Genomic DNA, 72,089 nt, shown 5'->3' with positions numbered 1-72,089 from the left:
AGAAGCGATCAAAACGGTAACAAAATGGGGGTGTAGAAGGACAAAGAAGCGATCAAAAACGGTAACAAAATGGGGGTGTAGAAGGACAAAGAAGCGATCAAAACGGTAACAAAATGGGGGTGTAGAAGGACAAAGAAGCGATCAAAAACGGTAACAAAATGGGGGTGTAGAAGGACAAAGAAGCGATCAAAAACGGTAACAAAATGGGGGTGTAGAAGGACAAAGAAGCGATCAAAAACGGTAACAAAATGTGGGTGCAGAAGGACAAAGAATCGATCAAAAACGTTAACAAAATGGGGGTGCAGAAGGACAAAGAAGCGATCAAAAACGGTAACAAAATTGGGGTGTAGAAGGACAAAGAAGCGATCAAAAACGGTAACAAAATGGGGGTGTAGAAGGACAAAGAAGCGATCAAAAATTGTAACAAAATGGGGGTGCAGAAGGACAAAGAAGCGATTAAAATGGTAACAAAATGGGGGTGTAGAAGGACAAAGAAGTGATCAAAACGGTAACAAAATGGGGGTGTAGAAGGACAAAGAAGCGATCAAAACGGTAACAAAATGGGGGTGTAGAAGGACAAAGAAGCGATCAAAACGGTAACAAAATGGGGGTGCAGAAGGACAAAAAAGTGATCAAAAACGGTAACAAAATGGGGGTGTAGAAGGACAAAGAAGCGATTAAAATGGTAACAAAATGGGGGTGCAGAAGGACAAAGAAGCGATTAAAATGGTAACAAAATGGGGGTGTAGGACAAAGAAGCGATCAAAAACGGTAACAAAATGGGGGTGCAGAAGGACAAAGAAGCGATTAAAATGGTAACAAAATGTGGGTGCAGAAGGACAAAGAAGTGATCAAAACGGTAACAAAATGGGGGTGTAGAAGGACAAAGAAACGATCAAAAACGGTAACAAAATGGGGGTGTAGAAGGACAAAGAAGCGATCAAAAACGGTAACAAAATGGGTGTGTAGAATGACAAAGAAGCGATCAAAAACGGTAACAAAATGGGGGTGCAGAAGGACAAAGAAGCGATCAAAAACGGTAACAAAATGGGGGTGTAGAAGGACAAAGAAGCGATCAAAAACGGCAATAAAATGGGGGTGTAGAAGGACAAAGAAGCGATCAAAAATTGTAACAAAATGGGGGTGCAGAAGGACAAAGAAGCGATTAAAATGGTAACAAAATGGGGGTGTAGAAGGACAAAGAAGCGATCAAAACGGTAACAAAATGGGGGTGTAGAAGGACAAAGAAGCGATCAAAAACGGTAACAAAATGGAGGTGTAGAAGGACAAAGAAGCGATCAAAACGGTAACAAAATGGGGGTGTAGAAGGACAAAGAAGCGATCAAAAACGGTAACAAAATGGGGGTGCAGAAGGACAAAGAAGTGATCAAAAACGGTAACAAAATGGGGGTGTAGAAGGACAAAGAATCGATCAAAAACGTTAACAAAATGGGGGTGCAGAAGGACAAAGAACTGTCTCAACTCTGTGTTTGCCTCAAAATCTTGTGTGCCAACCCCGTTTCTCTCTGTACCCACCTTTCCCAGTCAAACCCAGCTGCTCCTGGACTCTGTGTCCTTCTCTCCTGACAAGGTGGAGAAGTTTCTGTCAAACCTCGACTCTGATTCTGCAACTGGACCAGACGGCATCAGCCCACATGTCCTAATATCCTGCTCTGCTGCTCTATCTCACCCTCTCTGTGTTCTCTTCACCTTCTCTTTTGCTCAAGGTCATCTGCCATCTTCTTGGAAATCAGCAAACATCACCGCTTCACACAAAAAAGGTGTAAAAACAGATCCTTGCAACTACAGACCAATCAGCCTGTTCCCAATAATCAGCAAGGTCATGGAATCAATCATCGCTTCTGACATCAAATCCTTCCTCTTCTCCAATGGCTTGATCTCTGATCATCAATTTAGATTCAGACAAGGTCATTCTACTCTGGACATGCTGCTTCTGCTATCTCAACAATGAATGGAGGTCCTCAATGCCAAACAGGAAATCAGAGCTGTCTTCCTTGACATATCACCTGCCTTCGATACGGTCTGGCACCCTACTCTGCTCACCAAACTCTCCTCCTATGGTATCCATGAAAATCTCCACGCATGGCTTGCGGACTTCCTCTCTAGTCGTAGTCAACGTGTGGCCCTGAATGGGTTTCTCTCATCTCCTCTTCCTGTTCAGGCTGGAGTTCCCCAAGGCAGTGTTCTGGGCTCTGTGCTTTTTCTGGTCTTCATCAATGATCTCTCCGACCCTCTGGAAAATCCTCTATCTCTTTGCTGATGACTCCACTCTCTGCCGCTCCATTCCTCATCCCTCAGATCGGCAGTCTGCAGCCTCCTCACTCTCTGCAGACCTGGACAAAATCACAGACTGGTCAAACAAGTGGAACATGTCTTTCAATCCTGACAAATCTCACACTCTTACGATGTCTCTCCGAAACAGAATCATTGGAATCTCCCGCGATGAAGCTAACTCCAAAGGCCTTTACTCACTCACCGCAGGCAGGTTGGTGGTCTTTCCGTCTTCTACCGACTCCTCTCTGGCCTTGCCCCCCCAGCTCTCTCTGGGCTCTGTCCCCCAAATATTCCTACAGGTCGCACAAGATCTGCCTGCAACCCTCTTATGGTTAAACTTCCAAAACAAGACTCTCTATTCACCTTCACTCTTTCATTCCTCTTTTCTCCCGCCTCTGGAATAAACTCCCTCACTCTCTTCAATCCCACTCCTCCCTCCAGGTCTTTAAAACATCTGTTCACCACCATCTCTTATCTTCCCCCATCCAAAACCTTGATCTTTTCTACCCCCGCTAATTTCACCCCAAATCCACTTTTTTGAAATACCAACTTCTGTCCTGGAAGTCCTTGGTGCCACTGTGTTTTATACATCACCCCTGCCCCCCCTCCCCACGCCTCCTCCCCCCAAGCCCTCTCCCTCCCACACATCTCCCGATGTCCCTGCTCTCAAATGTTGTGTTTGTGTGCTTCCCTTTCTCTCCCCATCTTGTCTTCCGCTCCCTCTTTTTATATATTTTGTTTGTCTGTTTGATTTGTTTGTGAAATAAATGTTAGCTCTTTCACGAGCCTCGATTCTGTATACAAAAAAACAAACAAAAAAAAACAATGGGCAACAATGGCCAAAGGTCAACAACCATTTCAAATTTCTAAAGTCCTCAATTTTCATCCGATTGACTTGGAATTTGAATGGGATTTTCATGTCAGCTTACTGAATTCAACCACAAACTATTTTTGAGATCAACATCGGCCAAAAGTTCAACATAGGCCAAAGGTCAACAACATTTTTTCAAGTTTCTAAAATCCTCAATTTTCATCCGATTGACTTTCAATTTGAATCCGACTAACATATCAGGTCACTGAATTCAACCACCTATTATTTGTGAGGTCAAAAGGATGCTCTACTGAGTGCCATTCTACTTTGTTCTGTTTTGCCAAGTTTCACTCTATGAGTGATTTTTCATTTGTCTCTTTGTCTGTCTGTCTATTTGTCTGCACAGAATAAATATGATTTTCTCGGCAATCGTTGGTCCGATTGACAGGAAATTTTCACCATAGTTGAAACTCCACCTGTAGAATTTTTAATGATAATTGTGAAGTCATAGGTCACGTGCTACAGGCACCATCTTTGAAAACCCGAAAAACTTTGCACCTCTATCTCTGAAAGTGCTGAATAGAAAAAAAAAAAAATGAGACATGGCTCATTGTAAAGAACTCTCCATACGGAATAAAATATGTTAATGACGATATCATAGGTGCCTCCATTATGACGTCATAATTCGACCAGTACAAAACTTCATCCTATCAAGATTAAATTTCTTGAGCATAATCTAGGAATAAATTAGGGGAGAAAAAAAATGACGTCATCGGTCACGTGGTTGGGCCGCCATATTTATTTTAACACCAAAGCCTTAAAAACCACTGAAAATACATCCTCGCGAGGGTTTGCAATCTTTGATTGCTCTTTCCTGTTACTTTTCTAATGAGAAGCGGCTTTGGAAAAATCAACCTGAAGAACTCCATGTTAGCGAGAGGAAGGGTCGTGTTATCTATATAATAATAGCGTAAGGACTCGACTTTGTTATCCCTTTTACGCCGCACCCAGTGACCCGATGCCCACGGCACTAATGCATTTACGATCTACGAACCGCGCTCTTTGTTTATCACGTACAGCCATACTCGAAAAATCTGAATTAGCCGACGTTGGGGCCCAAAAGCATCCGATTAACTGCCGATACGACGCCATCTTACGACGCCATCGTATTGGCGTCTGCTGGGCGAAGGCGAAGCGAGCCGTCCGCTGATTGGACAGTCGAGTGGTGTGAACATGGGTGGTGTGAACCAAAAGGTCTTTTTATTCCCTTGAACATTTTAAATTAGGATATATAAGGAAACGTCTTTATCGTCATTTTAATAAAGTTAAATGGAGTGACGTTGCGATACTCGGGGTGCGTTGCATAAATCCTCGTAACTCAGAGAGGTGTAGCAGGTGGCGAGACGTAAGGAAGCTTAAAGATAATGAGCTGAAACACACTAACGATATGTCAATCCCTTTCTACACCGAACGGCAATAAAAGTATGAGAGCGGGAAGGTATGGCCTGAGCACTTCGAGCAGAGAGGACTGATTGGACTTAACTTAAAGAGAAAAAATTGGAGCTTAACGGAAGAAGAAGATCCCATGAGCGCTCCCCTATGCCATCCATAATGGTACACTCTATCCATACACCACATCCCCCCTTCCGTGGATGTTCCACGGGTTTCGGCTAGTCTATATAATAATAGCGTAAGGAATCGACTTTGTTATCCCTTTTACGCCGCACCCAGTAACCCGATGCCCACGGCACTAATGGATTTACGATCTACGAACCGCGCTCTTTGTTTATCACGTACAGCCATACTCGAAAAATCTGAATTAGCCGACGTTGGGGCCCAAAAGCATCCGATTATTAACTGCCGATACGACGCCATCTTATTGGCGTCTGCTGGGTGAAGGCGAAGCAAGCCGTCCGCTGATTGGACAGTCGAACGCGACAGCAAGCCGTCTGCTGAGTGGACAATCCTGAGCATGCATTTGTGCCGGTGTCGTCGATCGCGGTGTACGCTAACCTCATCAGGTGGGTTTACCATAATTTCTTCCAACCGCGCTCTTTGGTTATCACGTACAGCCATACTCGAAAAATCTGAATTAGTCGACTTTGGGGCCCAAAAGCATCCGATTAACTGCCGATACGACGCCATCATATTGGCGTCTGCTGGGTGAAGGCATCCACTGATTCGGCATCCGCAAGCCATCCGCTGATTGGACAGGCGAAGGCGAAAGCAAGCCTTCCAATGGGGCTAATTCCAGTCGATTTACGAATCCGTTCATTTTTTTAAAAGTCTATGGTTCTACTGCTGTTCCTTTCCATTGACACATACCACTGCGCCAGTGTGGCCAGAGTGGTGCTATGCCGATGCCTATTACGAATCCATTCATTTTTCAAAAGTATATCGTTGCGTTGTCATTTAAGTAGATTGCAATAAATACGTTGTTCATATACGCACTCTTCATTCTCATCTTTCTTCTTAACTCTTACTCGGACAAGCAAATCCCCTATGCCATCCATAATGGTACACTCTATCCATACACCACATCCTCCCTTCCGTGGATGTTCCATGGGTTTCGGCTAGTTATTATTATTAAGCCTTGTGGGGTATATAGACTACAGTAGATCTACGATCAGGTGTGTTTGTTGACGTAATAAGCATAGACCAATGTCCGGATTCCTCCAAATTTATTTCAGGTTAGTGTTTAACAGCATTAGCGACTGTTTAAAAAGGTAATAATACATGTTTGTGGCTTATAATATTTATACTCTGGTGAAGGTGCTCCCACGATAAGCGATTTATAAACGTTAACACGGCGTTTATTCAAGGAGTAAAAGCCCTTGTGGAGGTCGGATATTATTAGTATTAATATTGTTTTGTAATAACATTAATATTATGCTATTATCATGAGTTTTGGTATTAGAAGCGTTCCTGGAAAAACACCACGATAAAGCTAGCTTAACACGGATATACACCTCAACACACAACCCCATTGATGGGGGATAACCCTTGGTGGAGAAAACCCCCTTGTGGAGGGGGGCAAATGAATTCACCACAACCTTCATAATGTGACCCTTCGTCCTCCTGCCAAGTTTGGTTGAAATTGGATAAGTAACGACCGAATGTATAGCGGTCAAAAATCGTCAGACAGACAGACACCAATTTGCGTATTTTAGTATGATGATGATATTCGGGTAGAGAGTGGGAGGGGGTTGTGGGGGAATAGCCCCCCTCGTCAAAAACGTGTGGGGGGGGGGGGGAGGATAGGTCCCCCACGCATCGACGTCCCTGCTTACTTGAATGCTTAAACCACTTGGCGAGCGCTCTACAAGAAACTTGGTAACTGAGCACACCCCTGATGTTATTGAGGGCCGACCCTAGATCTACTGTAATCTATATACCCCAGAGAGGAATGATGCTTCCTGCCACTCTATGAGGAAACTAGTGTACTAGTTTTTTTTTTTATAACAATACAGGTGTCCAAGATTGTGTGTCCAAGATCCATCCAAATTTCTGCCCTGACCCTTGTGATTGGGATGGCAATAGCAAACAACCTAGTGTATTTATTTTCCAAATAATTCTGCTCCGGTAGCCCCCATAACCTTGGAAAGATAAGTGCATCAGGTCTTCATTACTGGCTGGCCCGACCTTAATTTGCAGCATCGCTCGGCCTACAGCAACCAAACTACTCCACACCATCTCTACCTCCGTAAACATGACATCACCATCGCAATTCATATCCCATTGAAAACAAGATCACATCCAGCAGGTCTCCCTCGCCCCTCCAACAACTGAACTTCATTAAACAATTTTCTCCATTTTTGTTGCATTTTTCTGTCTCGCGGACCATCGCTCACATCATCCATCAAATGTAGCGGACGAGGCTCGGTGTGCTCACCAGATAGGGTTCCCTCTCTAGGTTCCTGGTCCCACGACCCTCCGGCTTTCTCACGGAATTCATCTGGGACTCGAGCAGGAAAATCCCACCGTCAGGTTCTCTCGTTCTTTGGGGGTCCAACAAGGGTGGGGGCGATGAAGGGTCCAGAGGTGTTTATCTGTTCATGAACATGGATATAAATCATGGGAATGAGTGCACGAGTCATTCATTGGGGAATTGTTTCGTTGAGATGATAAAATCTTTCGTTTCAATAAAAGGTTCTGAGGGCAATCAATAAATAAACATGAATATATGATACAGCAAGGTAAATCGAGTTAAAACACACACGAACACACACACACACACACACACACACACACACACACACACACTATTTGTCATTGCTGATGAGCAGCTGATATTCTGTGCATGGACCACGTTGAGGGATTGCACAGGCCGCAGACCTTACCTGGCGTACCACGCATGACTAAGCACGCTGGGACAGGTACACGAGCCCAAGGCGATCTGTGCGATCTCACCCCAAAATCCACCACCATCGATAGTACATTAAACCCCAAATAAATCTCCACGAATGGCATCCCGACCCCAAAACCCACTCCTATGAATAACATTGTAGCTCAATGCTCCCTCACCACAATGTACCGGCCTTTTTTTTTTGTTTGTTTTTTTGTACACAGAATCGAGGCGATCACATTGAACATGAAAACATGCACAGACACATAAAACATGCAATGAAGGGAGCGGGAGACAACAGGGGGAGAGAGAGGGAAGCACACAAGCACAACAGAAGAGAACAGGGACATCGGGAGATCTGTGGAAGGGGTAGGGCTGGGGGAGGAGGAAGGGGTACACGGTATAAAGCAAATGAACACTTCTAGGAATTTTACTTCTAGGAATTTCGTGAAAGAAGTTGGGGATTTAAAGAGGCGGATTTGAGGTGTATTAACGGGGGTAGAAAAGATCAAGGTTTTGGATGGGGGAAGACAAGAGATGGTGGTGAACAGCTGTTTTAAAGACCTGGAGGGAGGAGTGGGATTGAAGAGAGTGAGGGAGTTTGTTCCAGATGTGGGAGAAAAGAGGAATGAAGGAGTGAAGGTGAGCAGAGAGCCTAGATTTTGGCAGTTTAACCATGAGGTTTGCTGGCAGACCTTGTGCGACCTGTAGGAATATTTGCTGGACAGAGCACAGACAGAGCTGGGGGAGCAAGGCCGGAGAGGAGTCGGTAGAAGACAGAAAAACCACCAACCTGCCTGCGGTGAGTGAGTGAAAGGCCCTCGGGGTTAGCTTCATCGCAGGAGATTCCAATGATTCTGAAAGCTTTGGTTTCAACAGCGTGAAGACGAGCTACGTGTGAGGCAGGAGCACCAGCCCAGAGGGGAGAACAGTATTCCATTGAGCTGCGGATGAAAGCCTTGTATGTGGTGAGGAGCTCAGGTGTGCCAAGGAAGGACTTCGCACGACGGAGGATGCCCAGTCGGCGACTGGCTTTGGAGGCCATCTTGGAAATGTGGTTTTCCCAGGAAAGATCATGGCAGATACTGAGACCCAAAAGTTTGAGTGTCAGAACTTCTTCAAGAGGATTGTTGAGAAAGTAGACGGGAGGGTTTTCCAGACGGTCTTTTCAGAGAAAAGTGAAAGTTAAAATAACATCTTAACCCCAACACTCCCCAAAATTAAAAGTACGACACCATAATACCCAAACCCATCAGAATTTATAGCGCCCTAACCCCAAAACCCATGGCCATTCATGGAGACTGACCCCCAAAACTCACAACCATTGACGGTGCCTTAACCCTTAAAACTCATATCCATTAATGCACCGTCAACCCAAAAACCCACCACCATCAAAAGTGTCCAAATCCTCAAATCCACCAGCTTTAATGGTGCCCTAACCACAAAATGCCCAAACATTGGTATGGTGCCCTAACTCCAAAATGGCCAACCATTTGTATGGTGCCACAACCTCAAAATGCCCAATCATTTGTATGGTGCCCCTACTCCATAATGCCAAACCATTTGTATAGTGCCCCAACTCCGTAATGCCCAACCATTTGTATGGTGCCCTAACTCCAAAATGTCCAACCATTTGTATGGTGCCACAACCTCAAAATGCCCAATTATTTGTATGGTGCCCTAACTCCAAAATGGCCAACCATTTGTATGGTGCCACAACCTCAAAATGCCCAATCATTTGTATGGTGCCCCTACTCCATAATGCCAAACCATTTGTATAGTGCCCCAACTCCGTAATGCCCAACCATTTGTATGGTGCCCTAACTCCAAAATGTCCAACCATTTGTATGGTGCCACAACCTCAAAATGCCCAATTATTTGTATGGTGCCCTAACTCCAAAATGGCCAACCATTTGCATGGTGCCACAACCTCAAAATGCCCAATCATTTGTATGGTGCCCCTACTCCATAATGCCAAACCATTTGTATAGTGCCCCAACTCCGTAATGCCCAACCATTTGTATAGTGCCCCAACTCCATAATGCCCAACCATTTGTATGGTGTCCTAACTCCAAAATGTCCAACCATTTGTATGGTGCCACAACCCCAAAATGCCCAATTATTTGTATGGTGCCCTAACTCCAAAATGGCCAACCATTTGTATGGTACTCTAACTCCAAAATGGCCAACCATTTGTATGGTGCCCCAACTCCAAAATGCCCAACCATTTGTATGGTACCCTAACTCCAAAATGCCCAACCATTTGTATGGTACCCTAACTCCATAATGCCCAACCATTTGTATGGTACCCTAACTCCAAAATGCCCAACCATTTGTATGGTGCCCTAACTCTAAAATGCCCAACTATTTGAATTGGTGCCACAACCCCAAAATGCCCAACCATTTGTATGGTGCCCTAACTCCAAAAATGCCCAATTATTTGTATGGTGCCCTAACTCCAAAATGCCCAACCATTTGTATGGTGCCCCAACTCCATAATGCCCAACCATTTGTATGGTGCCCTAACTCTAAAATGCCCAACCATTTGAATTGGTGCCACAACCCCAAAATGCCCAAACATTTGTATGCTGCCCGAACTCCAAAATGCCCAATTATTTGTATTGTGCCCTAACTCCAAAATGCCCAACCATTTTTATGGTGCCCTAACTCCAAAATGTCCAACCATTAGTTTGGTGCCCTAACTCCAAAATGCCCAATTATTTGTATGGTGCCCTAACTCCAAAATGCCCAACCATTTGTACGGCGCCCTAACTCCAAAATGCCCAACCATTTGTACGGCGCCCTAACTCCAAAATGCCCAACCATTTGTATGGTGCACTAACTCCAAAATGCACCACCATGAACAACCCTGTAACTGCAAAACCCACGGTCATGAACGGCACCATGACCCCAAAACCACCAGCAATGGGAGTTCCGCATGTCGTTCGGGTTCCTGTTGTACAACATCTCCTGGTCCTTTACATGGACAGCAATGGGGACTTTATCCCAAAAATGCTATTGTGAATGAGAGGAAAAGTAAATGTTGGATATTTTGGTTTGGAATATTATTATATATAAAAATCTTTAAAACCTTTTCGTCACCGTCAAAACATTTGTGTGCGGTGAGGATGTGCAGGACCTCGAGATGAGGTCCTGGAGGCCTGGAATCCAGCCAAGAAGTCTGAAGACATCTGAAAACAATCTTTGTAGGTGGCTGGAGAGAATGCGATTTTATTGGGTAGGTAAAGGTCAGCGGTTTAAAACAACGTGTCTTGTCGACATTTTCAAACGTTGGTGGTTCTGGGTGGCAAGACCCCCGAGCAGTCACCACCAACACGCAGAGCGGATCCGTTCCATTCACCTGCACTCATCACCAGCGCGTGCACAGGTTGGTGCGACATCGGGGCAAATGAACGTCGTTCACGCATGCATTACCTTTACAGTACCGATTTACCATAACGGCCATTTCCATGGTACGAATGTACCGATTGGCCGTGCTGAACGTGTACCTTCAATCGGTACAGCCAATATGTACCATTTTCCCATGACTTCCCTGCCTTCTGTTCGGAGGAGAACTCTCAGTGCATGCCAACCTGTAGCCAACCGAACAGGTGAGAAAAAAAAGTTTCAAATCAGAGTTCAATGAAGAACACAGTAAGAGAGAAATTATCTCAGTGCCACATGAGGGAAACAAGCACAAGGACAATGTCTTATAGAATGTGAGGTTACATCATTTTCTCACAAGATGATGAAACTTCATTGAAATCATCATCACACACTAAGATATACAATTTGGTGTCTGTCTGTCTGATCATGATACATTTGGTCGTTACTTATACAATCTCAAACAAACTTCACAGGAGGACTAAGTGTCACATGATGGAGGTTGTGGCGACTTCATTTGCCCCCCTCCCCAAGGGGGATTTCTGCCTTTGGCGAAATCTGCGTTGAGGTGTATATCTGTGTTAAGACAGCTAATCGTGGCGTTTTCCCAAGACCGCTTCTAATAACAAAAGTAATAACAACAATAATGATAATGGCATAATATTAATATTATTACAAAACAAAATTAAAACAAATAATATCCTCCCTCCCCATGGAGTTTTTCCTTCTTCCACAAACACTGTGTAAATGTCCATGAATAACTCCGGTCGTGGGGCAAGTCTTCCACAAAGAAAACTACAAAGAGCAATAAGAGATTGCAGACCCTCGCCAGGACATGTTTTTAGTGTTTTTTACGGCTTTTGTGTTAAAACAAATATAGCGGCCGAACCATGTGACCGATGACGTCATCATTAATTTTTTTTTCTCCACCAATTCATTACTAGATTATGCTCAAGAAATTTCATCTTGATCGGATGAAGTTTTGTACTTGTCGAATTATGACGTCATAATGGAGGGACCTATAACATCATCATTAACATATTTTATTCCCCACGGAGAGTTCTTTTCAATGAGCCATGTCTCAATTTTTTATATTGAGTGCTTTCAGTGATATAGAGGTGCAAAGTTTTTTGGTTTTTCCAAGATGGTGCCTGTACGACGTGACCTATGATGCCATAATTACCATTACAAAATTATACAGGTGGAGTTTCACCTACGGTGAAAATTTCCTGTTAATGGGACCAACGGTTACAGAGAAAATCATATTTATTCTGTGCGGACAAACAAACAGATAAACAAACAAACAGACAAACAAACAAACAGACAAACAAAAAATCGGTCAGACACCGAGGACTTGCCGGAATGTACTTTTTTTTTTATCGGCCATTTTGGATCTTTAAAAGTAAATAATGACCTCGGCCAAAGTTCAAACGACGTGGGTTTAATCTCTTCATGAGAGAATTCCATATAGCTATTTGGGCGGTGTATAAGCCAACAGATCGCTGTCTCCATCGATCTTGCCAAGGCCGTAACACCTATCGGCTCAAAATCCTTTTAACTGTTGACTTGGTAGTTTTTACAATGAAGGAAACACGTATCGGGAGTACATACGACATAGCGATTGTGAATGTGACAGCTCTGAGGCGTCTTTCGCGTCGCATCGCAGAGACGGTGAGCACCAATATGGCGGCTGTAAGATTAAAATCTGGCTTCAAGCCCCCTCACCACCCAAAGCCTTCAACCAGACATATTAACATGCTCCTTCCTTTTCATTCCCGTTCTTCAAAGCAAAGCGGTAAAAATTGTTGTATCGCCATTAAATATTACTAGCAACGGTACCCGCCCTGAGGGCGAGGCTTCAATTTGGAGGCGCAAATGATTGGGTGACCATAGTTTTGGGTGACCTTGAGCTTGACCTTGGGCCTAGAGAGTTAAAAATTGGGCACAGTCTATTCCAGGGCAAGGCAAATATGTGTGTAAAGTATGGCGATGCCATGGGCAACGATGTAGACATAGTACTGCGCACAAACAGACAAGCAGACAGACAAACCAACCAACCAACATACTTGCCGGAATCTATTCCGGCAAGTAACAAACAGACAAACAAACAAACGGACTCAAATGCAATGCCCTCTCCTCTGGTGAGAGTAAAAAAATATTATAAACCACAAACACATATGATTAACTTTTTAAACAGTCGCTATACTGTTGTTTATTATGAAACTGAAAGAAATCTGGAGGAATCTTGACATTCTTGAGGCATTATATACACAAAGAATTAAGTTAAGCACCCCTACACAACGAATTAAGGTAAGCACCCCCTAATATATATTCTTTGTGTATATGTATACATTGGCATATATTCTAAGGTATGTGAGATCAAATAATGATTGGTATGACATTAGCAATTATCCATTGATGAAATTGAGTGATCAAAGTGAAAAAAAGTGATTGGTTGAGTCAGTGATCCGATCACGTGGGTCCTACACACGTTATTGACGCAAAGATCGCTAGAGGTCTTCTCAGAACAATGTCTGTACGTTAGAAAACATAAACGTCATCCACACTGTCCGTGATGGACCTATAGCTCCATACTTAAATTGAGGTGAAAATATGCCTAAAATTCCCAAAAAATTTCACCTTAAATTATTCAGAATAAAATATTGAAAACGGCATGATTGTTATGTTTTTATGTGACCATAATATCACTTCTCCAGAAAATATAGCAATATCATGGGTATATTACACTGTTTTGACGACAACAAACTTGTAATGTGCGAGGTTGTAAAAAAACGGGGGGGGTGCTTAACTTAATTCTTTGTGTATATATGCTAATCACGTCCATCACAGACTAACGGACAAGAGCCTAGATCTACTGTAATCTATATACTCCAAAGATGATAACCACATGACCCTTCCCACAACTCCCGTAGGGAGTGGGTGTACTAGTTATATAAATCTATGAAATCCGAGGGAAGTAACAGGACGTCCCATCCACCCGGTATACAGTTTGCTACATGTCTGTCATACAGACAACTATTTATGTGTCTTCCCTGCAGACAAATATTTGGAATTCTGAATTGACAAATTTATTTTTTGTCGATATGAACAAACACAAGGGAAGATCTAGGAATTATTCATCCTTTGGCCAGACTTGTGTATGTAATGGTTAGAGCATCCCCTCTGAGTCTGGGAGTCTGGGAGAGCGGGAGGTCGGTGGTTCAAATTGAAACCCCGCCGTGTCATACCAAAGACTTTTAAAAATGGTTCGTGCTGCTTACTTGCTTGACACTCAGCATTTAATATGATAGAACACTGACAAAAAACCATAGTGGGCATCTACGGGGAGGAGGAAATCCCTCCTTGGGAAATATCCCGCTGAGAGTGATGAGAAAGGCGGTGCTATTGTTGCTGGTACCCAGGGTGCCCTGGGAAATGAAGCACTTGACCTTTGACCTTTTGATATTAAAATAAAATAAAATGAAAATAATCAGCTTCTATCTTTTCATGAGTGAACCAATTTAGTGATCCAATATGCAAATATCTTTAGGTCAATCTTTACATTTTAGTGATCTTTACATTTTAATTCAATCAATTAACTCATTTAATTAACTGATGATAATTTAATGAATAATTAATAAATAATAATTTAATTAATGAACTAATTCAATTAATTAGTGATTAATTAATTTTAATTTTTACATTGGTCAATTTTAGTGATCTTTACATTTCAGGTCAATCGGATGAAAATTAACAATTTTATGCAAACTTGAACTTTGACCTTTTGATCTAAAAAAAACAAACAAAAAACAATTCTCTTCTAGCTATTGATTGTTGAACCAATTCAGTGATCCAATATTTTTTCTTTATTTTAACAAATATGCAAATTGCTAAAATTTCGGGTCAATCGGCAAAGTGACTCATTGGCAAATCTGCAAAAAATTTAACATCCCAGATCCAGAAAACTCATGGAAACACGAACCAATGGCAGTCGTTGAAAATGAGGACGTCATGCTCACGTACGACCTGATGATTCCATCGAGTGTGTACATAGAAAACAAAGCATTGCGTCCGGACATTGTACTCAGGAACAAAAAGGAAAAGACAGCATTGCTGATTGAGATATCGGTACCCAGCGATTTTGGCCTAAACAACGCAGAAATCAAGAAAATGAACAAATACCAGGACCTCAAAAATGAGGTCAAGAGGTCTTGGAAGCTGAAGAGCGTCGAAATTGTACCGGTGATAATTGGAGCAACAGGAATGATGAAGAAGAATCTCACTGAGATTAAAAAAAAAACTATCCCCGGGAATATTACCACAAATGAACTACAACTGGAGACAATCCGGGGTTCGGTGACGATCCTGAAAAGAGAACTTGGAACAAAATTCTGAAAAATATTCAACAGCTTGGTCCTTGTACCGAGATCTCTTACCGAAGAGGAGGTGGATAACTTCTGTATTTTCACACTAGTCAGCCTTGAAAAATCAAGGAAAAACTGAAATTACCCACAAAAAACATTTATTTTGCTGATGTATAGCATTGGGTTAGGAGTTGTCATCATTTTCAAACTACATGCAACAATGGTGTTAGATCATATTTGTAAAATTTCGCGTCAATAAGTGGTAAGTGGTAAGTGGTTTCAGAGATATAATTATTTAATATTTTTGTTAAATCCAATATGGCTGCCACACCATGTGACCAATCATGTTTTCATGATCAACTTTTAGTCGCCATGCTTAGTCAATGACATACGTAACGTTTCGAGTCAATCGATTTGGTGGTTTGGGAGAAAGTGTTTTTTTAAGGTTTTAGGTTAAATCCAATATGGCTGCCAAACCTTGTGACCGATGACGTCATAAATTTAATATTTCAATACAAATGGGTCATACATAGATCATGTGCATGCAATTTCAGATTTTTAGGATAAGGAATTCGATAAAAAAACATTTTTGGCTGGTATACCACTTCATCTATGATGTCATCATTATCATGCTTTTGTTCCCTATTGGGAGTACTTGAGAATGTGCCAAGTTTCAAATTTTTCCATTCAGCAGTTTCCGATAAATATATATTTTAATTATTTACGTTTATTCCAGGATGGCTGCCATACCACGTGACCTATGACGTCACAATTATCTTACTATCATTCACCAAATGTCCGTCCGTCCGTCTGTCTGACTGTCTGTCTGTCCATCCGTTCGAAGGTACCGCAGAAATGGCTGAACCGATCCAACGATATTTTGGTCGGTAATCCTGGGATCCCCAAGAGTAAAATAGGCTATATTGTTTTTCCAATTTCAGCTTTGGCCTCCAGCATTTTCAGGTTTGGACTCCTGCATAACGTTATTTTCCCGGGTGCCGCACAAACGGCTGCACCGATCGGACTCGGTGACCTCGGACAAACACCTTTTATAAGGACATGAGTTGAATCCCTGCTTGAGAGAACGCCAACCCCCTCCCCACCATCACGGCCGTCTCTCCAACTCACACTCCCACGAGATATGCGGAAAGGATGACCCAAAACCAAATATCTTCTTTTTGATTCGTATATAAACATCATTAAAAGTAAATAATGACCTCGGCCAAAGTTCAAACGACGTGGGTTTAATCTCTACATGAGAGAATTCCATATAGCTATTTGGACGGTGTATAAGCCAACAGATCGCTGTCTCCATCAATCTTGCCAAGGCCGTAACACCTATCGGCTCAAAATCCTTTTAACTGTTGACTTGGTAGTTTTTACAATGAAGGAAACATTAACAATGTTGTTAAAAGTTTATTTTGTGATTAATTTGTGATTGGAGTTGTGTTGTTTGGAATGAAAAAAAGAGATTATCGAGTTCAAGCACGGACGTATATAAAAAACCTGGACCCGCAATGCGTCTATTGCTCCCACGCAAGCTAATGAAGTCACCGGAAGCAGTCTGGCGGCGATGTTGGTGTGACACTCCCGCCGCCCCGTGAAACTTGAAACGAGTCAGTTTGTTCATCAGGTGTTCAACGTACTTTGACATATTTTGTGTATGTAGTATGAAGGTAGCATGAAGGTAGTAAGTATGTAGATAGTAAGTATTAAGGTAGTATGTAGTATGAAGGTAGTATGTAGTATGAAGGTAGTATGTAGTTTGAAGGTAGTAAGTATGTAGATAGTAAGTATTAAGGTAGTAAGTATTAAGGTAGTAAGTATTAAGGTAGTAAGTATTAAGGTAGTATGTAATATGAAGGTAGTATGTAGTATGAAGGTAGTATGTAGTTTGAAGGTAGAAAGTATTGTTACGGAGTCCTCCCCTATCCTCTGGTCTCGGTAAACCTCCGAACCCCGAGAAGGTCCCCGGCAGAAATATATGTTATCCTTGGTTGAAATCAATCAAATCAATAATGAAACCACACCAAGGGTTATGAACAAACAATATAATATATTATAAATCACACTGGAATCACGACACAAATAATAATAACAATTCGCCCTACAATCACTATTTTAAAGATGGCACCACCTAATCTCGTCCTTTAACCCAAACTCACAGTACTTCCCCAATGTCTCTATATTCCGTCTTCGAGCTCAGAGTGGATCCCATCCAGTGATCAACGGAACGATGTCAAATCGAAACCAGAATGTCGTTCAGAGGTCAAGCCCAGACACGCCGCCCAAAACGGCACAAAGGCGCACGCGGCCCAAAGCGGAGAAAAGAAGGTCACGTGGTTACAGCAGCACAAAGGCGCACTCGCCGCGATGGGGAAATCCAAAGGCACCTTCCAGGTATGAACTTTCACTGTTCACGGTCGGCGAGCCGCACATTAATCGTCAAAAGTCTCGGTGCCCACACACACCACAGATATGTCTGAAAGCGGTGGAAACGGTTGACGATGACGAAGCAAGGAAAGTTTGCTCGACGCGCGAAGCGCACGAGTCAAAATGGCCGACGGCTCGTGGTTCTCGAGTCGTCATGACCTAGCGATGATTCTTCGGAATCTAACGCCAAACCTGACACGCAGGATGATCCGTCACCGCGATACCAACTTTAAAGCAGGAATTCCTTTTTCCCAGGAACCCCAAGGTATGTGACTCTTGCTCGACAACATTCGTTCAGACAGCAAAGCAACCAGCTTCTTCCCCGACTTTGCTCGCGCCGCCTCTTCAACTTCACCTCTTTCGGTTCGGTTTCCTGTATCATTTAAAGTTAGCCTTTTTAACTTTAGATAACCATTCCTGAATAATAAACCTTTTGAAGATAATAATAGTACATACTGTTACATATTTAGGTGAATGTATGTAAATTACCATTCAGGTTGCTTATCCGTGTGTATTATATTAAGGGTTGTTGTGATGGGAGGGTCAGGAGCCCTTCGGAACCAGTGGCCGGAAACGGAAGTGGCCGGAAACGGAAGAAGAAAAGACACGAGGAGAGAAAAGGACGGTGCTTCTTCTTCCTCGCCCCGCGACGACGAGAAGGTGGAATCGACCTTACGCTGCGCGGAAAACGCGCCGTTGCGAAACGTGTGCGGAGAGGAGTTACCTGGGCGGGAAAATACCTTTGGACACGTCCAGTCACTGTGAGTTCGTGCACGAAACCAAGCGTCCGGGACAGTTTGCCCCGTCTACAAAGACGCGTACGGGTCCGCACGTTGGGCCTCGCTCGCGTCGGAAGCCGCGCTGGGTTTTGCCCCGTCTACAAAGACGCGTACGGGTCCGCACGTTGGGCCTCGCTCGCGTCGGAAGCCGCGCTGGGTTTTTGCCCATCTACAAGGACGCGTAAGAGTCGCACTTGGGGCCTCGCGCACGTTGGACGCCGCGCTGGGTTTGCCCCGTGGCTTGGCAAGGAGGTGCGCTGCAGCCGCGGCCCCTGTCCGAGACGGCACGTTTAGAGCACGTCCGCCCGGGGCTCGTTCAACCGCCCGTGTGCGGAGAGGAGAGACATTGACCACGGAGGGAGTCAGGAGTGGGGCTCACGTGAGGAATGTATAAGATTAAGATGGCCATCTTAGAGTTTGTGTAGATGAGTTCACATGGTTGTAATATTGATTGTGCATTGTTGATGGTTGTTGATTGCTCAGTGAATATATTATTGATTATTCCGGATCCTTGGTGTGGGGTTTCTTCTTGACCGGAATTCATATTGATTGCGTTACGAAAGCGTATAAACCATATATCTTTCTGGCGGGGTCCCTCCCACGGTCCGGGGGTCACCAAGACCAGGTAGTTACCGGGAGGACCACGTAACAATACGATCAGAACTACGTCAAGTGGGTGAAAACCCCAATAACGGAAGTTACGAATCCGTAAGGTAGTATGTATGTAGGTAGTATGTATGTAGGTGGTATGTATGTAGGTATTATGTATGTAGGTGGTATGTATGTAGGTATTATGTATGTAGGTAGTATGTATGTAGGTATTATGTATGTAGGTAGTATGTATGTAGGTAGTATGTATGTAGGTGGTATGTATGTAGGTATTATGTATGTAGGTAGTAAGTATGTTGTAGGTAGTATGTATGTAGGTAGTAAGTATTATGTCACAAGTATATAAGTAGTATTATGTAGTGGTATTAGTATTAGTGGTATGTAGGTATTATGTATGTAGGTCGTATGTATGTAGGTAGTATGTAAGTAGGTGGTATGTATGTAGGTATTATGTATGTAGGTATTATGTATGTAGGTGGTATGTGTGTAGGTAGTGTGTTTGTAGGTAGTATGTTTATAGGTAGTAAGTATGTAGGTAGTATGTATGTAGGTATTATGTATGTAGGTAGTATGTATGTAGGTAGTATGTATGTAGGTGGTATGTATGTAGGTATTTTGTATGTAGGTGGTATGTATGTAGGTAGTATGTATGTAGGTGGTATGTATGTAGGTAGTATGTATGTAGGTGGTATGTATGTAGGTAGTATGTATGTAGGTGGTATGTATGTAGGTGGTATGTATGTAGGTAGTATGTATGTAGGTGGTATGTATGTAGGTGGTATGTATGTAGGTAGTATGTATGTAGGTGGTATGTATGTAGGTATTATGTATGTAGGTGGTATGTATGTAGGTAGTATGTATGTAGGTGGTATGTATGTAGGTGGTATGTATGTAGGTAGTATGTATGTAGGTGGTATGTATGTAGGTAGTATGTATGTAGGTAGTATGTATGTAGGTAGTATGTATGTCGGTAGTATGTATGTAGGTAGTATGTATGTAGGTAGTATGTATGTAGGTAGTATGTATGTAGGTAGTAAGTATGTATGTAGTAAGTATTATGTAGCATGTATATAAGTAGTATTACATAGTGGTATTAGTATTAGTGGTATGTAGGTATTATGTATGTAGGTAGTATGTATGTAGGTAGTATGTATGTATGTAGGTATTTTGTATGTAGGTATTTTGTATGTAGGTGGTATGTATGTAGGTAGTATGTATGTAGGTGGTATGTATGTAGGTATTATGTATGTAGGTGGTATGTATGTAGGTAGTATGTATGTAGGTGGTATGTATGTAGGTGGTATGTATGTAGGTGGTATGTGTGTAGGTAGTGTGTTTGTAGGTAGTATGTTTGTAGGTAGTATGTTTATAGGTAGTAAGTATGTAGGTAGTATGTATGTAGGTAGTAGTAGTATGTTGTGGTAGTATGAAGTGGTAGTAGTAGTATATAGTGGTAGTAGTATTAGTTGTAGTGCCAAGTTGTCATAGTAGTATGTAGTAGTAATAGTAGCATGTTGTAGTAGTAGTATGTAGTATGTTGTAGTGGTAGGATGTTGGCCACAATAAAATATGCTTCCCTGACCTATGCATCCACGTTATCACGTTGGTTTGTTTACAAGCGAGTGTCACACAAACATGGCCGCCGACCGACTCGCTCTGACTTCAGCCAAGCAGGCGCATTGCGGGTCCAGGTTTTTTTTATATACGTCCGTGAGTGTAAATGACGACATGCCGTGATGGTTTCTGCTTTCTGAACGTGATCTTCGCGGAACGCCATATGCAGATTCGCTACGGTCCCACGATCGATGTTTCTGTACGTGAACGTACCCGTTTGTTTGCGAACGAGTACGTTTTTCATGGAAGTCCTTCACGAACTTGCTGTCCATGTCTGACGTGCTACTGAGGGTGCTACAGGAATGTGGAATTTATTGGTTTCATGCTTTAGTATTCGCCCTATCTGCATTGCCTGTTTGCTTCTGGCCTCCTGGGTCTTGCTACGCACGGGTGGGACGTGGTGTAATAAAAACACACCATACAATAACATACTACACAACACAAGTTGGCCAAATCTATTTAATGAAAATCATACAAGTTGTTCGGATGGGAATGTTTATATAATTTGTATCAATTGTATTTGGGAATATCCTCAGTGTGCCATACAAAAATACACCAACCAGCTCGAAAGGAAAAAGCTCATATTTACCAGGTTTTGGTTCAACACAACGTGGGATATAATCCGTAATAATTTAAGCGATTAAACTATGTACATTACAGTCAGACATGATTTGTTTATCGATGTAAAAGGCGATGTGTGTGTCAAATAGCAGGGCAAGATGGGAGTAACGTCACCCACAAAGCCCTCTGGTGAGGACGTTCAGGATGCTGGACGTTTAATCAGAACCGACGTCGTTATACTGGGGAGAAAGAGAGACATCCTACCCCAACTTTCCCAGAAGGAGCATCAATGCCGCCACCTCACTTTATACCGTTACAGCTTTTTATGCCATGGGTTATTATACAAGTTCAAATAATGTGAGAGTGTTTTAAATGGTAAGCAAAATGAAGGAAAGGAATGTGTGTGCATGGTTTGTGGGGGTATAGGGTATAGTATAGGTGAGGGGTTCAATGATGGTTTAAAGGTGCGATATATGGAAATGCCGAAGTGTGGAATCCAAGGGAGCGTGAAATGTGAGGATGAGTCTGGGGTGGGGTCGTGGGGTCTTGAAGAACGTGCAGAGGTAAAGAGGATCACGTGATCTGGGGGAAGACTGGGATCTGGCATAGATCCGAGTCTCGGGGAGCGGAAGGTCCAGAGAAGCTGCAGGGGATTTCGGAGAAGGTGGGTTTTTAAGGAGAGTGGAATGCGATGGTGGGTACTCGTATATGTAGAATGCAAGAACGCTCGGGATTTGAGCAAGTGCTGAGTCTGGGAATGCGACGGGTCCGAGGCCTGGAGGTAAAGACTCCAGAAAAGCACAAGGAGTGGTTCATTTGTACATAGAGTGGGGAACACCAAAAGACACTAATGTGGATGGCTCGAGAATTAGAGAAGATAAATGTGAAGGTTATGACAGGGTCAGGGGGACGAGACGTTTATGGGATGCCATGAGAACGTGCTTTGAATGATGTCCGTAAACATGATGAGAAACATCATTCACATGTTTGTTGAGTTACTGCTCGACAGGATATCTCCTAAATGAGTGAAAGGCCTTAAAATGCATTTAAAACCACATCTTGTAATGTCAATCACCGAGTAAAACGTCACAGATAGACAGTACAATAATGGTAAATCAAGGTACTTGTACACGACATGGCCTACTTACTGTGTTAGTGCATTAGTAGACAATGGTACTCAGTATACTTGACCCAAAGTATGCAACATAGGAGCACATGGAAACGGATCTCCTTAAAAAGTCGTCAAATGACAAACAAAAAATTTTTTTTTAATGATCACAGCAGACACAATCAGATATTTTGTCTGATGGCAATGATCTTCAGTCACATGACGGGCTGAAATTGACATCCAGGTCGACGCAAAGAGAAAGGAAATGTTGTCCAGATGATGAGTCCTTGAAACGGACTTCCATACGAGTTTCATACGAGACGCATTACTGTGGCCAAGACCCCGTGAAGGCGAGAAAGGTCCACAGAGTTCCAACCTAGAGACACACGCTCGACTCACGTCGCACCACACACTGATTGCAATGCACCTTGCAGCACCACTGGAAGCGACACTGGCAAGTCTCTCGGACCACCGTGACTTCGGAGCGGGCGCCCCGTGCGCAACACAGCAGCTGGCAACCTCCGGTACCGGGGGACGTGGCGTTGCAAGCCCTTCCACGAGTCCCAAGGCTCCCGAGCCGACGGTTTTCGAGGCAGAAGTCGGGTGACTCGGCCGAGTAGAGTAGATCGTAGCGGCCGTACGGTTTGATGTTGTGTCCCACCGGCGCCAAGGTACGACCGTCGTTGCTGGCAGAAACCTTGAAGGCACCGTCGAAGCAAAGTTTTAAGTGATCTCCGACCTTACGGAAGGGGGGCATCTTTTTCCAGCAAGTGCGCATGGCACAAGAGCCGGAGAGGCCGTGGCACTTGCACTCGACACGCATGTGATCTCGAACCACCTGGGGAGAGAGACAGAGATATTGAAACATGTATGTATATACTAGCTGAAGTACCTGGCGTTGCCTGGGGAAATTCAATGAAATATGTGTTCAACTAATTCCTGCATCACAATCACAAAACATTACTCGATCACTCCCGGGAAAATCCCAGGCAGGGTATAAGAACATACTTCGCTCGAGGCCTGAACACTGAGGTGTTATAATCAACCGATGTAAAGCAATATTATTAATAACAGCCGCACGTTTAAACACCAGTAATTAAATTTGTGTTGTTAACAACAAATCACCACAACCTCAACATACGATCTTCACAATACATATTACTCGATCACTCCCAGGAAAATCCCAGGCAGGGTATAAGAACATACTCACTCAAGGCCTGAACACTGAGGTGTTATAATCAACCGATGTAAAGCAATATTTTTAATAACAGCTGCACGTTTAAACATCAATAATTAAATTTGTGTTGTTAACAACAAATCACCACAACCTCAACATACGATCTTCACAATACATATTACTCGATCACTCTCGGATAAATCCCAGGCAGGGTATTAGCACAAGACCTGATCGAGGCCTGAAGGCCAATTATTATTATTATTTTCAATTTTTAATCGCAGGTGTACAAGAGCTCTGCATTGTTGTTGTTGCCGTTGTTGTTGGAGGTCGATTTTAAAAATGTGTATGCATTGGTCGGACAGTTGACCGACTCCACCCATGTTTGTGGCTTGACTCCACCCACCATGGCCATGGCACCCAGACAAAATAATATGGCCGCCATCTTGGTTTTCTGGTGGGCTTAAGACATCACACCTGTAGGCCTCTGCTGATTATACACTGCCTGGGTTTGTTACGTCAGATTTCCATTGGCTTTGTTTGGGTTAAGTGTTACGATGAGGTACTCTGAAAAATCGAATCAATGTCGAATAAAAATTATTAGCAAGGTTTAATCAAGCCAGTCAGTACGCACAGTGTGTGGCTCCCTAAAAATAGTTACATAATTTTTGAAGGGTCCCATATTGGGGTTAAACAATCCATGACCAAGTGATGAATCACTCGTTCTTATATAATCGTGGTGGAGGCTGTCATGGGTGAGAGGTGTCGAGTTAATATTTTAATAGGGCATTAAATGCGTGTTTCCCAAACGGACCTTTACCAGATTTTGTCGCAGGTTGTGACCACAGTGTGGTCATTCTTGTTTTTATCCAAACATAAAGCCCTTGACCTTCCTCTGGATGAAAGAGGAGGCAAAGTCTGTTTACACTGGTTCCTGCAGGGTCCGAATGCAAAACGAACAAATAAACTTTCTTCTTTGTATATTATAAATACATGTATGTATGTGTATATAATCCATTTTTAGATCTCCAACCTTTAATGAGCAAATAAACAACTGCTCGACGTTTCGATCAGCGACATGGATAAACATGCATCCACTGACCTTTCTCAAGAGTAAAGCAAAACTACTCTATACCCTCCCTTATTTAAGGGAAAAAGGGGGTGGGGACACCGAACCACCAATCAATGCCATTCTGGAACAACTCGTGCCATTCAAATTTAAACCGTAAATCAAAACCGTTGCACCACTGAAACCACACCTTGGGATGTTACATCAAAACAACCGTTAAATCACACGTTGAATCAAACAAAACGCAGCAAAATTCAAATAAATCGATGAAAAATAAACAACATGATTAATTGCTTCACGTGATGGTGGTAACTTAAACGAATTAAGCTAAACGGATAGATCGCAAACCTGAAGTAAGAATATATACCCAAGTGACAGCAACTGAGGTAGTAATTTATATGCTTGGTGATGCAGTTTCTCTGGTACGTTTCTGCATGAGAGGGCCAAAAGCTAGTGGTAAGTCAAACACTTCCTCTGTGAGCGACACAACAGACTCCTCCACATGCCATGCCTCCAAAATCCTCCTCCTTCGTTTACTGGGGGGTTGCACCCAAAATGCTGGCATTATCCCATCGGGAAACATGGCCAGCTACTTACCAGTAGCTTTTGGCCCTCTCATACAGAAACGTACCAGAGAAACTGCGTCACCAAGCATATAAATTACTACCTCGGTTGCTGTCACTTGGGTATACAGTGCATTCAGAAAGTATTCAGACCCCTTCACTTTTTTCACATTTTGTTATGTTGCAGCCTTCTGCTGAAATCGTTTAAATTCATTTTTTCCCTCATCAATCTACACTCAATACCCCATAATGACAAAGAGAAAACAGGATTTTAGAAAGTTTTGCAAATTTATTAAAAAGAAAAAAACGGACATATCACATTGACATAAGTATTCAAACCCTTTGCTATGACACTTTAAATTTAGCTCAGATGCCTCCCATTTCTCTTGATCATCTTTGAGATGTTTCTACACCTTGATTGGAGTCCACCTGTGGTAAATTCAATTGATTGGACATGATTTGGAAAGGCACACACCTGTCTATATAAGGTCTCACAGCTGACAATGCATATCAGAGCAAACCAAGCCATGAGGTCGAAGGAACTGCCTGCAGAGCTCAGAGACAGGATTGTGTCGAGGCACAGATCTGGGGAAGCCTACAAACAAATTTCTGCTGCATTGAAGGTTCCCAAGAGCACAGTGGCCTCCATAATTCTTAAATGGAAGAAGTTTGGAACAACCAGGACTCTTCCTAGAGCTGGCCGTCCGGACAAACTGAGCAACCGGGGGAGAAGGGTCTTGGTAAGAGAGGTGACCAAGAACCTGATGGTCACTCTGGTTGAGCTCCAGAGATCCTGCGTGGAGATGGGAGAAACTTCCAGAAGGACAACCATCACTGCAACACTCCACCGATCTGGGCTTTATGGCAGAGTGGCCAGACGGAAGGCTCTCCTCAGTGAAAGACATATGAAAGCCCACAGAATCTTGTTTCTCACAGTCTGAGTGTCCTTTAGATGCTTTTTTGCAAATTGCACGCGGTCAACCACTTTTTTTCAATTTCTAAAATTCTCAATTTTCATCCGATTGACTTTAAATTTGAATATGATTTTCATATCCGTTAACTGAATTCAATCACCAACTATATTGGAGATCAAAATGGGCCGAAAGGTCAACATAGGCCTAAGGTCAAACACCTTTTTCAAATTTCTAAAATCCTCAATTTTCATCTGATTGACTTGAAATCTGAATCGTATTTTCATATCAGCTAACTGAAACCAACCACCAACTATTTTTGAGGTCAACGTAGGCCAAAGGTCTACATCGGCCAGATTTTAAAAATTGACAATTTGCATCCGATTAACCTAATTTGAAGAGGATTTGCATATCAGGTAACGTAGTTCAACCACCAATTATTATTTGTGAGGTCAAAAGGATGCTCTACCGAGTGCCATTCTACTTTGTTCTCTTTTGCCAAGTGTCGCTCTATGAGTGATTTTTCATTTTATTTTTAGCTTATCTGGAATGAAGTTGAGGGGAGCTTATGCTATGGCGCATCGTCATCGTCAGTCAGTCCATCAGTCAGTCAGTCCGTCCATCCGTAAACACTTGAAAATTCTTCTCCGAAACTGCTGATGGGATTGCAACCAAATTTGGCACAAATGATATTTGTTGTGTTGTGACTAAAGTTTGTTTGCAGGATTTTAAAAAATCGGGGTCTAAGGGGGTTTTTACTGGGGGTCAAAGTGGGTCCAGGTTTGACCCCCAAAATAGATATTTGCTTTCTTCTCTGAAACCACACACACAATTTCGAGGAAAGTTGATCACAACCTGAATCACCTGTGTTGTACTAAAGTTTGTTCCTGGCATTAAAAAAAAAAATCGGGGTCTAAGGTGGTCCATGGGGTCGGGGGGGATTTGCCACCTCAAAATAGGTATTTGCTTTTTTCTCAGAACCTACACACACAATTTTGATGAAACTTCACCACAGCCTTCATCATCCGTGATGTACCAATGTTTGTTCAAGGCATTGGAAAAAATTGGGGTCTGAGGAGGTACACAGGGTGAGGAGGGGGTGGGGTGCACTCCAACACAGGTATTTTTTTGTTTGTTGGTTTAAAGTCTTATGATTATGTTAGTATGATTGCACATGCTGCCCTGTGTTCTAGCAACCATTGAAATTGGTTTAAAATACCTTTAGTCAGTAGAGTATACTGTTTATTCTACCAGGTGAGCACCAGGGGTATTGCCCCTATGTTTCTGTATACAATGACAAAGTGAAGTTTTACCCATAGTTTGCTGTTGAGGATGGTGCACAAGTAGCACACACACCTTTGAGCTGTCTAGTCTTGGTTTGATTCCTGACCTGATTACAAACCGTTGGATGGCGGATTCCCAGAGGCAGGGAGTTCGCAAAATGCACGACGGATGGGATTTTGTGAACTCTGTTAAGCCGGGTGTCCTGTCTGCTCTTGCATTAGCTGATGGACATTAAGGATCCCATGCCGGTGTCTATCATAAAGTGTAGGCGAGTTATCGCCGACACCCAAAACAAAATGTAAATTCAGACCCAAAGCAGCTCTGGTCGAATGTTAGTTCTGGCCAGTCCAAAATGAAAGACTTGGGACAAAACCTTTACCTGGCTGACCCCAAAAGGTGGGAATAATTAGAAATACAGTAGTAATAGTCTGCTTCTAGTTTATTAACCCACAATGGGACATAAGCCCCACCGGGGAGTAGGGAGCTGTAGTTTGGGTCCTGTCAGTCGGCCTGTACTCGAATATGACTGAACGTATCACTTGCATCATCGGCACATGTATGCAATAACATCTGGGCATGAGGTATGTCAAATGTTATTTGGGATCGGAGCCAAAAATCATGGGACACGTGGGAACAGAATAGGATTCTTTCAGGAAGCATTATTTATTTACATACCACTACCATCGTCCCACATTGAATTGTTCTTTTTTGGATACAAAGCCAAGGCTCGTGGAAGAGATGCAGCACTGAATGGATCGGGACACAACATAATAAAAGGAGCAGTAAAAAAAACGGAGGGGGGGGGGGGGGGGAAACACCAACAGCAGGGTTGAACGAAAACTTAGAGGGAGACTTGGACAAACATTGGGTGTGGGGAGGAAAAAGCGTGCACAATGTCGGGTTATAGTATCATTACCCCACGGGTTGAATAACCCGACAGGAACATAACATTGTTCATCATTTTCCTGCAATACGTAATGTGCGATCTAATATATATATAAAAGCCTGCATGTTCGTTTTTGGACTATGTATGTTTGCATGTATGAATGGACAGACCATCAATGGACTACCTTCGCCCCATTGGTTGGACAGCTGGTCCGGCTCCACCCACAATTGTAACCTGAAGAAAAAAAAAATCATATACCCGCAATTTTGTGAAGGCGACAGTACACATAGGCCTCAAGCTTCAGGCCTTAGGCTTCACACCTCTGGTGTTAACCCAAGGGCTAGTGCAATTTAAATAATCCGAGCTATATAACGACGATTTATTATATACGCCCAAAAGCACTAGCCTACACCTATGTTCTCGGTTCATGTACGTAACACGGGTTATTCCCTTGCCACCAAAGGTGAATGGAGGTTATGTTCTCCCTCCCGTTTGTCTGTCTCTTTTTCTGTCTGCTTTTCTGTGAGCAGGATATCTCAAAAAGTTTGGGACGGATTCGGACGAAACTCGGTGGACAGGTAGGGTGTGTGACAAGGAAGAATTGATTCGATTTTAGTGAAGATCTGGATCCGAATCCAGATACGAGGATTTCTTTTTAAAATGTAAGTGATTATTCATAAATGAAAGATATGGCCAAAATGATCGATAGCATGATATGCCGAAACGTTATGGACCTATTATGACCAAAGTTGGTGGGTGAGTTGGGTAGGTGACAAGAACAAGCCAATTAGTTTTGGTTCAGGTTCAGATCCAGAGCCGGCCTATCAGTAGGATACAAAACCTAACCTGTTCAGCCTGGCGAAGGCATGGGCTCTATCGAGTGCCGGTCTAGTTTTTCTTATCGGCGTGAGAGATTGAGGCAGCAGTCTGTTACCTATGCACTGCCCGAATAAATGGATGAGCAATTTGAATAATAAATTAAGGTTTTTGTACCGTACGAAATTTTGGTTTTAGCCCGAGTTTTCAAGGCTGATTCGTGTGAATATACAGAAGGGTCGCCCATCATAAGCTTTCGGCATTTTTTGCTTCATGGATGTAATCCGGGTAATGGTACATTTGACCGTAATATAATGTAACTGCTTTAAATTACACTCAATAGGATGGCTGACTTTCTGTACATTTGAAGACTGAATAACACGCCTTATATCATGAAAGAAAAGTACATTTTGATAACAACACATGGAGAGGAAATAAAATAGTCTTCGAGGTAATGCATGTTGATACTGCAAGTACAAAACATAGGGGCAGTACCCCTGGCGCTCACCTGGTGGAATAAACAGTACACTGCACCGACTAAAGGTATTTTAAACCAATTTCAATGGTTGCTAGAAGACAGGACAGCATGTAGAATTAAACTAACATAATCATAACACTTTAAACAAACAAAATACCTATTTTGGGGGGCAACCCCTCACTCCCCCAACCCCATATACCTACTAAGACCCGAATTTTTCTCATGCCTTGAACAAACATTGGTACATCATGGGTGATGAAGGTTGTGGTGAAGTTTCATCGAAATTGTGTGTGTAGATTCTGAGAAGAAAGCAAATAACTATTTTTGGGGGCAACACCCTCCCCCCCCACCCCAATAGACCCATAAAGGAGCAGATTTTTTTAATGGCATGAACATACTATGGTACATCAAGGATGGTCAAGTTTGTGGTCAAGTTTGATCGAAATTGTGTGTGTAGTTTCTGAGAAGAAAACAAATACCTATTTTGGGGGGTCGAAACTGGATCCACTTTGACCTCGGTAAACCCCCTTGGACCCAAAAACATTTAATGCCGTAAACAAACTTCGGAACAGCATGGGTGATGAAGGTTGTGGTCAAGTTTCATCGAAATTGTGTGTGTAGTTTCAGAGGAAAAAGCAAATTCCTAATTGTTTTTTTTGGGGGGGGGGGGGGGAGGGGGGGGGGGTCAAACCTGGATCCACTTTGACCCCGGTAAACCCCCTTAGTCCCCAAATTTTTTCATGCTGTAAACAAACTTTAGTCACAACAAAACAAATATAATTTGTGCCAAATTTGGTCGCAATTCCATCATCGGTTTCGGAGAAGAAGTTTCAAGTGTTTACGGACGGAGGGACTGATGGACGGACAACGCGTCATTGCATAAGCTCCCCTGAACTTCGTTCCAGGTGAGTTAAAAATGTACACTTGAAGTTTATACCTGCAACATGTTGCAGCTTTGCATTGCTGTAGTTGGGGGCTTTGTTGTGGGTGAATTTTTTAAACGTGCATCCATTGGTTGGTCAGATACCCACATCTGTCACTTGACTACACCCACCATAGTACGAGGCAAAATGATATGGCCGCCATTTTGTTTGCTGGTGGGCCAAACAAGCCAGTAGGCCTCTGCTGATTATACACTGCCCGGGTTTGTTGCGTCAGATTTCCATTGGCTTTGTTTGGGTCGAATGTTATTAACGATGATATTGTGGCGGGCACAAGGGACAATAATTCCGCGCACCAGTGGGTGGCGCGAGCGTCCAGGCGGGGAACTGAAATGCATGCCCCGGGACAAAGCGTGGCCTCGGGACATATATGCGGGCTCTAAGCTCGACCCCGCCCAGTGCTGAAGTGCGAGCTCTTAATAAAGACCCTGTTTGTACCAACGTACCTGCAAATCGTACCTGGCAGGAGTAAATTCCCTGTCAGAGGATCAAGGGGTCTTACTCCTATTGAGAGGAGTGGTCCCAATTGTATGACCATGCATTGTGGCCCCTCGGGGGCATGATGCATGCGTTTGAATGACCATGTGCTTCCCCCTTGGGGTTGAGGCGCATGTGTATTGTTATCGGGACAGCCTTGTTGACGTTGTGCCTTGACCATGGGGTCAAGGTGCACGTCCAAGGCTGTTCAAATGTTTGGCTTTTTACCTTTTTTCATGTAAAAAAGGCAGGCCTTAGTGCTGGCCCCATAAGCACCTGTTTGTACCAACGCGTTGTGGCCTACCTCTCTGGCAATCGAGTCGTGTGTGCACAGCACCACAATATTAACGATTTATCAAAATCCAAGTCAATCCCTTATTCCAACCGCGACCAACCAAACCCGCTCATCTCACTTCCGGTTTCACCCGGTTCCAGAAAACCCTCGGTTAACCTGAGCTGAAGCATATTTTCATATCCTAACATGAAAGGCCAAATGATGCAGCTCCAGGATCCTGAAAAATCTCATCATATGTCGAATATTAATGAGTAAGGTTTAATCAAGTCCGTCAGAACTCACGGCACTTCAGAACGGTGTATAGGAAATCACGTTATCGATTCCTACTCACCGCGAGAGATTAATAACTTTGTCCAGTCTGATTGGTGTCGCAGAAGCGGTTCAGCTTATAAGTACATGGTATGGTACCGTCATAAGTTCAATGCGAAGCAAGAAATGGAGTATCACCAGTAGGCCGAAATCAATCTCATGTCGTGACCACGGAGTAATACAATCCACTCGTGCGTCATCAATGATTATAATCTGCTCACTGTAAATAGTTTGATAATCATGATCTAGAATCTAGATGGAGTGATAATCATGATCTAGATAGAGTGATAATCATGATCTAGATAGAGTGATAATCATGATCTAGATAGAGCGATAATCATGATCTATATAGAGTGATAATCATGATCTATATAGAGTGATAATCATGATCTAGATAGAGTGCTAATCATGATCTATATAGAGTGATAATCATGATCTATATAGAGTGATAATCATGATCTAGATAGAGTGATAATCATGATCTATATAGAGTGATAATCATGATCTATATAGAGTGATAATCATGATCTAGATAGAGTGATAATCATGATCTAGATAGAGTGATAATCATGATCTAGATAGAGTGATAATCATGATCTATATAGAGTGATAATCATGATCTAGATAGAGTGATAATCATGATCTAGATAGAGTGATAATCATGATCTAGATAGAGTGATAATCATGATCTATATAGAGTGATAATCATGATCTATATAGAGTGATAATCATGATCTAGATAGAGTGATAATCATGATCTATATAGAGTGATAATCATGATCTAGATAGAGTGATAATCATGATCTAGATAGTGATAATCATGATCTAGATAGTGATAATCATGATCTATATAGAGTGATAATCATGATCTAGATAGAGTGCTAATCATGATCTATATAGAGTGATAATCATGATCTAGATAGAGTGATAATCATGATCTAGATAGAGTGATAATCATGATCTATATAGAGTGATAATCATGATCTATATAGAGTGATAATCATGATCTAGATAGAGTGATAATCATGATCTATATAGAGTGATAATCATGATCTAGATAGAGTGATAATCATGATCTAGATAGTGATAATCATGATCTAGATAGTGATAATCATGATCTATATAGAGTGATAATCATGATCTAGATAGAGTGCTAATCATGATCTATATAGAGTGATAATCATGATCTAGATAGAGTGATAATCATGATCTAGATAGAGTGCTAATCATGATCTATATAGAGTGATAATCATGATCTAGATAGAGTGATAATCATGATCTAGATAGAGTGATAATCATGATCTAGATAGAGTGATAATCATTATCTAGATAGAGTGATAATCATGATCTAGATAAGGTCAATCTAGATAATTTGGATAATCATAATATAGGAAAGAAAGCAAAGCGTTGCTGAAAATGGGAGTCGTGAGCACAATACCTGACACAAAAACCACAGGTGAAGAAAGCTGAACACAAGCTGCAAATAAGGTCGGAAACGTGAAACATGGTACAAAAACCACAGGTGAAGAAAGGGGAACACAAACTGCAAATAAGGTCACAAACGTGAAACATGACATAAAAACCACAGGTGAAGAAAGCTGAACACAAGCTGCAAATAAGGTCGCAAACGTGAAACATGACACAAAAACCACAGGTGAAGAAAGCTGAACACAAGCTGCAAATCAGTTCGCAAACGTGAAACATGGTACAAAAACCACAGGTGAAGAAAGCTGAACATCAACTGCAAATAAGGTCTAAGATACGACATGTGGTACGAAAACCACAGGTGAAGAAAGCTGAACACAAGCTGCAAATCAGGTCGCAAACGTGAAACATGGTACAAAAACCACAGGTGAAGAAAGCTGAACATCAACTGCAAATAAGGTCGCAGACATGACATGTGGTACGAAAACCACAGGTGAAGAAAGCTGAACACAAGCTGCAAATCAGGTCGCAAACGTGAAACATGGTACGAAAACCACAGGTGAAGAAAGCTGAACACAAGCTGCAAATAAGGTCGCAAACGTGAAACATGGTACAAAAACCACAGGTGAAGAAAGCGGAACACAAGCTGCAAATAAGGTCGCAAACGTGAAACATGGTACAAAAACCACAGGCGAAGAAAGCTGAACATCAACTGCAAATAAGGTCGCAGACATGGCATGTGGTACGAAAACCACAGGTGAAGAAAGCTGAACACAAGCTGCAAACAAGAAAGAGCAATCGGAGATTGCAGACCCTCGCCAGGATGTGTTTCAGTGGTTTTTAAGGCTTTTGTGTTGAAACAAATATGGCAGCCGAAACACGTGACCGATGACGTCATCATTTTTTGTCGAATTATGACGTCATCGTGGAGGCACCTATGACATCATCATTAACAGATGTTATTCCACAAGGCGAGTTCTTTCCAATGAGCCATGTCTCAAATTTTTCTATTCCGCGCTTTCAGAGATATAGAGGTGCAAATGTTTTCGGTTTTTCCAAGATGGGGCTGAACCACGTGACTGATGACGTCATAATTATCATTAGAAAAATTATACACATGGAGTTGCACCTATGGTGAAAATTTCCTGTCAACCAATGGTTGCAGAGAAAATCATATTTATTCTGTGCGGACAAACAAACAGACAAACAGACAGACAGGCAAACGGACTCAAATGCAATACCCTCTCCTCAGGCGAGGGTACGAGGGTAATAAGGTTGCAAACGTTGACACGTGGTACGAAAACCATGGGTGTAGAAAGCTGAACACCACTGAAGTATGGGCAGCGAATGAGGCAGCAAACGGGTTAACTCCAGTCCACTTTTCCACGTGATTCGTTCCGTAAAGCAGTCATATCGTCGTAAAGTGTCGTAAGCTGTAAAGCAGCTCCTACCGACAAAGCTCATACGCACACTCTAGATAAGGCCTCTTGCCACGCCCACCCTACTGTCATTGGTTGAACAGATAAATGCAAATTGCCACCGATAAAAAGTACACAAGTACACTACAGGTACGTCAAAATGGTACGTCAGAACACACGGTGAGGTGTTAAGGTTAATCTTTCAATAGCGCATTCAATGTTCGTTTCCCAATGGCGCTGCTCATAGTTTAAGAGCGTTTTAAATGCGCGTTTCCCAATGGGCACATTACCGGATTTTGTCGCAGGTTGTGACCACAGTGCGGCCATCTTACTATAATTCACCAAATGTCTGTCTGTCTGTCTGTTCCCAGGTACCGCAATAACGGCTGAATCGATCGCAACGAAATTTTGGGTGGGTAATCCTGGGACCCCTTGGAGTAAAGTAGGCTATATTGTTTTTCCAATTAGGGATTTTTTTTCCAATTTTCCAGTTTTTCCAAACACAATGGAATAATATTGTTGCGGATATGAGGATTGCATTTTTTTGATTGTGTTGTATTATATTGGAAATGGTGATGAACATTGTTGAATATGGCCCCTCCTGCCTCCAGAGTTGTGTAAAGGTAAAAAGGGCGTCCCGTTAGTTAATTCCATGAAACACCACATTGAAGGACACGATAAAACCCTTGTTCAGTAGCTTATATCTTATTATGTGTTTTAGGGTAAGGCCTTGTCTTCCATTAAAATAATACTCCATTGCACCGAATCAATTAAGAATAGCTCCCCTTCGATAATTCCATTTCCCAGCCAAACTCTCCATCTGTGGGTAAAGCAGTTCACAAGCGTGGGGTGCACGCCCTCTCATTTCGCTGCGATAGTGAATATGTGCTCCGTGCTCTGTTTGAACAGGAGGGGCGGGGTCGCCAGGGAGAGGCAAGCCCAGGGCGTGCCACGAAGGGCGGGGCTGTTCAGCCCCATGCCCAAATAAGGAAACAAGCCCGTGGCTCGCCACGAGGGGCGTGCCGTCGGCGCCATGCCCAAATAAGGAGACAAGCCCGTGGGATTACCATACAAGGTCACGAAACAGAGCACGGGGGGGAGGGCGGTACCAAAACCGAGGAGGGCGTGTCACACCCGCGCTGAAGGTTTGGACAGAAGGGTGCGACGATCGCTGGAACAAGCTACACGAGAGATACGGCAGATGAGTCCAGGTGCGTGAGAGGGTTGGCAGTCCACCGGGAGAGAGTTCAGAGTTGCACCGGAGTTGCGTGAGAGATACGAAAAGCCTTTGACAAAGAGCCGCTTCAACCAGCCCCGTTTCAACCAGCCGCGTGAAGCCCTGACGGGGCAGCGAGTGACCCTGCCGGCGTGCGCTGTGAAGCCGAATACAAGGAGCTGCCGGCTCCTCGCTTCCCGCCCGGAGTGGACCTGCTCGCTGTGCCCTGTGATCCCACCTGCTCATCCCTCCAAACGATTCCTACCCTTCCATCCATTTGCGTACGTGAGTTTGTTCTGTTCGTGCTGTCCTGGGTAGTAAACTAAGTCAGTATAAGCTAGTAATTTGCACTGTGTTACCTGCTTTTTCATGTCCGCTGTAAATACCCGTGACTGCTCTTTTTGCTTATGTGTGTGTAAATAATAATAAACCCCGTTACTCTTCTGTACATCTTCTTATTCCTCTTTGCATTCGTCGTCTTAGTCTTTTCCCGATTGAATAGCGGTGGCGCGATACGGCCAACGTTTGGGTGAATCGGGTTGAATTGGGGAACAACTGTTCGGTCGCGGAGCCTCCGCTCGGCAAACATACCATCCTTAACCGCGTACCATAACAATATTTACCGATAAGAACAGTGATGTGGCTTTTTTTGAAATTCTACAAATACTGTTTAGATTTTGATGATTTGCGTGTGATATTATTTAACGGATGTTTATATAAATCGTTTAAAATAAAAAAAACCTTCAATTTCTGATATTTTGCCTTTTCATTTGGGCCTCCCAATTGAAGCCCTGCCCGTAGGGCGGGTACCGTTGCTAGTTCTTGTTAATACAACAACTCCAACCCATTAATTTTATGGCCTTTTATGCGATACATCAGCGAAATAAATGAAGGTTTTTGTGGGGAATTTCGGATTTTACCAGAGTTTTCAAGGCTGAAAATTGAAAAATACAGAAGGGTCGTCCGTCATTTTGACCAACTTTTCTCCTAGTGTGAAATAACAATCCCATGGACTAAATAACCATATAGGACCCCACATATCATTCATTCATCCTGTTCCAACAATGAGACTAGCACAATATGACATCATCACCCCATGGGTTCAATAACCTCAAGACCATAACGCACATTGTTCATCACGCCCCTGCAATACCATTGTGGAGTCTGGATTTTTTTTTTTTATGGAAATTTTGATGCTGTGAGAAAATTAATCGCCAGACCCCGACGTATCAAAGGATTGGCTCATGGGTAGGGACTTGAAGGAACCATTTAGCCAAAGTACTACTTTTTATAGGCCAACATCATCCGTGGCAGACAATTAACACTGCAGTCCCATGAGCGTTGCGCCAATTCGACCTACGACGACATTTTAACGTGGCAGTAAATTTACCATCTCCGCCAATAAAATAAGTGTTGGCAGGTATGCGTGAGATTATTATTCATTCCTTCCTTCGCATTAGCCTGGTGTTGGCTTAGCGGTTAGGGTTCCGGCTTGGGATCCTAGGATCCTGGGTTCGAATCCCGGTCGATCGCTGAATTAACGCCAGGGGGGTTGACTCAGCCTGTCATCCTTCCGAGGTCGGCAAATTGAGTACCAGCTCACTGGTAATTCCCTGTGTGTCGCAAGAGGAGACTAACAGGGTTGGCGGCAGGAAGGGCATCTGGCCGTAAAACATTGCTTCAAAAAGGGGACCACGGTGCCCGAAAAAGGCCCTGCTCTGCGGGGGGAAATGGCCTCTAAAGGTGGATCGTTCCTTCACGTTAACTCCAAGTAGGCAAGAGATGTCATTCCAGACGTTCCCCGTTATTTCCACATCTTTACATGATTTGCTGGTTTTATCATACAGGGTTGGATTTCTTTCCACCAACGATATTCATAAATTTTCCCTCTCACTGCTATATGAAACTGTGGGAAAATGAAGGAGGTGACTATAAGAGTGAAATGGCAAACTATAACGAATGCACTGAAACCACAATAAGGGCACCTAAGGTGCTTTTCAACCCCTGCTCACTCCCCCAACATTTTACTCTTCTACATCAAAAAATAAATACCAGGGCTCGGCATCAACGGCTTTTCGGATTCCCGGGGCACCTAATTTTACCTCGGGCACCCCAAATTTACAAGTGGTTTTGGTTTTGGTTGCCCGGTCAGGTACCCACAAAATTCTCACAATGAACATCGACTTTGACACCAAATTTACGATCGCCATGATCGGAAGGACGAGCACTTTTTGAAACCCACTTCGTACGATGAAATATCACCAAATTTAGAGTTGTTAGGGTTAGGGTTAGGGTTAGGGTTAGGGTTATCATCAAATTTAGAGGTACAATTTATAATTCTCAAATGCGCTACACTCGCATGTGGTCTGCGTGGAGATGCAGCGAACTTGCAAATACACGAAGCAACATGTGAAAACGTTCGGTTGATTACGATTCACAACTTGATGATCACTTCTGAGCTCCATCCAAAAGAACGTACATTCTAACGATAAATCTTGGTGGAGTTGGATTGAGAATATTTGTTTCGCCAGTATGGTACATGAGGAGGCCTACATCAGTCAGGAATATCAACACCCATGCAGACCAGTCTGGAGAATGAGTCATATCATGTGTTCTGGGAGTGGGTCAGTCTAGTCTCTGAGCTACGTCAGTAACGTAAACACAATCACGGGCTCACATAGTTCTCTCACTTTGGTCTTGTGCAGTTTCCTGGTCAAGTTTATTTATTCAAAATATTGAAATGGGCTTTTGGGGGTATTCCATGTATGACCGCGGTGAAAATTAAGCATAATAGCAGAAGGCACCTGCAAATATTTAGTGGGCTATTGGTCCGCGGTAAATTATTAAACCAAACAGTGGAATGAAAGTTTTCTGAAAGTGAACTTACAAGGATATTAAAAATATAATTATATCGATGAGTACACATGACACCCCACCTCCTCCCCTGGAAGAGTAAAGTTCACCCAACAAGGGCCAGGCTATATCTATTGAGATAAATCAACTGCAATAAGAGCATGACGCAATTAGAACGGCATTCGGTAGCGCACATACCTCTGCCAAACTAAACAGTTTACATTTTGTATCCACCGATAGGCTGGATCTGCATCCGGACCACAACCAAAATCTAGTCGGCTTGTTCTTAACACCTACCCAATTCATCCACCAAGTTTCAGCTGAATCCGTCCATAACCTTTTGAAATATCATGCCATATATCGTTTTTGGCCCTTTCTCTCAATTATGAAGAATCACTTGTATAATATTTTAAAAATTCTCGTGCCTGGAACCGAATCTTCACCAAAATCGAATCAATTGTTCCTCGTCACACACGCAACATGTCCACCAAATTTCATTTGAATCCGTCAACGTTTTGAGATATCCTGCTCAAAGACAAACAGACAGAGAGGGGTGAAAACATAACCTCTATGTACCTTCGGTAATAAATAAACTTGATGAGAAAACTGCGTAAGATCGTTCCGCAAACCCTCCCATCAACATTTTCAACAACCTTCTCTAACAGCTTCAGTCACTCAAAAACTTGGGTCTCACTATCAGTCATGATCTCTCTTGGTCAGTAAGGACGGCCAGTAAGGGTCTGATGTGGTGACCACCCAGGCATGCAGCCTGGGCACTTTTCCCTGAGGCTCTGGGACAGCCAGCATGTGGTGACCTGCGATGCTGTGCTGGTCTATGGATGCAGGTCAATCTGTATGGACTGGGTACGAGTATAGACCACTGGACAACAATTGGAACATCTGTAGAACGTGATTGGGTGTTTGGGAAAGGCCTGCATGACGTTCCACAGATAGTCCATTGTGATTAATGGACTCTCGGTTTGGAAAGAGAGCCCTGGGTGTGATTGGCATGGGAGACATGAGGAGATTGGCTGCAGCAGGTGTTATTCGTTCCCAAACCTGTCCCTCTCTGTACCCAACGTACACAGTCATACCCAGCTGCTCCTGGACTCTGTCCTTCTCTCCTGACAAGATAGAGAAGTTTCAGTCAATCCTCGACTCTGATTGTGCAACTGGACCAGACGGCATCAGCGCACAGGTCCTAAAATCCTACTCTGCCGCTCTTTCACCTCCCCCCCCCTTCCCATGCCTCCTCCCCCCAAGCCCTCTCCGTCCCCACAGATCTTCCAATGTCCCTATTATCTGCTGTTGTACTTGTGTGCTGACCTCTCTCTCCCCATCTTGTCTCCAGCTCCCTTTATTGTATGTTTTGTGTGTCCGTTTTTCTTTTTTTTGTGATTGATGTTAGTTAGCTCCTACACGAGCCTCGATCTTGTATACAAAAAAAGCAAAAAAAAAAGCAGGTACTGCTGGTAATGAACATGCTCCCCAGTGGAAATTGGATTGGTAGTCAAATTTACCATTCCCCATTGTCACAACTTGCCATGATTTGTGTTTGGGAGTATGCAGGTGAGTCAGGGAATTCGAATGGGTAGCAAGAGTGGCCATGAGATACACATATATATATATATATACATATAAATATACATGTCCAAAAAATATATTGTATGTCCAAAACAAAAGTCAAAAAATATCGGCACCCTTGCACTTTTTTCAAATAACTCACAATTTTCTCCAAAAATAAGTTGAAATTGACAAAAGTATTTGGTCTCCACAATTCTTTGTTTCACTGTTTATATTACAGAACCTTTGTTTTTGATTCAGAACTTAATATATCCTTTTAAATCAGAAATGGCATTGACAAAATTATTGACACTCTCGACTTTATATTTTGTAGCACAGACTTTGGACAAAATAACTGCAGTCAAGCGCTTCCTATAGCCATGAGAATGAGTTTCCTACACCTCTCTTCTGGCAGTTTGTCCCACTCTTCTTATGCAAACTGCTCCAGTTCTCCCAGATTTGAATGGTTCCTTCTCCCAACTGCTGTTTACTGAGATTTAGATCTGGACTCATTGCTGGCCACTTCAGAACAGTCCAGCATTTTGTCTTGAACCATTCCTGGGTGCTTTTGAAGTGTGTTTGGGGTCATTATCCTGCTGCAAGACCCATGACCTTCGACGGAGACCCACCCAGGCCAGACGGAAGCCAAACAGTTCAATCTTGGTTTCATCAGACCACAGAATCTTGCTTCTCACAGTCTGAGAGTCCTTTAGGTGCTTTTTGCAAACTCCAAGCGGGCTTTCATGTGTCTTTCACTGAGGAGAGGCTTCCGTCTGGCTACTCTGCCATAAAGCCCAGACCGGTGGAGTGTTGCAGTGATGGTTGTCCTTCTGGAAGTTTCTCCCATCTCCACACATGATCTCTGGAGCTCAGCCAGAGTGACCATCGGGTTCTTGGTCACCTCTCTTACCAAGGCCCTTCTCCCCCGATTGCTCAGTTTGGCTGGACGGACAGCTCTAGGAGGAGTCCTGGTTGTTCCAAACTTTTTCCATTTAAGAATTATGGAGGCCACTGTGCTCTTGGGAACCTTCAATGCAGCAGAATTTTTTTTGGAGGCTTCCCCAGATCTGTGCCTCGACACAATCCTGTCTCTGAGCTCTGCAGGCAGTTCCTTCGACCTCATGGCTTGGTTTTTGCTCTGATATGCATTGTCAGCTGTGAGACCTTATATAGACAGGTGTGTGCCTTTCCAAATCATGTCCAATCAATTGAATTTACCACAGGTGGACTCCAATCAAGGTGCAGAAACATCTCAAAGATGATCAAGACAAATGGGAGGCATCTGAGCTAAATTTCAAGTGTCATAGCAAAGGGTATGAATACTTATGTCAATGTGATATTTCAGTTTTTTCTTTTTAATAAATTTACAAAACTTTCTAAAATCCTGTTTTATCGTTGTCATTATGGGGTACTAGCAGAAGTACCCGGCATTGCCGGGCGGGGGAGGGGAGGGGAGGGAGAAGAGGAGGGGAGGGGAACGGGGGGGAGGGGAGGAGAGGGGGGAGGGGAGGAGAGGAGGGGAGGAGAGAAGAGGGGGGGGAAGTACCCGGCATTCCGTGTATAAACGTGAGGGAGAAGAGGGGGGAGGGGAGGAGGGGAGGGGAGGAGGGGAGGGGAGGAGAGGAGGGGGGAGGGGGAGGGGGAGGGGGGGAGGGGAGGAGAGGGGGGGGAGGGGGAGGGATGGAGAGGAGAGGGGTGGGAGGGGGGGAGGGGGAGGGGGAGGGGGGGGGAGGGGAGGGGGAGGGGGAGGGGGAGGGGAGGGGAGGGGGAGGGGAGGGGGGGGGGGAGGGGAGGGGAGGGGGAGGGGAGGGGAGGGGGAGGGGGAGGGGTGAGGGCGCGCGAATCGTCGAATCAGCGCGCTGCTCTGCCACCGATTCAGATTCCGTGTATAATATTCCTCGCTGAAAAAAAATATGGATCTAAAGATGAAAGAAAAAAACCTATGTGGTGTGAATGGCAATGTTCCTCGCTCAAATGTGAAAAAACGCAATCGCGCGGCAAGGAACATCACGTGATCGCTCTGAGCGATCGATTGCAACTCTGCGTCGTGTCGTGGGCGTGGCCAACGTGGCCTCATGCTCCCAGGTGATTGGCTAACTTGAGCTCGAGAGAGCCATAATGCGCTACATTATGGCAAAAAATATGGCTCTAAAGATGAAAGAAAAAAAAAACCTATGTGGTGTGAATGGCAATGTTCCTCGCTGAAATGTGAAAAAACGCAATCGCGCGGCAAGGAACATCACGTGATCGCTCTGAGCGAATCAGCGCGCTGCTCTGCCACCGATTCAGATTCCGTGTATAATATTCCTCGGTGAAAAAAAATATGGATCTAAAGATGAAAGAAAAAAAAACCTATGTGGTGTGAATGGCAATGTTCCTCGCTGAAATGTGAAAAAACGCAATCGCTTTTCGCTCTGAAATACGTGCGAACGCGTAACTGAGTTAATGGCGGCAAGGAACACCACGTGATCGCTCTGAGCGAATCAGCGCGCTGCTCTGCCATTCCGGTCATAATATTCCTCGCTGAAATGCGCTGAGGTAAAAATATGGTAAAAAAATATTATGAAATAAATTTTTAGGTCAGCCATGTTCTTCCCAGGCTCAATAGCCATGTTTTGTGCCAAATATCAAGTACGTGAGCCTCTCCGTTTAGGAGTCTATCGGTAACATTACACACACACACACACACACACACACACACACAAACTGTGTTTTATATATATAGATTGAGTGTAGATTGATGAGGGGAAAAATGAATTTAAACGATTTCAGCATAAGGCTGCAACATAACAAAATGTGAAAAAAAGTGAAGGGGTCTGAATACACTGTGTGTGTGTGTGTATATATATATATATATTTATATATATTTTTATAGCCTTTATAGATATATATATATATATATATATATATATATATATATATATATATATATATATATATATATATATATATATATATATATATATATATATATATATATATATATATATATATATATATATATATATATATACTAGCTTGGTGAGGCGAGCTCGTCGTTACTGAGGAACGGGCTTATTTTAGCTGGCTGAGTCTAATGACTGTACCTGAGGTGCTGTGTGGTCATGATTTACACCAATCATAATACAAACAATTACTTTGCACAAATGTATTTGTTGTGTTTGTGATATTACATTTTTATAGGCTATTTAGGTTGAATGTTTTTTTTTCAAGAAAGAACCCCTCAGCACACACAAAGGGGAGAGTAGGTGGAGACTGGAATTTTGGGACGATTACACCTCACCACCACGTAATTCAAAACACCTCACCACCACGTAATTTAAAACACCTCACAGCCATAAAACACGTAATAAAAACACCTCACCACCACAAAATTAAAAACACCTCAGCCATAAAACACGTAATAAAAAACACCTCACCACCACGAAATTAAAAACACCTCACAGCCATAAAACACGTAATAAAAACACCTCACCACCACAAAATTAAAAACACCTCACAGCCATAAAACACGTAATAAAAACACCTCACCACCACGAAATTAAAAACACCTCACAGCCATAAAACATGTAATAAAAACACACCACCACGAAATTAAAAACACCTCACAGCCATCAAACACGTGATAAAAAACACCTCACAGCCATAAAACACATAATAAAAATACCTCACCACCACGAAATTAAAAACACCTCAGCCATAAAACACGTAATAAAAACACCTCACAGCCATAAAACACGTAATAAAAACACCTCACCACCACAAAATTAAAAACACCTCAGCCATAAAACACGTAATAAAAACACCTCACCACCACGAAATTAAAAACACCTCACAGCCATAAAACACGTAATAAAAACACCTCACCACCACAAAATTAAAAACACCTCAGCCATAAAACACGTAATAAAAACACCTCACCACCACGAAATTAAAAACACCTCTCAGCCATAAAACACGTAATAAAAACACCTCACCACCACGAAATTAAAAACACCTCTCAGCCATAAAACACGTAATAAAAACACCTCACCACCACAAAATTAAAAACACCTCACAGCCATAAAACACGTAATAAAAACACCTCACCACCACGAAATTAAAAACACCTCACAGCCATAAAACATGTAATAAAAACACACCACCACGAAATTAAAAACACCTCACAGCCATCAAACACGTGATAAAAAACACCTCACAGCCATAAAACACATAATAAAAACACCTCACCACCACGAAATTAAAAACACCTCACAGCCATAAAACATGTAATAAAAACACACCACCACAAAATTAAAAACACCTCACAGCCATCAAACACGTGATAAAAAACACCTCACAGCCATAAAACACATAATAAAAATACCTCACCACCACGAAATTAAAAACACCTCACAGCCATAAAACACGTAATACAAATACCTCACCACCACAAAATTAAAAACACCTCACAGCCATAAAACACGTTAAAAAAACACCTCACAGCCATGAAATTAAAAACACCTCACCACCACGTCATTTAAAAACACCTCACCACCACGTCATTTAAAAACACCTCACCACCAAGTAATTCAAAACACCTCACCACCACGTAATTCAACACACCTCACCACCACGTAATTATAAATACCTCACCACCACGTAAATCAAAACACCTCACCACCATGTGAATTAAAAACACCTCACCACCACGTCATTTAAAAACACCTCACCACCAAGTAATTCAAAACACCTTACCACCACGTAATTCAACACACCTCACCACCACGTAATTATAAATACCTCACCACCACGTAAATCAAAACACCTCACCACCATGTGAATTAAGAACACCTCACCACCACGTCATTTAAAAACACCTCACCACCACATAATTCAAAATACCTCACCACCACGTGATTCAAAACCACCACAACGTTATTAAAAACACTTCACAACCACGGAAACAAAAGTTTGAGGGAGTCGTTAAGTGACAACACAGACACTGCCCAGATGTGTCGATATATAAATAAATGACTGTACCTGAGTTGCCGTTTTGTCATGGTTTAAACCATTCATAATTCAAACAATTATTTTGTACAAATGTATTTGTAATATACGTGATATCACATTTTATAAACAATTGAAGTTGAAAAAAAAAAAATTCCCCCCAAAAAATAAATAAAGAATTGGAAAATTTTTCAAAAAAAATACCCTTAGGACATACCGACGGGAGAGATATGTGCATACCAGAAGTTTGGTACGATTTCACAAAAGTTTGAGAAAGTAGTTCAGTGACAAGACAACACAAGACAGGACAGGACAGATGCTGCACAGATGTATATATATATATATATATATATATATATATATATATATATATATATATATATATACACATATATACATACACACACACACACACACACACACACACACACACACACACACACACACACACACAGACACACACACACACACACACACACACACACACACACACACACACACACACACACACACACACACACACACACAGTGCGCATCAAAAAAAAGGTAATCCGAATTCAAGGGGTTTAATATGCAAAGGTTATTTAGTTTAACAATTTACATGTGGTTTAGCAATTATGAGGAGATCCTCAGCTTTCCATTGATGCTTTTCATGCATCATTGCTGTCACACATGACCGAGTACATGTTCATTGAAAATGACCAGTTCAAATCGCATTTTTACAAGTTTGGCTAATCGGTGCAAGACAGTTTTAAATGGACGCATTACTTGTTGACTGCGAAGTTGATGATGTAAAATTGTTAAGCTGGGCTGGTAATCGTCGGTTGCGTCATCCTTTGTTTAAGATGGGTATTTAAGATGGGCCTACAGTGTATGGGTTCAGAGACAGTCTGAGTCATTGAAAAGGTGGTTCAACTTACGACTCAACAGTGGACCTTTGTGGTTACAACCTTTCACCAAACTGGAAGTTTGCAGCGAACTCGTGATGTGATCAGGGAACATTTCCCAGAACGGGAGCCTCCAGCAGCCAAAACCATCTGGGCAAATGTTAGAAAATACCAAGAGCATGGTACTAGCCTCAACCGCAACAAGGAAAATTCTGGTAGGAGGCGCACTGGGCGATCGGAAATGAACATTGCAGCAGTAAGGCAGCAAGTTTTGGAGCATCCTCGTGATACCAGCGCAAGACGAAATGGGACGGGATTGCCTTTGACAACATTCAACCGAATCACAAGACTGGACTTTCACCAACATCCATATCGGATTCACATCCGGCATCAACTTACGCCAGGGGATTTTGTCAGGAGGCTGGTGCTTGCCAGATGGTTGAAAGCACGTTGCGAAGCAGATGTCAAAGTATCTTGTTATCGGCGACGAAGCTGCTTTCGCCATGGACGGCAAGGTCGCCATGGACCCATAATGTTCTTGAATATGCACCGGCAGGACAACCCCCGGAATTTAATTTCGACACCAACATGAATCAACAAAAGTGGACTGTTTGGTTGGGACTTTGTGGAAGTGGTCAGGTGATCGGACCATTTTTCTTTCAAAGGAATGTCAATGGTAACAGGTATCTGCAGATGATCAATGATGACGTTTTACCGCAGCTGGAGGAGAACTTTGAGCGACAGGTTCGTAGTGTCTTCAGATATCTCTGGTGGGCCCAAGACGGCGCCCCAGCACATCGTCTTATCGCTGTCCGAGATCGACTGAGGGAACTCTTTGGAGACCGGGTCATCGCCCTCAACCAGGCCGTGGAATGGCCGCCAAGATCACCTGACCTCACACCATGCGATTATTTCCTTTGGGGACATTTAAAGAACAAGGTGTTCGTAACTCCTCCCCGTGATATTGACGAATTGCAGGGCCGTATTCGACATGAAGTGGATGCTTTGCGCAATGACCTGGCTATGGTGAGACGAGCAGTTTAGGGCATGCTCCGCCGCTGTGAGCTTTGTGTTAAAAGGGGAGGTGGACATGTTGAAGGTGTGGGTGCATAAAGGCCAATCATTCCTGAGAAAAGTTCACATCTGACGTTCATTTTGCACCAATTATCCTGACTTGCATCGATTAGCCAAACTTGTAAAAATGCGATTTGAACTTGTCATTTTCAATGAACATGTACTCGGTCATGTGTGACAGCAATGATGCATGGAAGGTATCAATGGAAAGCTGAGGATCTCCTCTTAATTAGTAAACCACATGTAAATTGTCAAAATAAATAACTCCACCAAGTTTCGTCCAAATCTGTCCATAACCTTTTGAGATATCTGCTATGTATCGTTTTTGGCCCTATCGCCCAATGGTGAAGAATCACGTAAAAAATTCTCGTAGTCGGATCCGAATCCAGTCCTTTACCAAAATCTAATAATTTTTTCATTGTCACATATGCTACCTCACTGCAAAATTTCGTCCAAATCTGTCCACAACCTTTTGAGATATCTTGTTCATAAACAAATGGACAAACAGATAGACAGACAGACAGGGGTGAAAACATAACCTCCATCCACCTTTGGTGGCAGTGGTAATCAGAAGTCAGCATCCAACACGTATAAATAAAAAGGAACTGAGCACAAATATATATTTATTATCTTGCCAAAACGAAGTTTTTGCAAGATGTATCAGTCAGCTTGTATGTTTGTTTGTTTTTATCTTGCCAAAACAAAGTTTTTGCAAGATGTATTAGTCAGCTTGTATGTTTGTTTTTTTGTTTGTTTTTTTGTTTTTTTGTTTGTGGTTAATCATTTTTTTTCACGTTTAGATCACTCTGTAGACCACAGTTATTATTGGAAACTCCTGTAACTTCGCATATCAGAGTCCTATAGAGATACCCTTCAGCACACAAAATTTTGAAGGTCAAGGTCAAAGGTCAAGGTCACTTTGTGGTCAATCATGGAGGTCGACGAAACCCTTATTTTTTGAGTAACTTTGATCGGCTCGTCTCCAAACTTCATGGGAATCTAGTATATGGTCCGGCGCTCAGCTGATTAGTTTTTGGTGGCGATCGGCCTTGACCTTCATGGTTAGCGCTGGAGGTCGAAAATTATTGACCCCAAGGTCAAATGTTGAAACCCTTATTTTTTGAGTAACTTTGATCGGATCGTCTCCAAACTTCATGGGAATCTAGTATATGGTCCGGCGCTCAGCTGATTAGTTTTTGGTGGCGATCGGCCTTGACCTTCATGGTTAGCGCTGGAGGTCGAAAATTATTGACCCCAAGGTCAAATGTTGAAATCGTAGGTACCATATCTTCGCATATCTTCGCATGTAACTTCGCATATCAGAGTCCTATAGAGATACCCTTCAGCACACAAAATTTTGAAGGTCAAGGTCAAAGGTCAAGGTCACTTTGTGGTCAATCATGGAGGTCGACGAAACCCTTATTTTTTGAGTAACTTTGATCGGATCGTCTCCAAACTTCATGGGAATCTAGTATATGGTCCGGCGCTCAGCTGATTAGTTTTTGGTGGCGATCGGCCTTGACCTTCATGGTTAGCGCTGGAGGTCGAAAATTATTGACCCCAAGGTCAAAGGTTGAAATCCTTATTTTTTGAGTAACTTTGATCGGATCGTCTCCAAACTTCATGGGAATCTAGTATATGGTCCGGCGCTCAGCTGATTAGTTTTTGGTGGCGATCGGCCTTGACCTTCATGGTTAGCGCTGGAGGTCGAAAATTATTGACCCCAAGGTCAAATTTTGAAATCGTAGGTACCATATCGAGTAATACCTCATATGAATGCCCTTGATGAGTGCTTCCCAGATCTGTAAACAGTTTGACGCTATGACGTCATTTGATGACGTCATGACGAAAAAACGGAATTTTCATGAAAAAATTATTTCCTCAGTTCTCATCAAAATCTTTCAATATTTCATGTGCGTTGGTCATGAAGACATACTATTCACCATACGAAATTATTAAGGTCAAGGTCAAAGGTCAAGGTCACTTTGCGGTCGATCATGGAGGTCAACGAAACCCTTATTTTTTGAGTAACTTTGATCTTATGATCTCCAAACTTGGTGGGTATATAGGGTGTGGTATGGCGCTCAGTTGATTAGTTTTTGGTGTCGATCGGCCTTGACCTTCAAGGTCATTTTGAAGGTCATTCAATTTTGACCAAAAGGTAAAATTTTCAAGTTTCAGTTACCATATCGAGTAGTACCTCAAATTGAAGCCCTTGTTGAGTGCTTTCCAAACATTGGCAAGATACGGTTCACCCTGTGGGTGATGTTTTATTTTGTTTTTTTGTTTGTGGTTAATCATTTTTTTTTCACGTTTAGATCACTCTGTAGACCACAGTTATTATTGGAAACTCCTGTAACTTCGCATATCAGAGTCCTATAGAGATACCCTTCAGCACACAAAATTTTGAAGGTCAAGGTCAAAGGTCAAGGTCACTTTGCGGTCAATCATGGAGGTCAACGAAACCCTTATTTTTTGAGTAACTTTGATCGGATCGTCTCCAAACTTCATGGGAATCTAGTATATGGTCCGGCGCTCAGCTGATTAGTTTTTGGTGGCGATCGGCCTTGACCTTCATGGTTAGCGCTGGAGGTCGAAAATTATTGACCCCAAGGTCAAATTTTGAAATCGTAGGTACCATATCGAGTAATACCTCATATGAATGCCCTTGATGAGTGCTTCCCAGATCTGTAAACAGTTTGACGCTATGACGTCATTTGATTTTGTTTTTTTGTTTGTGGTTAATCATTTTTTTTCACGTTTAGATCACTCTGTAGACCACAGTTATTATTGGAAACTCCTGTAACTTCGCATATCAGAGTCCTATAGAGATACCCTTCAGCACACAAAATTTTGAAGGTCAAGGTCAAAGGTCAAGGTCACTTTGTGGTCAATCATGGAGGTCGACGAAACACTAATTTTTTGAGTAACTTTGATCGGATCGTCTCCAAACTTCATGGGAATCTAGTATATGGTCCGGCGCTCAGCTGATTAGTTTTTGGTGGCGATCGGCCTTGACCTTCATGGTTAGCGCTGGAGGTCGAAAATTATTGACCCCAAGGTCAAATTTTGAAATCGTAGGTACCATATCGAGTAATACCTCATATGAATGCCCTTGATGAGTGCTTCCCAGATCTGTAAACAGTTTGACGCTATGACGTCATTTGATTTTTTTGTTTTTTTGTTTGTGGTTAATCATTTTTTTTTCACGTTTAGATCACTCTGTAGACCACAGTTATTATTGGAAACTCCTGTAACTTCGCATATCAGAGTCCTATAGAGATACCCTTCAGCACACAAAATTTTGAAGGTCAAGGTCAAAGGTCAAGGTCACTTTGCGGTCAATCATGGAGGTCAACGAAACCCTTATTTTTTGAGTAACTTTGATCGGATCGTCTCCAAACTTCATGGGAATCTAGTATATGGTCCGGCGCTCAGCTGATTAGTTTTTGGTGGCGATCGGCCTTGACCTTCATGGTTAGCACTGGAGGTCGAAAATTATTGACCCCAAGGTCAAATTTTGAAATCGTAGGTACCATATCGAGTAATACCTCATATGAATGCCCTTGATGAGTGCTTCCCAGATCTGTAAACAGTTTGACGCTATGACGTCATTTGATGACGTCATGACGAAAAAACGGAATTTTCACATTTTGGCAAGATACGGTTCACCCTGTGGGTGACATATGTTTATTTATTTTTTTAAATTATCAGTTAGAGCTGGGAGGGAAGGTCGATGCAAATTTATCAAAAACTGGATAGGAAAGTTGAACTTACAGCTTCACAGAGCAGATGTGCCCTCAATACACCACCTGCCTTAGACTTCCGGCCGAGTTTTTACGTCGTACATCTTATTTTGCCCATATCACGGTCTTGATCTCGATTAATTGTCAAAGTAACAAAAAAAAAGTGACGCTGGTGAATACGGGTAAGTCACGAATGCATTTCTTAGCTGCTCGGGTGTGTGTGTGTGTGTGTGTGTGTGTGTGTTTGTTTGTTTGTGTGTGTGTGTGTGTGTGTGCTTTAAATATATCAACAACATGATGGAATTTGTTGAAGAAGATTTGAAGAAAAGAAGACGGATTGGTCACAAATAGACATACATAACCACATACGTGTATTTGCTCCATTGTAATAAAAAAAAGATACCACTGAAACTTGAATACATCTCTTAAATAGATTGTATTCACAACAAGCCAACTGTTCTGTTTTTGAAGGTTCTTTTCTTCAATCCAATATGGCTGCAGGACCACGTGAGCGATGACATCATAAATTTACATTCTCTAATATAATTGTTGCGTAGATCACGCTCAATAAATTTCAAACTGATCAGACTAAGCGTTGTCCCTGTCGAATTATGACGTCATAATAAAGGCACCAAAGATGTCATCGTTAACACTTATTCCCCATGGGGAGAACTTCACATTGAGCCTTCTTTCAAAAAAATTCCATTGAGATGTTTCATAGATAAAGGTGTAACGTTTATCCAGGATGTTGTCTGTACTATGTGACGTCATAATTTTTGAGTAAAAAAAATTATACAGGCAGAGGCTCGCCGATGGTAAAATCTCGTGTCAATCAGACCAACGGTTGCTCAGAAAATGAATTTAAAAAATGCATACAGGCACCTACGCACGTACACCACATGTACGCATGTACGCACCCGAATGCCTAACCCTGTTTTTCGCTTCCCGAGAACAGGGTAATTACATGCTATTGAAACCTGGCTACGTTGATCAATTACGTCCAATTCAAGCCAGAGTACGTCTATCAAATAAATGCTATTGAAACATGAGTACATCTATTAATTACATACCATTGAAACATGACTGCGTAAGTCTATTGAATACATACTATTGGATTACGAGTACGCCCAGTTGGAGACTGGCTTTGGAGGCCAGATTGGAAATGTGGTTTTCCCAGGAAAGATCATGGTAGATAGTGAGACCCAAAAGCTTGAGTGACAGAACTTCTTCGAGAGGATTATTCAGAAAGTAGATGGGAGGGTTGTCCAGTCGGTCTTTTTGGAGAGACCTAGTGAGTGTGAGATTTGTCAGGATTGAAAGACATGTTCCACTTGTTTGCCCAGTTTGTGATTTTGTCCAGGTCTACAGAGAGTGAGGAGGCTGTAGACTGCCGATCTGAGGGATGAGGAATGGAGCGGCAGAGAGTAGAGTCATCAGCAAAGAGATAGTGAGGATTTTCAAGAGTCGGAGAGATCATTGATGAAGATTAGAAAAAGCACAGGGCGCAGAAAACTGCCTTGGGGAATTCCAGCCTGAGCAGGAAGACGAGATGAGAGAATCCCATTGAGAGCCACACGTTGATTACAGCAGAGGAAGTCCGCAAGCCATGTGTGGAGGTTTCCATGGATACAATAAGAGCAGAGCGGGGTGCCAGACCATATCGAAGGCACTAAATATGTCAAGGGAGACAGCTCTGATTTCCTGTTTGGCATTGAGGACCTTCATTCATTGTTGAGACAGCAGAAGCAGCATGTCCAGAGTAGAGTGACCTGGTCTGAATCCAAATTGATGATCCGAGATCAAGCCATTGGAGAAGAGGAAGGATTTGATGTCAGAAGCAATGATGGATTCCATGACTTTGCTGATAATTGGGAGCAGGCCGAATGGTCTGTAGTTGCAAGGATCTGTTTTTTTTATACTTTTTATGCAAAGCGGTAATGTTTTCTGATTTCCAGGATGCTGGCAGATGACCTTCAGCAAAAGAGAGGGTGAAAAGAACAGAGAGAGGGTGAGATAGAGCGGCAGAGCAGGATTTTAGGACCCGTGGGCTGATGCCGTCTGGTCCAGTTGCAAAATCAAAGTCGAGGTTTGACAGAAACTTCTCCACCTTGTTGGGAGAGGACACGGAGTCCAGGAGCAACTGGGTTCGACTGGGGAAGGTGGGTACAGAGAAATATGGGTTTGGGTTTGGTTTGTTTGATTGTTTTTTATCCCTTTTTCTGCCAATATCCGAGCTGCATCTCGAAGCCAGCTGGGACATCAAAATTTGCATCAATAATGGTAATAAAGAGTATGCTGGGTTGACATAGTTTTTTTTTTCTTTTTTTTCCTTGAACTAATTTTAAGGTCAACACCCAATTACAGACATTTTAACATTTTTCACCAAAGCTCGACTCAGTTTTGGCTGATCAGAACAAAATTGTGCTCCTTAAAAAGCCTAGAGTAAGGAGCATTTATGCTCTATTTCCATTATAACCCTCTGGGTTAAAGGTCATGGTCAAATAGCGGTCTGAAAAAATAATGCGTTTCCCGTCATCGCTCAATATTACCAATTCCGAATCTCAAAGACCACATGGCCTTCCAAGATAATCTTGCACCATAATGGCGAACCTGCACTGAAGTTGTGTACCTGATATTTGATTAGTGTCCTCGACCTACTTTGGATTGTGACGTAATTAACAAAAAAAACCTTTTTATCATAACTTGAATAATGTAACCTCCGATTTTCATGATGTTGGGTTTTACGGATACATTGTCGATGGGGAGACATTTTCTATACTTACACTCTCTCCTTAAACGTTGAAGGTAAAGATCATATGGTGGTGTGAAAAGAACATGGCCATCATTGGATGACGGGCCAAGGGTAAGTCACGGATAATCACCAGGGGGAGGCTCACCCTTGCCGATCGCAGATTTCTCGTTTTCCTTGAAGTACAAAAGGTGTTGTCTAGACAGGAATCACAATAAGATAGCAAGCGCTGCAACCTGGTGATAAGGAACCTCCAAGAACACCACATCACTTCCAGGCAGGATTTGTAATTTGTTCAGGGTGCCAAAGATAGGTCACCTACTTTTCACGGACACTGTGGGACCTTTAACCACCACCACCACCACCTAATGGTAGCACCCAGTTTAACGTCCATGCCAGGGACGGCACACACATTGACAATCACTCTGCCAGCGAAACATCAGACGACAGTTTATAGCTCGAGATTCAAACTGAGGCTGGACAGCTTCGAGGTGAGTGTGCATTCCTTTAGGATGTGCGTGTCATTGATGGTTATCTCCATAATTCGGGTTCAGGAGGTGGAACGGAGTCCTCCCAGTACTTGAGGGGTGCACCATCGTTTCGGTGAAGGATCACGATTCGTTGACCAAGTTGTGAAGTTTTCTTGTTCTCAGTTTTGTTTCCGAGGAATCTTTTCAGGATCGTCGCCGAGCACCCGGACAGCCTCCAGGTTTGTGGTAATGCTCCTTGTGAGGTTCTTCTTTAACATTCCCGTTGCTCCAGTGTGTGTGTGTGTCGCTTAAATAAGAATACATTCATTGGAAAAGCAACTATGGGCTGCGCAGGTACCGTCCGGAAAGCAGGTTAGCGAATGTTTCCGCAAATAAAAAAAGTTTAAAAGTTCTTGTCCGATTCATTCTGCGCCAAGGATGCATTTTAGTCAGGTTCACTATGTTAACAAATATAATTTCGTTCAACATTTTGGGATTAGCAAACCTGTACATTTTTGGAATATTCAGAGCATGGAGAATCTGAAAATCAATGTTGGCATTTGCACAGACACCTGCACGGCCGCCATTTTGGATTTTGAAAATGGCCGCCATAAAATACATATTTTGCGCGATCTCGGCTTCTAGTCAACCTAGAGACTTAATTAAATATGCTAATCCTATGTTTTCTGGGTCAAGAATCCAATAAAGGCCTCAAAATAGTGCTCAGGATTATAGAAAAGCAACAAACAAAGGTAATTGAAAACCATTGTCTTTATATTTGTGATATAACTGTATTACATAATACATGATATTGCAAGTCCTTTGAAGTTATAGGTTGTTATAGGAAGTTATAGGTAGTATCAGATTGAACTATAAGTCCTATACACAGGATCTACGAGGTCTACACCGTTCAGGAATATGCTTTTACAGATCTTCATCACTGTCCTGAGTGTCATTTTCGCGAAGGTGTCGACGCAAATGGCAACGTTAATTTTTGGATTCCTCATGCTCTGAATATTCCAAAAATGTATAGTTTTGCTAATCTACCAAAATTTTGAACGAAAAAACATAGTGAACCTGACTATTTGTGCCGCAAAGCCCGCACTCTTCTAGCGATCCAGCAAAGAGAAGGACACTGTGTGGGAGGATGTGCGAGGAAGAGACTACAGTATATATATATATATGATTGTCCAGTCCCAAACAGGTTGTAATATGGCGGTTTCGAAGTTCAAATGCGAGTTTGTTTATTATTCTCTGATGGGAAAATTAATGTCCGTGCCGTAAACATGGAAAACGATGACTTTGTCATTTCAACGGTTCTAGCACCAAGATGGCACGATCGATCCCCAGTGTCCCGTTCACACTCACCAGCCGCCCAGCTTCGTTGTTGTGCAGGTCTATGAGGGTTTTGAGATCTCCCGCTCCGCGCCACCTGCGTCGGTCCAGGTAGATCCGGGATTTCTTAAACCCGAAAGCCACGTCGTCCCCGCAGCCACCCCATTCCCACACGTCCTGAACCGCCGCCCTTTGGACCCCGGCCTCCGCCACCACGTGAGTATCGCCGGCGACCGGTGGGTGCGGGAAGCCGTTTGGTCTCAGGCGACCCCGGGGGTCTTCACATCCGCACTGAGGGAGTTCACCGAGACTGCAAGCTTTGGTCACGGCGAAGGTGACGCCGGCGGATGTGATCGCATTCACGAAGGCCGCCTCACGAATGTCTGCCACACAAAGCGAACAAGTAAATAAAAATAAAATATTCATTGGAAAATTAATGAATATTAATTTTAAAATAGAAATTTTAAATATATGAGAAAATTCATCAGTTAATAAATAAATACTACATTCCGAATTCTAAAAATAAAAAATGCCTTTTTTTCTTGAAAAAATCGAAAGCGATGTAAAAATAAATAAATAAATAACCTGGAAAAAATAAATAAATAACCGAGATCAATAAATGATGCAAAGCATGATGAATCAGCCAGGAGGAAAAGCAGCAAAAACTTTCAGCCAATCAACGACAAGTATATATTCATCCAGCCCCGTCACATCGTCTGGTGTTCATCGATGATGTATCAATGAGGAGGCTTTGTCCATCATCGCCACATCTTCTGTTCATCGATGATGTATCAATGAGGAGGTTTTGTCCATCATCGCCACATCTTCTGTTCATCGATGATGTATCAATGAGGAGGCTTTGTCCATCACAGTCACATCTTCTGGTATACATCAATGATGTATCAATGAGGAGGCTTTATCCATCACCGTCACATCTTCTGGTATTCATCAATGATGTATCAATGAGGAGGCTTTGTCCATCATCGTCACATCTTCTGTTCATCAATGATGTATCAATGAGGAGGCTTTGTCCATCACAGTCACATCTTCTGGTATACATCAATGATGTATCAATGAGGAGGCTTTATCCATCACCGTCACATCTTCTGTTCACCGATTATGTATCAATGAGGAGGCTTTGTCCATCACAGTCACATCTTCTGTTCACCGATTATGTATCAATGAGGAGGCTTTGTCCATCACAGTCACATCTTCTGGTATTCATCAATGATGTATCAATGAGGAGGTTTTGTCCATCATCGTCACATCTTCTATTCATCGATGATGTATCAATGAGGAGGCTTTGTCCATCATCGTCACATCTTCTGTTCATCGATGATCTATCAATGCGGAGGCTTTGTCCATCATCGTCACATCTTCTGTTCATCGATGATGTATCAATGAGGATGTTTTGTCCATCACAGTCACATCTTCTGGTATACATCAATGATGTATCAATGAGGAGGCTTTATCCATCACCGTCACATCTTCTGTTCACCGATTATGTATCAATGAGGAGGCTTTGTCCATCACAGTCACATCTTCTGGTATTCATCAATGATGTATCAATGAGGAGGTTTTGTCCATCACCGTCACATCTTCTGTTCACCGATTATGTATCAATGAGGAGGCTTTGTCCATCACAGTCACATCTTCTGGTATTCATCAATGATGTATCAATGAGGATGTTTTGTCCATCACCGTCACATCTTCTGGTATTCATCAATGATGTATCAATGAGGAGGTTTTGTCCATCACCGTCACATCTTCTGGTATTCATCAATGATGTATCAATGAGGAGGTTTTGTCCATCACCGTCACATCTTCTGTTCACCGATAATGTATCAATGAGGAGGTTTTGTCCATCACCATCACATCTTCTGTTCACTGATTATGTATCAATGAGGAGGTTTTGTCCATCACAGTCACATCTTCTGGTATTCATCAATGATGTATCAATGAGGAGGTTTTGTCCATCACAGTCACATCTTCTGGTATTCATCAATGATGCATCAATGAGGATGTTTTGTCCATCACCGTCACATCTTCTGGTATTCATCAATGATGTATCAATGAGGAGGTTTTGTCCATCACCGTCACATCTTCTGTTCACCGATAAATGTATCAATGAGGAGGTTTTGTCCATCACAGTCACATATTCTGGTATTCATCAATGATGTATCAATGAGGAGGTTTTGTCCATCACAGTCATATCTTCTGGTATTCATCAATGATGTATCAATGAGGAGGTTTTGTCCATCACAGTCACATCTTCTGGTATTCATCAATGATTTATCAATGAGGAGGTTTTGTCCATCATCGTCACATCTTCTGGTATTCATCAATGATGTATCAATGAGGAGGTTTTGTCCATCACTGTCACATCTTCTGGTATTCATCAATGATTTATCAATGAGGAGGTTTTGTCCATCATCGTCACATCTTCTGGTATTCATCAATGATGTATCAATGAGGAGGTTTTGTCCATCACAGTCACATCTTCTGGTATTCATCAATGATGTATCAATGAGGAGGTTTTGTCCATCACCGTCACATCTTCTGTTCACCGATTATGTATCAATGAGGAGGCTTTGTCCATCACAGTCACATCTTCTGGTATTCATCAATGATGTATCAATGAGGATGTTTTGTCCATCACCGTCACATCTTCTGGTATTCATCAATGATGTATCAATGAGGAGGTTTTGTCCATCACCGTCACATCTTCTGGTATTCATCAATGATGTATCAATGAGGAGGTTTTGTCCATCACCGTCACATCTTCTGTTCACCGATAATGTATCAATGAGGAGGTTTTGTCCATCACCGTCACATCTTCTGTTCACTGATTATGTATCAATGAGGAGGTTTTGTCCATCACAGTCACATCTTCTGGTATTCATCAATGATGCATCAATGAGGAGGTTTTGTCCATCACCGTCACATCTTCTGGTATTCATCAATGATGTATCAATGAGGAGGTTTTGTCCATCACCGTCACATCTTCTGTTCACCGATAATGTATCAATGAGGAGGTTTTGTCCATCACAGTCACATATTCTGGTATTCATCAATGATGTATCAATGAGGAGGTTTTGTCCATCACAGTCACATCTTCTGGTATTCATCAATGATGTATCAATGAGGAGGTTTTGTCCATCACAGTCACATCTTCTGGTATTCATCAATGATTTATCAATGAGGAGGTTTTGTCCATCATCGTCACATCTTCTGGTATTCATCAATGATGTATCAATGAGGAGGTTTTGTCCATCACTGTCACATCTTCTGGTATTCATCAATGATTTATCAATGAGGAGGTTTTGTCCATCATCGTCACATCTTCTGGTATTCATCAATGATGTATCAATGAGGAGGTTTTGTCCATCACAGTCACATATTCTGGTATTCATCAATGATGTATCAATGAGGAGGTTTTGTCCATCACAGTCACATCTTCTGTTCACCGATGATGTATCAATGAGGAGGTTTTGTCCATCACCGTCACATATTCTGGTATTCATCAATGATGTATCAATGAGGAGGTTTTGTCCATCACAGTCACATATTCTGGTATTCATCAATGATGTATCAATGAGGAGGTTTTGTCCATCACAGTCACATATTCTGGTATTCATCAATGATGTATCAATGAGGAGGTTTTGTCCATCACAGTCACATCTTCTGTTCACCGATGATGTATCAATGAGGAGGTTTTGTCCATCACAGTCACATCTTCTGGTATTCATCAATGATGTATCAATGAGGAGGTTTTGTCCATCACAGTCACATCTTCTGTTCACCGATGATGTATCAATGAGGAGGTTTTGTCCATCACAGTCACATATTCTGGTATTCATCAATGATGTATCAATGAGGAGGTTTTGTCCATCACAGTCACATATTCTGGTATTCATCAATGATGTATCAATGAGGAGGTTTTGTCCATCACAGTCACATCTTCTGTTCACCGATGATGTATCAATGAGGAGGTTTTGTCCATCACAGTCACATCTTCTGTTCACCGATGATGTATCAATGAGGAGGCTTTGTCCATCATCGCCACATCTTCTGGTGTTCATCAATGATGTATCAATGAGGAGGCTTTGTCCATCATCGCCACATCTTCTGGTGTTCATCAATGATGTATCAATGAGGAGGCTTTGTCCATCACAGTCACATCTTCTGTTCACCGATGATGTATCAATGAGGAGGTTTTGTCCATCACAGTCACATCTTCTGTTCACCGATGATGTATCAATGAGGAGGTTTTGTCCATCATCGCCACATCTTCTGGTGTTCATCAATGATGTATCAATGAGGAGGCTTTGTCCATCACCGTCACATCTGCTGAACTTAGAAATTCAGAGCTTTCAAAGATTTCCTTTTTCCTGAAAACGAGAAACTTATTGCAATTTTTTGCCATTTAAACCCAGTTTTGTTTCGAGTAAATAAAAGGTAAACGAACCGCAAGTGCGAAAACACGTTTCACGTCGACCTCCTTAATTTGCCCCAATTCCGGGCTCGGGGAATGTTTTTTGCCCAAGTCATTCACGAACAGGCTGGCGAGGCTTGACGTTCGACTGAACGATGGTTACAGTCGTGTATATACACCTGTCCTTTTTAATGCCATTAAATAACTTTACACCCACCTGAGAGCCGTCTAGCCCGGGTTCAATTCCCGACCCAGCTCTAAACTGCCATTCTGGTGTTTCACAGGTAAGGTGATTTATCATCCCTCGGATGGACGTTAAGCCGGGTGTCCCATCTGCTATCATCAATACCGTGGGATCTATAACGTACACCATCGTTATAGATCGCACGGCATCCTTCACGAAGAGTAGGCGAGCTATCGCCGGCATCCTGAACAAATATGCAAATTCCTGTATTTCATCTTCCCTATATTGATCGGTATTGGTGGAATGATGACGTCATGGAGGGGGCAATCATTCACGGCTTTTGGGATTGAAAATTTCGGGAAAATTATGGGAAAACAAATGGTGTCGTCCTGACGCATCAGTCAAGTGCGTTGAATTCCCAATTTCTCTCCTTCCTTCACTGAACGAGGTGAACATGTTGCAGTGTTTAAGTTCACGTTCCAAAACAAACAATAAAGCATCCCGCATAACTCTTCTTCACGAAACCATTTTTTTACCAAACAAACATTTAATCCTAAGAACATCGCGAGACGTGATGCGGAGTGCGAAATGCGTCCCGGGATGAGTGACGCATGGACAGGGAATCCGGTGGGATTAGACCCGCCCAGCCGACTGTCAATCATCCCGACTCGCGCCGACGTGATCGCGGAACCCGCCATTCCTGCACGATGAGTCGGAGCGCAGGGAACTCGTCGTGCTTGTTGTTGTCCGTTTTCACTTTTCCACGCTGAACGAAATCCCAGTGTTCGGCGGTTCTTTCCTCAAAAGGCTCGTGCGGAAAAGCAGGTGAAGGGGCGGGGTGATGCTAGTTATTTTCGGCGCGACAGGTGGAGAGGGCGGAGTCACGGCGGCATTCCTTTTATCGAGCATCGTTAACGGTCCTGGAAGGAAAAGCTCGGACCTGGTAGGGATGGTCTCCGACAGGCGACTACTCCGGGTCATGAGATATAAATAACGCCGTCCGTCCACGGTCCACGTCTGACGGAACGCGAGTCGAGATCCATGAGCACGAGTCGTGTTTAAACGTTTCATGTCACTAGTCGGTGTTGTGCGCGTGTGCGACCCACACCATGAACCAGTGAGACCCTCGGAAACACGAGACGAGGGTGAGGCGCGCTAATTGCACAAGATCGCCCGCGGGAGGAATGGCTGGGCGTCTTGGAATGAGGTGGAGTGGCCCAGGTGGGAGTTGTTGGGACGGGTCGTGAAGAGAGAGCAGCCGCCACTTGCACAAGAATTCCGCTGTGCGCGCCAAATGCTGCGGTGCAGGACCCGCCCATCAGATTCAGATGAGACCTATCGTGAGACACCTCCGCCGATCGGTATCAATACCGTTACACAGGTGCAGTGTAAGCAATTAATGTGTCGAGTATACGCTGTAAATAAATAAATTAATACATCGGTTGATACTGCTGGTGTTATTTAGTGTCCATTGCCAAGCAGAGCAATTCGAGCGTTACAAAGATGACTTTGTGTGCGCGTTGTGCGCGTGCCCCGGGGTCGTGCCTCCGCGCCATAAATCACCGATCGATCATCTCGCAGTTTCCGCAACGCCTTTCATGAGACCGTGGCCGGGGGCAGTGATTCCTGGGCACGGCAATGGGGAGCAGGCGAGTGCGGCATGAAAGTGTGGTGGTGGATGGGGAAGGTGTGGTGGTGGGTGGAGATGGGGAAGGTGTGGTGGTGGGTGGAGATGGGGAAGGTGTGGAGATGGGGAAGGTGTGGAGATGGGGAAGGTGTGGTGGTGGGTGGAGATGGGGAAGGTGTGGAGATGGGGAAGGTGTGGTGGTGGTGGGTGGGGGAGGTGTGGTGGTGGTGGGTGGGGGAGGTGTGGTGGTGGTGGGTGGGGGAGGTGTGGTGGTGGTGGGTGGGGGAGGTGTGGTGGTGGTGGGTGGGGGAGGTGTGGTGGTGGTGGGTGGGGGAGGTGCGGTGGTGGTGGGTGGGGGAGGTGCGGTGGTGGTGGGTGGGGGAGGTGCGGTGGTGGTGGGTGGGGGAGGTGCGGTGGTGGTGGGTGGGGGAGGTGCGGTGGTGGTGGGTGGGGGAGGTGCGGTGGTGGTGGGTGGGGGAGGTGCGGTGGTGGTGGGTGGGGGAGGTGCGGTGGTGGTGGGTGGGGGAGGTGCGGTGGTGGTGGGTGGGGGAGATGCGGTGGTGGTGGGTGGGGGAGATGCGGTGGTGGTGGGTGGGGGAGATGCGGTGGTGGTGGGTGGGGGAGATGCGGTGGTGGTGGGTGGGGGAGATGCGGTGGTGGTGGGTGGGGGAGATGCGGTGGTGGTGGGTGGGGGAGATGCGGTGGTGGTGGGTGGGGGAGATGCGGTGGTGGTGGGTGGGGGAGATGCGGTGGTGGTGGGTGGGGGAGATGCGGTGGTGGTGGGTGGGGGAGATGCGGTGGTGGTGGGTGGGGAGATGCGGTGGTGGTGGGTGGGGCGATGCGGTGGTGGTGGGTGGGGAGATGCGGTGGTGGTGGGTGGGGGAGATGCGGTGGTGGTGGGTGGGGGAGATGCGGTGGTGGTGGGTGGGGGAGATGCGGTGGTGGTGGGTGGGGGAGATGCGGTGGTGGTGGGTGGGGGAGATGCGGTGGTGGTGGGTGGGGGAGATGCGGTGGTGGTGGGTGGGGGAGATGCGGTGGTGGTGGGTGGGGGAGATGCGGTGGTGGTGGGTGGGGGAGATGCGGTGGTGGTGGGTGGGGGAGATGCGGTGGTGGTGGGTGGAGAAGGTGTGGTGGTGGGTGGAGAAGGTGTGGTGGTGGGTGGGGAAGGTGTGGTGAAGAGGGTGAGGGAGGTGGTGATGCTGAGGGAGGTGGTGGAGATGGTGGTGAAAGTGGTGGTGGTGGAGATGGTGGTGAAAGAGGTGGTGGTGGTGGTGGTGGAGATGATGGTCGGCCTATGTACACGAACAGTCTCGGCACAGAGTAAAGTTTGGTGACTGCTCTCTACATTTTCTGTCTTTCCAGTCCAGAAAGGTCACACACGTTGTAAGAAATATGTGCGATGAGAGACCGCACTGGTCGAGCAACTCTTAGCATATACACCGATCAAGGCCACTTTTTCACACCTCCACCTTCCTCACACCAAACTTACCCTGCTGCAGTATTCGGCCGAAGTACTTTCTGGGAACGCTGCAGTCCCAGCGCCGCCTCGCGAACTGGTGCCGACATTCCCGGAGTCCGAGTCGAGCTCCCGCCACCACGGCGCGCACTACCTGGGGCTCGCGCTGGCACAAGGTGCCCGCGCGCCCGCTCGCGCGCCGCGCCTCGCGGCAGATCCGGTTCGAGTACATGAGCAGCGGACTGGCGGCCACGCGCCTGGAAAAGAGCGCGCAAGACACGTCTCACACATCGCATCACAATAATCATTACATTAACAGGTGTTATTGAAGATGTCATGGTAACAAACGTCTGGCTGATTGTGCGCCAGTTACCTGTCCATTGAAGCCGCTTGTGTTCGAAACAAAACAAAACAGGATATAACCAGATATGGATTGTAACAAATTATCGAATCAAGACAACAATTTAGTAACACAATAATAATAAACACGAATTGTGCAAACATTGTCTTGATCACGAACTAGGCCGATAGTGTCACGTGTTCCGCGCGGTTCCATCGACTCATCAACCATTATGACTCCCTATAAAATGCAAACCCACAATGATAATGATAGTATCTCGCACTTGGGTGTTCTGGGGTCCACGATCAGGTGGTTGAGCCGTCTATCGGAATATCCGGCCATTTATAGATCAAAGCGGCATCCCACACTAAACGGTACAGTACAGGTGGCGAGGAGAGCGGAGAGGAGAGGATTCATGCTCCATTCCCATCCTGCCCAAAAATAAATAAATAAATGGGTGAACGACCCGCCACACTCACCACCAGGTTCCAATGATGTTCACGGGGCAAAGCAGGAAAAAGAGCGCCAAAATGCGCTTTGCGCTCGCTGACTGCGCCATGATTCGGTCGCACTCCCGCTCACCTTCCCCACTCGGAGCCAACACCTACTCTGGACCTGCTGTGGGTGCTTCAGCCATTGGGCATAATTAAATGTTTGCTTTTTCCTTCGTCTTCTGAATAATCTTTGACTTTTTCTTGAGCTGCAGCTGCGACTGGACTACAGACATACGAGCTGGGACCTTGGATTGAACAGAGTCGTAAGAAAGCGGAAAAGACCGGGAAAAACTTCCTAAAAGTTTGTGGCGCGTCCTTGGCAGGTCGTCTCGTCCCAACCTGACCCTCACTCGCTCACCCACTCATTCTCTTCGTACTCCATTCCTTTCCTGGCACAAAGAACGAGTCACGATCGTTTCGCTTCTTATCCCGCGTCCCAATCCAGACCCACCTTTCCCTGCTCTGCGTCCGTCCGACCGCCCCTTGCGCCTCCACCCTTGTTCGGCACCCCAACCACCGGCCTTTTATAGACGCGACGTGTAAGCAACGTCTGATCTCAGGAAGTTGAGTCGCCAGGTGTCGCATCGAGGTGTTCATAAGAATCGTCCGATTGCGAGAAACCCCGGGGGGAAACATGGGGCACGAAGTGCGGACCTCTGAGAAAGCATGCTCCTCATGATGTGGTGCTGGGCTCGGAATATTGTGGTTTTATATGTTGCTGAAAAAAAAGAAAGTAAAAACGTTTTGAATCCTCCCCCAAAGCCCCACCGACACAACACTGGGCTTCCGAGGGTGCCAATGGGGCGAGGCCCACGATCAGAAAGGGTCCATGACGAGCAAATTGTTTTTGAAATGTAGACCGCGATATACATGGTGGTTCAAAAGTAAAGAATCATGGGGACATTTTTTTTAAAGACTATACCTTTGATGTGGATAGAGGACGTCGTGGGTGGATAAAAGAACTTTTTTTCTTTGGGGACACCTGCAATCAGTAGTTTATACCACCAGACCACGCACTATTGGAAATCTGATTACTTCAATCAAAGGAATGTGATAAAATTGATGTCAATGTTGAGAGACGTTCAAAAAACCTCCATACAAGAATTGACATGTGTCTGTATGTCAGTGACACAATTTGAGCGATTATTAAAATAAAATTGTAAAATAAATATCCCGACTATCCTGGCCATTGAAACACCGTTTCAATAAATTACATACATATATATAAATATATATATTCACACACACACACACATTATATTCACACACACACACACACATTATATTCACACACACACACACACACACACACACACACACACACACACACACACACACACACACACACACACACACACACACACACACACACACACTAGCCAAATGCATCCGGCGTTGCACGGGTTCTGTTTGAATGAATTTACTACTATAATTCAGCTTTTACTTGCGGCCGTAGAAGATTGACTACTATAATTCAGCTTTTACTCGCGGCCGTAGAAGATTGACTACAATAATTCAGCTTTTGCTCGTGCCCGTAGAAGATTGACTACTATAATTCAGCTTTTACTCACAGCTGTAGAAGATTGACGACTATAATTCAGCTTTTACTCGTGGCCGTAGAAGATTGACTACTATAATTCAGCTTTTACTCGCGGCCGTAGAAGATTGACTACAATAATTCAGCTTTTGCTCGCGGCCGTAGAAGATTGACTACAATAATTCAGCTTTTACTCGTGGCTGTAGAAGATTGACTACTATAATTCAGCTTTTACTCGCAGCCGTAGAAGATTGACTACAATAATTCAGCTTTTACTCGTGGCTGTAGAAGATTGACTACAATAATTCAGCTTTTGCTCGCGGCCGTAGAAGATTGACTACTATAATTCAGCTTTTACTCACAGCCATAGAAGATTGACGACTATAATTCAGCTTTTACTCGTGGCTGTAGAAGATTGACTACTATAATTCAGCTTTTACTCACGGCCGTAGAAGATTGACTACAATAATTCAGCTTTTGCTCGCGGCCGTAGAAGATTGACTACAAAAATTCAGCTTTTACTCGTGGCTGTAGAAGATTGACTACTATAATTCAGCTTTTACTCGTGGCCGTAGAAGATTGACTTCTATAATTCAGCTTTTACTCACAGCCGTAGAAGATTGACGACTACAACTCAGCTTTTACTCGTGGCTGTAGAAGATTGACTACTATAATTCAGCTTTTACTCGCGGCCGTAGAAGATTGACTACAATAATTCAGCTTTTGCTCGCGGCCATAGAAGATAGACTACTATAATTCAGCTTTTACTCGTGGCTGAAGAAGATTGACTACTATAATTCAGCTTTTACTCGCGGCCGTAGAAGATTGACTACAATAATTCAGCTTTTACTCGCGGCCGTAGAAGATTGACTACTATAATTCAGCTTTTACTCGTGGCCGTAGAAGATTGACTACTATAATTCAGCTTTTACTCGCGGCCGTAGAAGATTGACTACTATAATTCAACTTTTACTCGTGGCCGTAGAAGATTGACGACTATAATTCAGCTTTTACTCGCGGCCGTAGAAGATTGACTACTATAATTCACCTTTTACTTGCGGCCGTAGAAGATTGACTACTATAATTCACCTTTTACTCGTGGCCGTAGAAGATTGGCTACTATAATTCAGCTCAGCTTTTAATTGCGAAATGGGCCCAGCCCGGCCGAGGTGGGCCTTGACCGGCCTCGCCACCTAGCTTATGACCTTCCCGGGGCCCGTCCCGACATTTTTAGTTTTCGAGGTTTCCTCCTATCTTTCACCGTTCAGGAGATTAGCGCGTGCAGACAAGCAAACAAACAAACAAAAACTCTCTTTTATACAGTCACGTGAAAAAGTAAGTACACCCCACGTAAAGTTTTGACTTTTTCAACATATTTCAACATACAGCTATTTGATCTTCATTTCAACAATATTGATAGATAAAGGTGATATAATATAACAAATATCATGAAACATTTACATTTTGTAGTCCATTGTATAATTTAAATAAACTTAAATGCAAATTTCGCATGTGGAAAAAGTAAGTACACCCCTACATTTATCACTACTTCAAACACCTAAAATTAGAATGTGCACCAGCTCAAGTGCAAATTATTAGAACATCGTCAGAGAGGATCTTGGAGGAACCTGTCTTATTTAAACCTCAGACATTTAGTTTGGTTTGCTCTTTGTTGTTGAAGTGTGCGGCGTCACCATGCCTAGATCAAAAGAGCTCTTTGAGGCCTTCAGAAAGAACGTTATAGATGCCTACGAGTCTGCGAAGGGATTTAAAAATATCTCCAAACAATTTGAAATCAATCATTCGACTGTCCGGAAGATCATCTACAAGTGGAGAAGATTCCAAACAACTGCCAACCTGTTCAGGCCAGGCCGCCCCATCAAGCTCAGCCCGAGAGCAGACCGGAAGATGCTGAAAGAAGTCTCTAAGAACCCCAGAATGTCATCACGGGACCTACAGGTAGCTCTTGCCACTGTTGATGTCAAAGTTCACGAGTCTACCATAAGAAAGAGGCTGCACAAATTTGATCTCTATGGGAGGTGTGCCAGGAGCAAACCTTTGCTGTCCAGAAAGAACATCAGGGCAAGACTAAAGTTTGCCAATGAACGCCTCGGCAAAGACCAGCACTTCTGGAACAATGTGCTCTGGACAGATGAGTCAAAGGTAGAGCTATTTGGCCACAGTACCAGGAGACATGTTTGACGAAAACCAAAGACAGCATTTGATCACAAGAACCTGATACCAACTGTAAAGCATGGTGGTGGAAATATTATGGTTTGGGGCAGCTTTGCTGCATCAGGGCCTGGGCAGCTCACCATCATAGAATCCACTATGAATTCTTCATTGTACCAGAGGGTGCTTGAGGATAATGTGAGGCCATCTGTCGGAAAGTTCAAGCTCAACCGAAGGTGGACCTTGCAACATGACAATGACCCTAAACATACCAGTAAATCCACCAAGGAATGGCTGAAAAGAAAGAAATGGAGGGTTCTGGAATGGCCAAGTCAACGCCTGGATCTAAATCCCATCGAGATGTTGTGGGGGGATTTGAAACGAGCTGTGCATGCAAGAAACCCCTCAAACATCGCACAGCTGAAAGAATTCTGCATGGAGGAGTGGGAAAAAATATCTCCCAGTCGATGTCAGAGACTGGTAGACAGTTATAAGAAACGCCTACTTGAGGTTGTTTCTGCCAAAGGGGGCAATACCACCTATTAGAGCCAAGGGTGTACTTACTTTTTCCACATGCGAAATTTGCATTTATGTTTATTTAAATTCTACAATGGACTACAAAATGTTAATGTATCATGATATTTGTTATATTATATCACCTTTATCTATCAATATTGTTGAAATGAAGATCAAATAGCTGTATGTTGAAATATGTTGAAAAAGTCAAAACTTTACATGGGGTGTACTTACTTTTTCACGTGACTGTATATATAGATATCAATGCAAATTAAAAAAACAAACTGTTTGACAATGTTTTCCCAAATTTGTTTGGTGCCAGACCCATAAAAGGTCAATCGGGCCCTGTGCTTCCGGAAGAAAACATGAATTTTTTTAGTACATATGCAAATTATCTCGTCTCATTACTCATCTCATCACGGTTGGAGAAGCGTTATACGACACTGACGTCACAAATACCTCTTGCGTAGCAGGTTCCAAAGTTCAATGACCTTTCACCGCCACATCCGTCCAAAACGATCGGGATACGGTGTGTAACGGCGCCCTCTGCAGGAGAAATGGCAAAATTCTTATGTTTCAGTTTTCAATAAATGTCAATAAACCCACAATCTTATGTCCCCAACCCCTGTACTCACCCTTCCAGTCATACCCAACTGCCCCTGGACGTTGTGTTTCGCACCTGACAAAGTGGAAAAGGTTCTTTCAACCCTCGATTCTGATTCTGCAACTGGACCGGACGGCATCAGTTCACATGTCCTAAAAACCTGCTCTGCTGATTTTGCACATCCTCTCTCTGCCCTTTTCACCCTGTCATTTGCGCTCGGTCATCTTATCACTGCACGAGATAAAAGGTGCAAAACCAGATCACTTTTACTACAGACCAATCAGCTTGCTTCCAATCATCAGCAAGGTCATGGAATCCATTAGCACAGTTGATTTGAAATCATTCCTTTTCTCCAACAACCTCATCTCACATCATCAATTCGGATTCATACCTGGTCACTCTACCTTTTGACATGCTGCTTATACTCACCCAACAATGAGATGTTTTGGTACAGTCTGGCATCCCGCCTTGTTCTCCAAACTCCTCTCCCTGCCAAGGCTGGAATACCCCAAGGTAGTGTTCCAGGCCCCATACTATTCCCGATCTTCATCAATGATCTAACCGATTTGTCTATTCCCAGTTTTGAATACTTGTAATTGTGTTTCTCGGAACAAAATGGAACAGACATATTTACAGGATATAGGTACATATTCGAAGATTTTGTGGTAATTTTTGTATAGAATTCAGAAGTGTACAAAATTAGTTATGAATTCCGAGGTGATTTACATCATTTTCAAGCAGTGTGTGTGCGCAGCCTTTCACGATACTCCAAGACCATTTTCGGTCAAATTCTGACCGTAATGTCTCCAAAGGCTGCTTGAATCCGCTCTTTTGGGTATTTCGGGTCTTGAATGTTTGCTGGTTGAGTTGCCTAAATCCAACCCTAACCCTAACAACCCTAATCCTAACTCTAACCCTAACAACCCTAACCCTAACAACCCTAACCCTTGAGAAAGCCCCGCAAGATGAAATTCCACGGGGTGAGATCTGACGAACAAGTGGGCCAGGGAATATTGAGTGAATCGCAACCAATCCACCATTCGGGAAAAGTCTCTTTGAGCCATTCGCAGATCTGGATCTTCCCTTCCCTTACCCCCCAGTGGGCACGCGCCATTTCTTACCCTTACCCACCAGTGGGCATCCCCCTTCCCTTACCCCCCAGTGGGCACGTGCCATTTCTTCTTGTGCGGATTTCTTAAGAGCAAGGTTTACACAACTCAACCAGCGAACATTCAAGAGCTTTTGGAGAAATTACGGTCGGAATGTGACAGAAAATGGTCTTGGGAGTATCACAAAAGGATGTACACACACACACTGATTGAAAATCACGCCAAAAATCAAAACTAATTTTGCAATTCTAAATTCAATAACAAAAATTTTTACCACAAAAATGTTAAATATGTACCTATACGTATTCTGTAAATATTTTGTTCGATTTTGTTCCTTAGCAACAGAATTAGACGTTCAAACCGGGAATAGATAAATGGCCCACCCTGTTGAATCAATGCTAACATTCACTCATTTATTAGTCTTTTTCCCCCACCTGTGGAATCAACTTCCACATTCTCTTTAATCCCATTCTTCCCTGCAGGTCTTCAAGACAGCTGCTCACCACCATCTCAGATCATACCCAATCCAAAACAATGATCTTTTCTCCTCCCGTTGACTCCATCTTCCACTCCTCTTTCCAAATTTTCAGTTTTTACCTGCAACATGTCGCAAGTCTTGTCTATAAGAGCTTCAGGTTGCTGTTGCTGTCGTTGTGGTTCTTGTTGTGGGTCGATTTTTCAAATGTGCACCCATTGATCGCATGGCTGCCGGACCACACTCACATCTGTCTATTGACTCCACCCACATCTGTCTATTGATTCCACCCACATCTGTGTATTGACTCCACCCACATCTGTCTATTGACCACCCTCATCTGTCTATTGACTCCACCCACATCTGTCTATTGATTCCACCCACATCTGTGTATTGACTCCACCCACATCTGTCTATTGACCACCCTCATCTGTCTATTGACTCCACTCACATCTGTCTATTGACTCCACGCACATCTGTCTATTGACTTCACCCACATCTGTATATTGACTCCACCCACATCTGTCTATTGACTCCACCTACATCTGTCTATTGACTCCACCCATCATGGTGCCCAGACGAAATATGTTCGCCATCTTGTTTCCTGGTGGGCTGAATACATTATGCCTGCATAGGCCTCTGCTGAGTATACACTGTCCGGCTTTATTGCATCAGATTTCCATTGGCTTTGTTTTGGTCAAGTTTTAGATTGATTAGTAAAGTTTAATCAGGCCCATATTGCCTCCCTAAAAATATAGCATTATTTAATTTTTGAACTGCCTCATATGTACATTACATGCGTGTTTCCCAAGCGGCCCGTCACCGGATTTTTAAAGCCAATTCAGTCGCACTTCATGGCAAATCCCGTACCTTGAATGATCACGTACAGGTTTTTATGAACAAAAGGTTTATCACCACAGAGAGAGCAGGAGGGCAGAAACTTGGTAACTGAAAACACCTCTGATGTTCTTGAGGCCCGAGCCTAGATCTACTGTAATTTATTTACCCTAGAGAGCACAACAACATAACCCTTCAGCCGCTCCTGTTTGGAGTGGGTACACTAGTTGCTTGAAACAAGACCCAGCTGTACACCACATTCATAACTGATATTGAACCAATCCGTGCAGACCCTCGGAGATGAATTGTATGATACCTTCATCAGCAAGGATGAGGAAGTCGAGTTGAGTGGTTAAAGAAGGCAAAATATTTATTTAGTGTCACAGGTTGTGACCACAGTGCGGTCATTCTTGTTCCTTCCTGAGAGTTTGCTCCTGCATCCATCTTGACCACCATAGGCATCTTCCCCTAGGTCCCTACACCTCATTCCTCTGCACACCCATTATTTGTTAGTCTTCCTCTTTCATCCTTCAGCCCTGCTATTCGTTCGTTCTCTGTCTCTCTCTGTCTGTCTGTCTCTCTCTTGTTGCTTTTGTTTTGTTGCATCCTGACGCGTTCAGTGTACCAGGTCTTCCACGAGCTTTGACCTTACATTCAAAAAGAAAAGAAACAAAAGTTAGATTTCAAATGCTGATAACTTCTTGATGTAATCATTCTATATATGAGTCATCAGGAAGCATTGGAGAGAGTGAGACAGGAAGGAGTGAGGAGGAGCGACATTTCTTGTCGACGACGAGACAAACACAGTGACGTCACAAACTTTATCTGCAGGAAGCTATGTCTGGAGTAATGATGATTCAATGTCGATTCAACTTTTCATGACGTGAATCCATTGATTCAAAGGTACTGTTGACATAGACTGGGAGTGACTTTATTATCTGATGCTGTTCACATATTATAAACTAAAATCATCTGAAAATGAAAAGCCCACACACGTCCGCTTTGTGTTCGGAATTCTTCTTTTTGACGATCGATCCGATCGATTTTAGGCACCTCTGACCTTTTGACCTCA

At 43.4% G+C, this 72,089-nt stretch overlaps 1 protein-coding gene across 4 annotated transcripts; it reads right to left on the bottom strand.

Moving 5' to 3' along the window:
- Nucleotides 1-21,079: 21,079 nt before the first annotated feature.
- On the bottom strand, nucleotides 21,080-68,810 carry LOC137438254 (protein Wnt-6-like). 4 transcript variants are annotated; one of them, XM_078766443.1, is made up of 5 exons: nucleotides 64,219-64,446; nucleotides 62,967-63,190; nucleotides 55,265-55,614; nucleotides 28,375-28,424; nucleotides 21,080-23,141 (listed from the first exon to the last, which is right to left on the bottom strand). In XM_078766443.1, the coding sequence occupies exons 1-5, from the start codon at nucleotides 64,401-64,403 to the stop codon at nucleotides 23,027-23,029; spliced, it is 924 nt and encodes a 307-aa protein (XP_078622569.1). In that variant the 5' UTR covers nucleotides 64,404-64,446; the 3' UTR covers nucleotides 21,080-23,026. The 4 variants fall into 4 exon arrangements, with proteins under 4 accessions (XP_078622569.1, XP_067989455.1, XP_067989454.1 ...); XM_068133354.2 differs by lacking the exons at nucleotides 28,375-28,424; nucleotides 64,219-64,446 and adding an exon at nucleotides 68,452-68,810; XM_068133353.2 differs by lacking the exon at nucleotides 28,375-28,424 and having other exon boundaries at nucleotides 63,753-64,446.
- Nucleotides 68,811-72,089: the final 3,279 nt, after the last annotated feature.

This window comes from Myxine glutinosa, chromosome 12, assembly GCF_964187855.1.
Source record: "Myxine glutinosa chromosome 12, kmMyxGlut1.1, whole genome shotgun sequence".
NCBI classification, from domain to species: Eukaryota; Metazoa; Chordata; class Myxini; order Myxiniformes; family Myxinidae; genus Myxine; species Myxine glutinosa.
This window is presented reverse-complemented; position numbering and strand designations above follow the sequence as displayed.

Excerpts from the sequence above, each read along its gene's own strand:
- LOC137438254 (XM_068133352.2), bottom strand. The coding sequence starts at position 64,403 with ATGTTTCCCCCCGGGGTTTCTCGCAATCGGACGATTCTTATGAACACC. Across the intron at positions 63,191-64,218 it reads CGGACGCAGAGCAGGGAAAG|GCGCGTGGCCGCCAGTCCGC; the intron begins GTGGGTCTGGAT and ends GCTCTTTTCCAG. Across the intron at positions 23,142-55,264 it reads ACAACGAAGCTGGGCGGCTG|GTGGTTCGAGATCACATGCG; the intron begins GTGAGTGTGAAC and ends CTCTCTCCCCAG.